At 36.0% G+C, this 57,914-nt stretch overlaps 5 protein-coding genes, 1 long non-coding RNA gene and 1 pseudogene across 8 annotated transcripts in view; 4 read left to right on the top strand and 3 right to left on the bottom strand.

The window, feature by feature from the left end:
• The first annotated feature begins 1,747 nt into the window (after positions 1-1,747).
• Positions 1,748-4,003, top strand: LOC143463351 (general transcription factor II-I repeat domain-containing protein 2 pseudogene; annotated as a pseudogene).
• Positions 4,004-8,945: 4,942 nt separating this feature from the next.
• Positions 8,946-16,733, top strand: LOC143461754 (neurotrypsin-like). Of its 2 annotated transcripts, XM_076959612.1 has the most exons (11): positions 8,946-9,407; positions 10,016-10,236; positions 10,332-10,443; positions 11,391-11,570; positions 13,073-13,273; positions 13,368-13,486; positions 13,619-13,749; positions 14,085-14,162; positions 14,294-14,574; positions 14,888-15,054; positions 15,298-16,733. In XM_076959612.1, the coding sequence occupies exons 1-11, from the start codon at positions 9,026-9,028 to the stop codon at positions 15,460-15,462; spliced, it is 2,037 nt and encodes a 678-aa protein (XP_076815727.1). In that variant the 5' UTR covers positions 8,946-9,025; the 3' UTR covers positions 15,463-16,733. The 2 variants fall into 2 exon arrangements, with proteins under 2 accessions (XP_076815727.1, XP_076815728.1); XM_076959613.1 differs by lacking the exon at positions 13,073-13,273.
• A 4,601-nt stretch (positions 16,734-21,334) lies between these two features.
• Positions 21,335-34,105, top strand: LOC143461753 (neurotrypsin-like). Of its 2 annotated transcripts, XM_076959610.1 has the most exons (11): positions 21,335-24,060; positions 24,871-25,094; positions 26,182-26,293; positions 28,679-28,858; positions 30,468-30,668; positions 30,908-31,026; positions 31,242-31,372; positions 31,476-31,553; positions 31,650-31,930; positions 33,045-33,205; positions 33,305-34,105. In XM_076959610.1, the coding sequence occupies exons 1-11, from the start codon at positions 23,628-23,630 to the stop codon at positions 33,467-33,469; spliced, it is 2,085 nt and encodes a 694-aa protein (XP_076815725.1). In that variant the 5' UTR covers positions 21,335-23,627; the 3' UTR covers positions 33,470-34,105. The 2 variants fall into 2 exon arrangements, with proteins under 2 accessions (XP_076815725.1, XP_076815726.1); XM_076959611.1 differs by lacking the exon at positions 30,468-30,668 and having other exon boundaries at positions 21,356-24,060.
• LOC143461755 (uncharacterized) lies at positions 24,977-28,225 on the bottom strand. The gene is made up of 4 exons (XR_013118075.1): positions 27,764-28,225; positions 26,142-27,417; positions 25,237-25,385; positions 24,977-25,113 (listed from the first exon to the last, which is right to left on the bottom strand). It is a non-coding gene; the product is annotated as an uncharacterized LOC143461755 (long non-coding RNA).
• Positions 34,106-39,113: 5,008 nt separating the features above from the next.
• Positions 39,114-40,935, bottom strand: LOC143463180 (uncharacterized). The gene is made up of 2 exons (XM_076961584.1): positions 39,654-40,935; positions 39,114-39,164 (listed from the first exon to the last, which is right to left on the bottom strand). The coding sequence occupies exons 1-2, from the start codon at positions 40,686-40,688 to the stop codon at positions 39,129-39,131; spliced, it is 1,071 nt and encodes a 356-aa protein (XP_076817699.1). The 5' UTR covers positions 40,689-40,935; the 3' UTR covers positions 39,114-39,128.
• A 1,018-nt stretch (positions 40,936-41,953) lies between these two features.
• LOC143462468 (ATP synthase subunit beta, mitochondrial-like) lies at positions 41,954-45,977 on the top strand. The gene is made up of 11 exons (XM_076960653.1): positions 41,954-42,170; positions 43,419-43,601; positions 43,667-43,841; positions 43,909-44,030; positions 44,294-44,478; positions 44,634-44,770; positions 44,865-45,009; positions 45,110-45,322; positions 45,386-45,505; positions 45,592-45,673; positions 45,744-45,977. The coding sequence occupies exons 1-11, from the start codon at positions 42,077-42,079 to the stop codon at positions 45,842-45,844; spliced, it is 1,557 nt and encodes a 518-aa protein (XP_076816768.1). The 5' UTR covers positions 41,954-42,076; the 3' UTR covers positions 45,845-45,977.
• A 3,123-nt stretch (positions 45,978-49,100) lies between these two features.
• The window catches only part of LOC143462115 (uncharacterized), an 8,873-nt gene continuing 59 nt past the window's right edge, over positions 49,101-57,914 (bottom strand). The window contains exons 1-4 of the mRNA XM_076960158.1: positions 55,843-57,914; positions 51,967-52,142; positions 51,645-51,775; positions 49,101-49,730 (exon numbers count right to left, since the gene is read on the bottom strand). The exon at positions 55,843-57,914 is cut by the window's right edge and continues 59 nt beyond it. Coding sequence (XP_076816273.1) covers positions 49,584-49,730; positions 51,645-51,775; positions 51,967-52,142; positions 55,843-56,093 — 705 coding nt within the window. The 5' untranslated portion in view covers positions 56,094-57,914 and the 3' untranslated portion in view covers positions 49,101-49,583. The remainder of the gene's footprint in view (positions 49,731-51,644; positions 51,776-51,966; positions 52,143-55,842) is intronic.

The raw sequence follows: 57,914 nt of genomic DNA, 5'->3' as shown, positions 1-57,914 counted from the left end.
TTGAACATCGTGGTGGTGGTTACGTAGTTATCGACAAAAGAAAATCGCTAAAAATCTCAGTTTGTGGCCCTGGTTGTGACTAGGGTTAGTTCGGATATCAATAATTTTTACTATCCGGATAACGGATATATCCGTATATTTGGAATTTATCTAACCGGTTAGATAACTGCTAAGTGAAACAATCGATTTCACGAGGTTTGCATGAAAAATGGATTGTAAAATCATTACACAGTTTTATTGCAGATCTACGCACACGCGCAGTACGAGCGAATACGAGAAAAATCACGCAAATTTAATGTTCACTGCTTCTGCAACGCCCTCCTTATAAAGCACAATGCATCATTCAATCATTCATTATGCTTTCTTTGTGACGTGATACTAAATTTCACTCGTGCATTTTACGAGTACCGTAGTTGAAAGTATAAGACAGGGGTGGACAAACTGCGGCTCTCCGGCATGTTTTTTGTGGCTCTTCTAGTCGAATCGTAAAATTTCAAAGAAATTGTATAGGCTACCAAGACTACCGTTTATGAACGTTTCTCTCTTTTTCTTTTCCTTATTTAGGCCAGCATTCATGACAAGTTGTTAATTATTCAAATTTAATGATATTTTTCGATTGAGGAATGCAGATATGGAAAAATTAAACGATATAACTATTTATGACGTCATAAGTTCTTATGACTTGGCTCGTCAGTAAAAATTTAACAACCAAAGCGGCTCTCGGGTTCAAAAAGGTTGCCCACCCCTGGTATAAGACAATAGAAGTGTGAAAAAAGGTTTAATTGCGCTCAGCGGGAGTCAGCCTCTACGTAACAAAGAATGTTCAAACTTATTAAAAAGTGTAAAACGCATTAGCAACGATACTCTTTTAACCGGTTAACCGGCAGATTTATATCCGGATATCAGATAGAAAAAAACCCTGCGGTTAACCGCTATCCGGATAATCCAACCCTAGTTGTGACATTGTCATGGATAGGTCAAGTTGCTTCCCTTGCAGGGTAGTCAACTGAAGCCAGAAGTGTAGGTCATAGGAGTTTAGCCTATGTTCAATTGGCGTTATGTGAATAAATTAGCAACGTAAAGCATTGTAACTAAATGAATTACGATTGTTTTAAGCAAAAAAAACGGTAGCCCAATCATTTGCTTCCGTGAAGTTACGGTATCTTTTGGATTGCTTAGTCTTCCCGTCAAATCGGTACCGTACTGGTTGCCGTGGTTGAGTTATATAGGTTATCAGTAGGGCAAGTTTTTGTTGCACTAAAAACGTAAAAAAGTTGCACTTAATTTTAACAAAAGTTGCATTTATGCACAAGTTTTTAAAAGTATATGGGTATGAGATACTCGAAAGGTTCCATTGTATAACCCATATGTGTCAAACTCCCGGCCCGCTTTACAATAAAATTTGGCCCGCAAAGTTTTTTATACATTGAACTATTTCCGGCCCGCGAGATCATTGTACAGTATAACTTACTTTTTTCAAGTAAGAAACAAGATTATAACAAATCGCACAAAAGAGTAGCACAACAGTTCTTCCACCATACGATACAATAAGTAGATTTAATCTAAGGCTTGTAATCTGGGTTGCCTTTTTCTTTATTCATTGTTTATTCTTTATTGCTTTTGGAAGGAGATGAATGCAACATAATGACGTAACAGAAGAATAATCAAAAATAGCCCAGTGAAAACTGCTCTTATTCAGCAGCCTCAGTTTAATTTTGGCAAGTCTAATAGTACGGCAGCTTTCAATATGGCCAAAAGAAAAGCAGATATAGAGAACAGGTATTTTCAGGACCGCTGGGAAGCGGAGTATATTTGCAATAGCATCTCAGGAAAACCGGTTTGCCTCATTTGTGGCGATAGTGTCGCAGTAATTAAGGAATATAACCTAAGACGACACTATGAAACCAAACATCAAGATAGCTTCAAAAACTTAAATGCAGAGCAGAAACTGCGGAAGGTAGAAGAGTTAAAACGGAATCTGACAACGCAGCAGACATTTTTCACCAAAGCGAAATCCCAAAGTGAAGCTGCTGTGAAAACAAGTTTTGTACTGGCAGAGGATATAGCCAAAGCAGCCAAACCTTTTACAAAAGGAAAATTTTTGAAAGACTCTATGATGAAAGCGTGCGACCTTTTGTGTCCAGAGAAAAAGAAGTTGTTTGCAAATGTAAGCCTTAGCAGAAATACAATTGTTGATAGAGTCTGCGAGATGGCAACTAATGTAAAAACGCAGTTGATTGAAAAGGGTAAAAGCTTTGTTGCTTATTCTCTCGCCGTTGATGAAAGTACGGACGTGACTGATACGGCACAGCTGGCTATTTTTCTCCGTGGAGTAGATTGCAAATTATGCGTTACAGAGGAAGTAATGGGCATTAAATCAATGCACGGGACCACGACAGGGAAAGACATATTTCAAAATGTATGTCAATGTCTAACCGACATGAACCTTCCATTGGACAAACTTGTTGGGCTTACAACAGATGGGGCACCGGCGATGTGTGGTGAGAAAAAAGGACTGGTGGGAAGAATACGGTTAAAGATGCAGCAAGAGAACTGTTCTGGTAAGTTAACAGCATATCACTGCATCATACATCAAGAAGCGTTGTGCGGAAAAATACTAAAAATGGAAAACGTAATGAACACGGTAATACAAACCGTAAACTTTATCAGAGCTAAAGGTTTGTACCACCGACAATTTACATCTTTACTGCTGGAGTTAGATTCAGAGTTTGGCGACTTGCCTTATCATACCGAGGTGAGATGGCTAAGCCGGCAAAAAGTTCTCAACAGAGTGTTTGAGCTGAGAGAGGAAATCTGTCAGTTTCTACAAAGCAAAGGAAAGACACTACTATACTCCGTAGTGAAATCTGGAGATGCAACTTGGCATTTCTGGCTGACATAAGTTCTCATCTCAGCGCGTTGAATGTTCAGCTTCAGGGACGGGGACTGTATGATTATTGATATGTATGACGCAGTAAAGGCGTTTCAGGTAAAGTTGCGCTTATGGGAGGCACAAATGCACCAATGCAACTTATCTCACTTTTCTTGTTGCCAGGTAATGTTCCCCCAACTCTGTGCCACGACATTCCCAAAAGCACACTTCGCTGAAAAATTGAGCGAACTTCGCTCCGAGTTTGCACGACGTTTTGGTGACTTTGAAGCACAGAAAAGTAATTTTGAGCTGCTGCGCAATCCATTTGCAGTTGACGTAGAAACTGCCCCTGCAAATATTCAGATGGAGCTTATAGAACTGCAGTGTAATGGGACACTAAAAGCAAAGTACGGCACTGTGGGGCCTACAAAATTTATTCGCTTTATTCCTGAAACAATGCCCCATCTCCGTCTACATGCCGCTCGAACCTTGTGTATGTTTGGTAGCACATATATATGTGAACAGTTGTTTTCTGTGATGAAGATTAACAAAACATCACACAGAAGTCGTCTTACTGATGAACACCTACAGTCCATTTTAAGAATTTCCGCAACACAAAGTCTTACCCCAAACATCAACAAACTTGTTTCCATGAAAAGATGTCAAACATCCAGCTCTGATAAAGTGGCACCACTGAAGTGAAGACAGTTGAATGCTTCAATTTGCTAACTTTTTAACTTTCAAATGCACGGTTTAATTTACATTTTTTTATACAGGCTACCTGTAGTATGGTCGTGTTTGACAGAATCTTATTACTGCATTTCTGTGTGCCTATGAGCTTATAGTTATAGCATACCGTATGCCGCGTACATTAATTTTTTACATATTCATTTTATTTTTATCGGTCTACTTTGTGCTCATATTTGAGAGCGGCTTCTTTAAACATCGTACAATGCAGCACAAACGTAACAAAAAAATTTTCAATTCACGTTGTTCCAACTGATTGCGCGGCGCAATTTTCGTGAAATACACTGGTTTTCCCCAAAGCCTTGTTTTCAATAATAAGCCTACTTCGTGGTAGGTGACCTTTCTTTCTACTTTTTGGTAGGGTATATTATCGAGTGCGACGTATTTTTCCTGTTTTTCGTCGGTATTTGTGCGACTCGTATTCGAAGAAGAATAATACACCGAGCTTTAAACATCAAAAACTTGGTGTTATTTCGATGCCTGTTCCAATTCATGTACTGGTGTCGCGAAACGTTCAATCAAATCACGTCAAGTTACGAAACGTTCAATCAAGTTTCATCCTTACGGCCCGCGGCGTTAAATAAGTTTTGAGATTTGGCCCCTGGTGCGATTGAGTTTGACACCCCTGGTATAACCCAACAGTTTAAGATTTGCAGCCTCATTCAATCAGTCTCGGAAGCATTATTGCGCAACAATCTCTCTTCACTCACGCACGAGAAATAAAAAGGCAAACGGAGAGAGTAACAGCTCCCATACTATACTATTACTGCACCGCTAAAAGCTGACTGGTACATTTTAATTAGGCTAAGATTCAAAGCTCAAAATACTACTTGGAGTTAAAATGACTAGCGGGCCGCACAAAAATCTCAAGCGGGCCGCAGGTTGGACATCCCTGCCTTAGACTGTCATCTTAACAGATATCAAGGTTATCGCTTCGTACTTGCAAAATAACGAATGCACTTTTATAAACACACAGTTTAACTAACTAAGCTATCTCAACAAAACTTGACCTCGAAAGGCTAGACACAACCTGTTTCCGTTTGTGCGGGCTTGGCCAAAAGCCAAGTCATACTTCCACTTCTAATTTAGTTCGGGCACTGTCGTGCTTGGCTGGGGTTGTTGAACTTCTAGCTTGCAAGCCAAGTGTTGCGTCATAGATAACATCGAGATGCAGCTAATCCATCACATAGCTCTTTGTTATGCAAATCAAAAAGAATAGAACCATACTAGAAATAGTTTTATAGCATGTTTTTTTAAATCACTCCTTTACATTTTGCGCAATACTTGATAAAAGTTGCAGTAAAAAGTTGCATGAAAAATAGAAAAAAGTTGCAAAAAGCTGCAATATAAAATTCCTACAAACAACGTAAAACATCATACTACATAAATTCTGAGTATTTAGGAAGCTGCCGGAAGCTGTAAAAAAAAGTTGCTAAAGTTGCAAAAACTTGCCCTAGTTATCAGTATCACCTATCAAACTATTGGCAGTTAGAGCAATCTCTACAGCTGTAAAAGATAGGCTACATACGTTATATGCAGTAGATGCTGCTAAATTGATGAATTTAAGAATGTTGTTTGTGATTACGTATTACATCACAAGAGCTCTAATCTACGACACATTTAATGCAAATTTTACGATATTTTTTGCTTAAAATTACCTAACCAAGAATTATTTTTCAAAACTATTTTACCAGAATATTCAGTGAGTAGTGTTCTTTCACATGTGATCAAGTTGTTTTTGGATTTTCCACTCACTTTAAAGGTTACATCAACGGAAAACAAGTTTTTGGTAATCTTTGCATACTGGTTGTAAGCGGTACGTTACCTACGGTGCAGCGGCAGCTTTCACGCGGAATACGACTAAATAAAGTATGAGTCATAGTTTTGGTATGCGTTGGTCAGGTTACTCCACCTTTGGCGTAAGCAGCCTACCAATAAGACACGATATTCATTGTTCCTCATAATGATAGCTGACACTCTAATCTTTGACTAAACCTGTGAAGTATCACAGACCACATTCTTGACAGTTTGATTATAACAAGATCGAGAGATAAAAGTGAACTTACCATCGTCACGTCACTTACACCGTAACTGCTTAATTGTTGAAACGTGTTGCAATGTGTGTAAATGTATTGTTTTTTCGTTGCTTAAACAGTATTTCTTTTTGACAGCAGAAAATCATTCGCTCTGCATAATTACAAAAACGTGAAACAATTTTACGTCGGCGGTAACCTTACAGTTTGACAATTTTACCGCAGGTTACTTTGGTGATTTTCGATAATATCATGAGCAATTTCTTTGCGGGGCGATCTTTTTGTTTCGAACGTGAGAACATAAAAAACGTCTAATTAAGACCTCATGATTACTACTGCAATGGATGTGACTAGATGTTAAAGCCGTCATTACATGCAAAACCGTTAAGTTGCGATTAATTGCCGTAAGTTTTGTCCTGTCGTCAGGGAAGGCAACATCTCTCACGAATGACATGATTCGGCTCAAACAGAGCCACGGGAATCAGAAGATACGGGAAAGCTGAAGGGTTCTTTAATAATTTTTAAGAGCCTGTCTCTCACGGCTTTCATTATTATCTTCCAAGACACAGCAAGAGTAAGTTACTGTGACACAGGTACAACCTACGTGGAAAATCAGCAATTTACATTGTAGCTGCAATAGTAAGTGTGTGCCGTTCTGACCATAATACGAACAACACGATTTAAAAATATGAAGAAAGCAAAATTTTTCCAGCCCAATTTGCACTACCGTTACATTTTCATGCTTAAGTTCGTTCTCGTATAGGTCTTTACGTGTGATGCTTGTGATTACATGAAAAAAACAACTATTTGGTTTGAGAAGTGATAAACTGATTACCGGTATACTACGTGATGAAAAAAGTTTATGTACTTTTTGACATTTACGTGAAATAATCTCTCTTTTCTGTTAATAAGAAACTTAAAAACCTGTTTTAACTTTGTATGCATAAAGTTTAATCTAACCACAGTATAACAAGTTCCAATTGCTTGTAGGCCTTTAAAGGTAATATTCCAATGTGGGTAACAATTCTTCATATAGACTTGGAATTTTTTGCATGTAACCGTGCACATTCTTCCTCACAACTTATATCACTAGAAAAAAGAAACGATAATGTATTAATGAAAATTATTATTTTAGTTTTACATTATTAATAAGTAATGAATACCATTCAAAGAGGTACTATTATTTGTAAGTGGATAATTTACGACCATTTTACAAAAGCGGACTTAACACGTTGTGGTTATCACGCTTTAAATACAAGTTAAAGTCAAAAGTCGCCATTAAACTTAAAATAATTTTCTCTAAAAATCTGCTTGCAATCTTGCAATCTTCCGTCTCAAAAGTATGGCACTAACCTCGTTGTAGAATAGTCAAACAAGAAATACGCTCACAAACAATCAACAAACGGGAAAATAGGCAATATAGGCAGTAATGTTTCCTTAATATTTTAAAGAAAAACAAACCTTGTCACAATCTTCTTAAATGTTGCCCATGCAGTTTGACAAAGCGTACTTGGTGACATTTTACACCAGATTAAATTGTTGGTTAGGTAAGTTTAGTGCGGAATAGAAAAACACAGCAAAGTTGCTTCTTATAATTTAGACAACTTTTCAAAGATTTATTTTTGGAAAAGGGAATTACACGCTTTGAGTTAGTTTGTTAAATATTTTAACAAACTTCATGTGTCATTCAAATCGGAAAGTTCCCAACGTAATTCTTTTAACATGATTAAATTAGCCTACGAAGTATTTTATTGCAAAAAATGAAATGACGTAAAGTGTTTTATTTGGATAAGACATTGAAGATGTCATGAAGGCGAAATATATATGTCTGAATTTTACAGTACATACTCCAGTTGGCAGATCTTTAAACTTTATTGCTGTTATGATATAACTTCATCAAGTTCAACTTTATCAAGTTCAAGTTTAACCTCATCATATTCAAGAGTAATTTCTTGAAGATATGCAGTAATCAAATTTGAGGAGTGGTCAGTTGTAAAGTGGAGTGGAAAAACTGCCGCGAAAAGTCACAAAATTGATACAGCTGTGACTAGAAGCAAATCTGAAGATGACTTGAAGGCTATGCTGAACGGACAGTGTTATGCTTTGAAATGTATAACTTTGTCTGAAGAGAACGTTTATGACCTCTTTGTAGCGAATATCGAAGAAGAAGTAGCCGAAATAAGAAAAAAAATATTTTCGAAAACATAGCTTTAAATTGACGAGAATGGTTACATGTGCTTTTTAAGAGTTAAGTCGATGGTAATCTCAGAATAATTCTAAATTAGGCCTATGAGTTATTGAAGTATATAAGAGTCAATCAAAATTTGGAGAAATTCCAGTGAAAATACTTTACTAACAGTAAAAGGCAGGCTCGAAAACATGTGTTACTTAAAATACAGGTAGCTCATCAAGTCAACCGTACAAAATGTTATTACTGCATTTGTAAAACTTTCTTTTCTTGTTTTTTTTAACATAAATGTAATCTGCTTTAACACATAAGCTTTTCAGCGGACTGTACTTTCCTATCTAAAATTAAAGTCTAGGGATATGCTGAACCTGAACCCGAACGTTCGGCAAGAGCGTCACAGTTTCTAAGTTTTCTTACGAACCTGAGTTTTAATCTTGGATTCACCCAAAAGTTTGCTTTGTTAATCAAAAAACAAAAAATAATAATTATTCCATTATTTGCTACCGGAATTAGTTTTTGGTCTTGCTGTTCTTGTTATTAAGTGCAACACATTAAATGCATTATACGTCACACATTTTGGCGGTGTCACTGCAATTATGTTTCTGTTATTTTTTATTAAAAACGTAAATAAGTTATTACATCAACTAAGTAATACGTGTACCGATGACGTATAAGCTTTGAATGTAGACAATAGTGTACATCGATTAAGACCTTTCTGCTTTATGAAATCAGTTTCTTTGTTTGTTTTTGTATGACGTCATATACTTGGACTTGCACTAGCTTTAAGTTTATAAGCTCGGTTTCTTACGAGTTTGAGCTTTTTTCATTTTTATTAACGTCCCATATCAACACAGCAGATTATATCCTACGTCAGACACTCGTTTTATGGGAGATTGCTCTATATGTTCCTCATTGAAATATATCTGTTAAAAATCAAAATGCAATAAAAGCCTACTTCGTTTTTTACAGATAGCCTATTCATGTTTTATTTATGAATCACAAACAGACTGTATTACTGCAAACTCCATAATTTCTTTAAATAATGTTGTTATAAATATAGCATTGTAATTCTCATATAGATTTAACGTGCAGTCTAATATTGGTTTATTTTTTCATTTCAGGAACACTTGTGTCAGACGTTAAGCTGCTGGTTTAACTGAACTGTTTGATAACTGTGTTAGAAACATGTTCTACAGAATTCCTACACTTTCCTGCATAATTGTTGTGCTTATTTCAGCTGAAAATTCAGGCGAAAGTCTAAACAATACTGATACTGCCAACAAAACTAGAATGAACAGCGGAAGATCTTCCGGTACTCTGCTCAATATTTTTGTAAACGGGAAACCTATTTTGCCCCAAAGACCTCTCCCAATAAAACTTAATCAAGTGAAGCCGAAACCAGTCAGTCCGTTGACCAGTTTACTTTCAACAGCTAAACCTTCGTGGCGTAATAACCCTTTTGCTGAGTTTGGAAGATTTGCGGCCTTTAATTTTTACACAAGCTCTCGTTCGGAAATGGATACAAGTAATGCTCTGCGAACGTACCTTTTTAATCCATTGTACGAAAGTAAGTTGAAGATCATCTGTAATGCAATTATAGGTATTAAGCGTATGCATACTATGAGAACGTGAAAATAGCATGTATATTTACTGTAATATGATTGCCTTTAGTGGCAAATAAAGTCGATTAGATTTTTTGTGTTCAACTGTTTGACTTCGCTTAGAGCGAGCTTCCTATAACTTAACTTGTACTTTTCCATTGTATTTGAATTTACTACCTGTTTGTCCAGTTTATTTGCTAAACAAAACTTGGCATTGCGTACACGTGGGGTGGCGAAGATAAGACCATATACACACGGTGCGCTCTGAACGAGAAGGCATTAATGCCATTTGTCAAATAGTCGGTCTATTAGAAGATTACTATTAATCTGTTTAGAAAACTAAAATAATAATATCACCTGGTTTGTTCGATATATCGAACCGTACTTGAAATCCGATCGTTTAATTTTGCTAACTCCTTCGATAAACTTCTTATCACTTTACGTAGTGGTAATGAAAATGTTACATTTGGTTAGTTACTTAGAAATGATTTGGGGTTTTATTTCCAGCAGAAAAGCTATGCATAAAATTATGTTTTAAATTATGTATAAAAATGTTCAATTTCGGAAACTTTAGGCAACAACAGTGGAGTAAAACTAGCCGGAAGTTATCTTCCTTACATGGGAAGAGTGCAAGTTTCGCTGCCCGGTAACCAATGGGGATCAATATGTGGAGTTGGCTGGGATGTGAAAGACGCGACAGTAGTTTGTCGTCAACTCGGATTCCAAATAGGCGGCGTGATTCCTCGTCCAAGAATGGAGTTCGGAAGACCGATCGGTCAAGTAGTTATGTCAAAGGTATCGATTGTTTAATTAATTTACAAAAACGTCTTTATGAAATGCAACCAAAACCTTTTATGTTGGCGAAGATCTTATCGTGCACTTTTATCCAGGTAAATTGTCGTGGCAATGAAGCATCACTTGATGAATGTGAAGCAGAGAGATGGGATGGTGAGAATTCTCTTCCTTGCCCCAAAGAACTTAGTGCTGCTGGATTAGTTTGTGGTGAGTATTGCATTGTTTATTTTTGTTTATTTTTGACTCTTCCTAAATGTATAATGTTTATAATTACGATTAAGTAGCGCAAGAGTTATTTGTTGTTCTTGACACAAAGTAGGCCTATATGTCGAATACGATGTTTAAAAGAAAGCAGATGGAAGACTTTACCAATCGATTCTATTGCTTAACATTTAAAATGCGAGTCCAGAAATCTATGCGGATGACTTTGGAAATTCATTTAATAGCGAGATAAATTTACATCAAACTCGTATAGGTTATATACTTCTCTGCTTCGTCTACACCTCTAGCTTGCTCATCATGATTCATTAGGTGCAATTTCTTTATGTCGACATGACTGCCAGCGTATCTTCGAGTGAATTCGGTGAACGTTTTTTTTCTTCCGCCTTCGCCTTGTTAAATGATATATAGATTACAAATTGACATGGGCCTAACCTTTTTAATTACACGAACGCCCCCGCACACAATTCTGACTGCTGTTATGTTAATCAGACTGTATACACCGCCTTTATAATCATCGATTGCGACAAAGCGCCAGACCATTATCGCCTCAATCAAGCCGTCTTTTAACGTAACACATGCTGTTTACAAATTTCGAATCCTTACAGGGTTTGGTTGGACTCAATTGCTCTGGATTCAATTAGAAAGCATAAACCATTACTTAATGGTGCAGATTGATATTATTCAATAATGATATACCGGCTGATATCCTTTGATTTGTCGATTAACTTTTGTCTTGAAATAAAAGTTGCTTGTCATTTTGTAGCAAATAGATACAGTGCAATTTTGAAATAACTGCATGCAATGTAAGTCCACAAAAAATTTAAAACCTAAAAACAGACAATCTGAAATTTCAAAACCTTTAATATGAGCATGGAGAAAATATTGAATTTTTCGAATCTTCATTTTCCAAAATTTGTCTATTTTGAACACAGGTTGTACACTTGATGTATCTCAAAATGTGCTTTCACGGTGCTCTCTTTACACAAGTTTTCCGTTTGATAGTCTTTCTTGCTTTCATTCCTGTTTACCAAATCAAGTGCTAGTTGGCGATAAACATCGTTACTGCAGTCGAATGCAAAAGTGGACCGGAAAAAAACCCCAATGCATTGAAAGTAATTAAACGCTTTTTTCTAACTTTGTTTATTTATTATTATTGTTTCAGCATGTGGGTTAGTGTATGACGTTTTGCGTTGGTCTGTGTAGTTTACAATAATGGGTGTAAAATTAGTGCAAAGGTGGCTACTAATGCTATAGTTTGCATTGGAAAAAAATCTTCTTTTTTCAATGCGCATATGTAGTTATATGTAAAAAATATTAGTAGGCCTACCATTTTTGTATTAACATATAAGGTTTCATTATGCGCTAACGTAAAGCAGCAAATGTAATCAGCAAATAGCTCACAATTTCTGTTAATGTAAGTATTTTTTTGTCATTTTCAAAGTGGGCACAAATGTAAACATTGCATATTTTAAAAAGCTAACTAATTTGAATTGAAATTATATTATACCACAGAATTATTGTGCTATTTCCGCTATAAAGTTATAAGTTTATGCGTAAGCTTTATTTTTTTTAATTACTTACAAATATAGATATACGTAAGATAGACGCTGTTTTAAAAACAAACAAAGCATAATACTGTGACTAATAAAAGTTTAACTTTGGCGCACTAAGTATTATCAATCGAAAAATGTATTAATTTTACACTTTGATTGAACAACTGAAATTATTTATCAAAATTTTACAAAATTATTATTTTTATGTCTTTTGAATTTTGAATTATTCTGTAATTCCTTTTATTTAAAGTTTTAATTTTTATTCAATTACATTTCTAAACTTAAGGATTAAAGAATTCATGTAATATATGTGTCATGTTTAGTTCATGCATTAATTTAGTTCCAAGAATAACTACAGCCAACGGAAATGTCAAAATTTTGCCCGCGACTTAATTCAACCACTTAAGCAAGCCTTGTATACGATGCACTTGACAAAAGCTGATCTCAATATAGCCTCACACTGATAATCGCTTGGGTAAATTCAGGCAATAACATTTAAACTGTAAAATTTTCTCCATTCTTTTGACAGCATCTTCCAAACAAACTGGAGTAAGCGAGTGCGTATCAATTGCCTCAAAGTAGTGATTAGATGGACTTACAACGAAAAATATTTCTTCTTAACCAGTTGTTATTGTCACATATAACACAGTTGGAATTTTAATGATAAAATAACTCAGAAACGTTAAATATATATCGTTATCAAAAATTTGTTTTCTCTTAAATATACCTTAAAATAATTTGAACGTAAGCAAATCCTTTCAACGTATTAATATGTGCTTTTTTCAAAATTAATACAGTATAGTAGTTTTAAAATTATTATAGAATATTTAAAAAATCAAACGTTTGAGCTATTGACTTATATAAGAAAAGGCATTTTTAGTTTTATTGGCAGCTGTTCTATATACCTATAGCAGTTACTGTACAACGCAAGGCCCACAGTCTTACTTTAAAGTTTAGCCGTCTAGCGCATATATGAAATCTAGCTTGTGTAGTTTCTTTGTTTTTCTCTTTCTAACATTAGACATTACTTTGCATGCATTGACGTCGTTTCTACCGAAAAGTTACCCCATCACGACCCCGACCAGTATGTAGAATACCGGCCGGAAAACGGATACCTTGTCTTCGGAAAAAAGTGGTTAACAAGCCATTGTCTCAGCGAGTACGAGAGCGTATTAACACTTCTTTGCCTGAAACCTGTATTTCACTTGGGTGTTGCTATGATTCCAGAATACGCACTCAGTCGAATCGCTGTTTTCTTCCAGGTATAACAATCTTTGTTGCCTTAACTTTACGTTAGTTAATTTCCAAAAATAGTAAGACACTATAATGATTTCAGTTAACGATTTTGATTTCCAGCGGATAGCCCCTGCACCAAGAATCCATGCAAGAGCAAAGGAATTTGTCAAGATTACTTTGGCGATACCAGTCTCTATGAATGTTCTTGCTTTGATCCTTACGGTGGAAAAAATTGTCAGGTATTTGAAGCCGTGTAAAAGTTTAAAGTTTGCTTTGAAATAATATTATCCATAAATTTTATTAAACGTTATACGTTTTGTGAAACTTTATTAAAGAATATACATCACCACGTCGGTGAATTAATTTTTCAGTTTCGAAGGGATTGGAGTTGTGGAAGGCAGAGAATTAAACCTGATTTGCGTCATGTCAAACCTGAGCTAAGAATTGCGGGTGGAAAATCAGCCATAAATGGAAGTTGGCCGTGGATAGTTCAACTGAGGGAGTGAGTGAGATGTTTCACCTGTAAAATGTCTATACGTTGTGGTTATAAAAACTACGCGGCACCCTGTTGCTACTTGCTTGTGACAATTGCACGCGTTGCCATCGGGTCACATACCATTTACAGTACCATGTAGGCCACATATCAAAAACGTAAATTTGGTTACCGTACGCGTCATGCGGTTTTTTTTGTTATTATACTTCACAGATGAATTTGATTATATGTTACGAATATAGTAACCTATTCATCTACTAATCTTGCTATTACTTTATCTTGATATGTTTTATACCTTTAAATTTATCTGACATGGCTATTAATTGAAATACTTTTATCCATAGTAATGACACGCAATTTTGCTCTGGTTCATTGATTTCCCCGCAGTGGGTATTGACAGCGGCCCATTGCCTGCATTTAAGGTAAAAGACAAAATTAAAAGTTACTGCAAAACGTAAAATTTAAGTTAACCGGATTTCAATCAAAATGTTTGTCCAATTTGTCCTCATCAGTTTGAAACATTTAGATTACGTAGTACTACACATCTTTTCAGGAGCATTGGAAACGGCCCCAATAACAACACCCGTTGGACAATTGTGTCAGGGCAGCACAGCAGGGATGGCCATGATTACACAAATCAAGTGACTCGTATTGACTATGTGCTTGCTAACAACTTTACCAACATAGACATCCCCCGTAAAGACATAGCTCTAATAAAATTAAAAAGTCCAATTAGAGTGGATAGTTACACTGAACTAATATGTTTGCCATCTGTAAAAAGTGAAAATCCAGAAGACGGGTCTAAATGTTGGATAGCTGGTTGGGGCGAGTCAAGTAAGATAATTGTTTGCAGAATGCATGGTGATATTTTAGTTACTTTTTAGTTTTCGATTGTTAACGTTATTCCTCATAAATCCTTATCAAATACTTTAACTCTATTTTTTCTTTAAAGTGTTGTCTTTAGTATATTATGCGGCCTAGACTTACAGCCTGTAGTATTAAAGTATGTATGATGCTTCCATCTCTACCTATACAAGCCTATTGCTGAATAATAACTTATCAAATCTTTTTTATGAATTTTGTCGACAAATTGAGCAAAAGCAGGAAAGCACGTTATATGTTAATTGAGAGTGTTCAATTTTTACAGTATTTCCGGAAGAAACATCGTCTTATTTGCAACAGGGAGATATTCCTGTTGTTTCAGCAGATCGTTGCCGACAAATCGGAGATCAGTTGGACATGACGAGAGACTACAGGCTCATAGAAGACATGATATGTGCTGGCTACAAGAATGGCGGCGTGGATGCATGTGACGTAAAACTCTTATTATAATGTATAATGTCTGCTCTCTGTACTACGAAAAGCCACATTCTTAGCGACATTCCTGGTCGTGATTTTTCATCGACAGGTAACAATTATCCAATTTTCTACAATTTCAACCGTCACACTGGAAGTACTTTTCTAAATTGAAGCAAAGTTGCAATGTTTCATGATACGTAAACTGTATAATAATGACTATTAATATTTCCTTGTAATTTTACATTCTCCTGTCAACAGGGCGACAGCGGTGGTCCACTAATGTGTCCGAGAAAGGATGGTTCCTGGTATTTGGCTGGAATAGTTTCGTGGGGCTATAGTTGTGCGGGTCCAAACATGCCAGGAGTATACACAAAAGTATCACATTACCTAGACTGGATATACGATGCTTTGCAAAATATCTAACTTTCCGTGGCTTCTTTACAAGAACGCTTGATTATGATCGAGTTCTCATTTGTATGAAAATCTTTTTCGAAAACAATGCATTAAGGGTGAACAAAAAAAGCTGTAAACTTTACTGAGATTCTTTTGTCAACTGCGGGTTGAATTTAGTTTTCCTATCCCTAGTTACTTAATTACTGTATAGAGTGTAGAGTAGACTACAATATAAATTGATCTAGGAATAGGTAGATGCATAAGTAGCGAAGCAGTACGTAATTAACTTCGCTCGCAGATAAGAAACAGAAAAACGAAAAAAACTCACGTTTTGAATGCATAATTGAATAAATAACCAATAATAATCAGTTACACACTGTTTTTGATCAGTATTCCGAGATCTACGGCGCTGCCAGTGATGTCCTGTTCGTTATATTTGACACGTCCAAAAAAACCACAAATGGCAGAAGCGTCAGTTTGTTAATTGTAATGCGCTGGATAAATTGTACAAAAATTTATGACCGCCTTAATAAATATCTATTTTGGTATACATGTAGCTAATTTATATCAAAAGAATTACCGCAAGAACGTTTCTAGTTTCTACAATGATACGCCCGGCTGCTGATTTAATCTTATGGTAACACGTATAAACTCAAAATTAAAATAGCGGTATAACTTACTTGACGTGATAAAATGACAGCACGAAAATGCTAATCCTAGCGTAGTAGCTTATAGTAACATCGTAAGATTATCTTAAATATCAACATTTTTTACGTGCTAGGTTTTCATGTTTTTGTTTTGTGTTTACCGAAAATGAAACAAAAAACAAAACTGATTTACGTTGAAAAGGAACAGTAATAGCTAATTTAAAGAAAAATATTTGTGCAAACTATATAGATAGTAATTTGGACTTTCTGAAATAGCCTATATGCTAAAACTTGTGTTTGCCTAAAAACTTATACTTATATTATTTTACAGTGTTGCTACTTCCAGAGCTAAAACAGTTATCACAGTTTTTTTGTTCAACCTTGAATTAAAAACATGCGCGTGGAACATCAAGGTTCGCTTGCATACGCTTACACTTATTGTGCTGTCTTTTGTTGCGCTGAACTTTATTAGCAATCATTTATTTATTCCCGTACACTATTTAATGCTTGTGTTTGCGACGTTATCATTACAACTGTGGTTTCGACTTTTAGCAATGCGTGCTCGTATAATGTACGCCAAATATCTGTCAACGTTTATTTGTGCTTATGAAAATATACACAACGCCAATATTGTCAGCTTATAATACGAAATAAGATTTGGATGGACTGGAACGAAATAGGCATCGACTGCTGACTAGAATAAATAGCATAAGAGCATAAAAGGGTAACAATTAACGAGTAGGAACCGATATAGACCTAGCCGTCTAAGTATTTGTTAGTCAAACAAGTTTTCAATCTCAGTATATGTGGTTTATGCCAAATGTTTATAGAAGAGGAAAAGTTGCTCGTTATTAATCAGATCAAAGGTCGATGCTCTTAGAGTCTTAGAGTTAAAGTAAGACAAACCAGGAATTTTAAGAAATTCATGGTGGCCACTGACTAGATATGACGTAAACAACGTTAGTTGCAACTTCCATTCTTTATCTGTTTGTCACCTGAAAATCCATTCAAAATGAGATTTCATTTAGGCGGAATTGCCATTACAGTATTCCCCAACCATCATACATACATAAATCGAAGCAATACGAGTTGTGCTGTTATAAGTTAAATTCTAAACGTTAAAATGCAAAGTTTCACAATCATTAGAAAAAACTGTATAATTTTTAAGAATATCTTTTTCATTTTAAGGAAACCAGAAATATATTTCAGTAATGAATTTTGACTGCTGTTACATATTTTGAATAAAGGGCAATTCAATAAACACGTATCCAAACTACAAGATATTTAGAAATTTTGATAACATTTTACAAGACATCCACCCCCAAAACAACATATTTATTTTTGATGGAAAGGATCAATTTTAATCGAAAGTGTCCAGTATCATTTGCTCATATCAAAAGTATTGAAAGCCAAAGAACGTCCAACATGCGCTTCATTGGTGCTGAACGTTGTGGATTTTCTTGACCCCTTTGAAGGATCGACAACCAGGATAATTTACTTGCGTTTCCAGTCCGGGAAAAACAGAGAAAGACAATGCGCTGAAGACTAATCTCTTTGATACATTCTTTCAATTAAGTCCTACTATACGTATGTGCATTTTGTTTTGTTGTGAATAACTCGATATAGTCTATAACGTATAGTGGTCGAGCTCGTCTATATTATCTGCTGTTTGACAACTAAATTTTATTTGCGATGCAGTTCATCAAGTCTTCAAAGTATTTTTAGTTGTAAGCATAAGGATCGCGGCCTGAAACGGCATCTCCTTCACTTCACTATCATCGATGCAGTCTGATAAACCCCTAGAACTTGATGACATGTGGTATGCAAACGTCTTCCTTGCAGTGGTGTAATCAAGTCATTTTTCTAAGACTCGAGTCAAGTCAAGTTATTTGGGAAGCTAACTTAAGTCAAGTCGAGTCAAATTACGAATTGGATCAAGTCAAGTCAAGTTAAAATATAATGCAAGTCAAATCAAGTGATGCCATTGGCTATACCTTTAACCGATCGTTCGCAAAGAAATGAAATGTCTGTTATTTAGTTGATCAATAAATTAACCACTAAGATTTAATGACTTACGTCAAGTTACTTTCCGAGACTCGAGTCAAGTCATTTCAAACATTGACTCGAATCAAGTCAAGTTATTTAAAAACGTGACTCGAGTCATTATACAGCACTGCTTCCTTGTAGTTTTCTCTACAAGCGCTTTTAACCAGATTCTAACTTTTAAGACCCAGTGGGGTAGTAAAAGTACCCGACGAAACATATCGGTTATACATAACCTGGTACGGTAATCAGTGGAAAGTCCCGCCTCCATTCACCTCGAGCATCCAACAATGAAGGAAAAAGATTGACTAAATGAGATAAAAATTGATCCTGGATCGCTGTTGTGCTCATTGTCCTGAGCAATGTATATTAGGTAAGCTGATAATGCACATTCATATGTGAAAAAGCTGTTAAAAATTGTGTGATCCTTATTCCAACATTGCTATAGGAGACACCGTTCATGCATGCGCAGTAAGGTTTTATCTCGATGTTTTGTTGAAATATTTTTGTGGAGATGTAGTTATGTAGGTCCAGACACGAAAGTGTAAATAAAACAATATCGTATTACCAAAAAATGAGTAAGGTAGATTTGATATAAACCATGTTTTACCGAAAACATTACTTTGCATTGCTTTTTCACAAGAACGCTTAGTTATAAACCAGTTCTAATTTAAGGGAAAATATTCTTCGAAAACAATTCCCATGCGTGAAAGTATAATTGTGAAGTTTTCGAAACTAGTTTTATTAGTATTCCGTAATTTATAGCGCTGTTGGTGACGCTGCACTCCCCAAGAAAGTTGGTTATTTGCCAAGATAAAAAGATTTTTTAATTGTAATAAGTAGGCTGACATGCATCATTTTTACCTTCCTAAGCAACTATTTGTTTTTGCAGTAAAGTTATGTAACAAAAATTACCGCATCAATGATTCTGTTTCCTGTAGTGATACATTCGGCCTTTTGGATTAATTTTATGGTAGCACATGTAATCAAAACCAAAATCACAGTAGTAATTATTGCAACATATCATAATTTCTTCAACCATCAACAATTTCTTTTTTCACAATTTGCTTTTTGTGCAGCAGATTTTCAAAGAGTTTTGTCTTGTCGGCGAAAATGAAACGAAAACAAATTGGAGCAATTATACCTCATTACATAATAATGTTTTGGAAAGCACCTACAATAGCTTAAAACGAGCATTTATATGAACTATTGTACATTTATAGATATAAATTTGAAATTGCTGAAATATAGTCAAAATAAACTTACACTTTCAATTTCATAGATAGAGGTTATTATAGAAAAACATTTTACATACATTCGTATACCTTGGTAATTAAACTGGAGCTGCTGAAACAAAAAAAAAACTATACTTACTTACGCTGGCAATTATTTTACCGCTTTTGGAAATTTATTTCTCCTTATCAGTGAGCACTTGACGTAAACCATAAGTAAGATTTAAGTTAATTAAAAAAGTTTTCCATCTGAGTATGTGGTTGACGTCAAGTAGGTCTATTCGTGCATGAAGGAACGTTGCTATAGTTATCAATCCGATCAAAGATCGACTCGTTTAGAGTTGACAAACAAGGAATTTAAGTAATTCATGGTGGCCACTGATTGGACAATTTTATGAAGTAAACAACGTTAATGCTGACAATTTGTAATCTTTATTAAAGAATAATTTGATACATATAACTAACCAAATAAATACCATGAAACATACTTCACCTGCAAACAAGTGTAACTGAATAATAGAAACCACATGACAGGGGGTTTCTATTATTGTTTCTATTATCTATATTCTATTATTTCTATTATTAAACCAACTTCTTGTTTTGAATAAATAACTAAATTATGAACCATGGAACCGGTAACCAACTTCATGCAGGTTAATACGGTCTGGTCGGCACTTACTCAATGAGTCTGGAATCCGGACATCGTGTTTTGATGAGGTAAAAAACTTTGCTCGGAACTTGTACGATAATAATTTTGTTAAAACTTGAAACAAAATTTGAATTACCAGAAGCTCCAACCCGACGCTTTTTATAAAAAATGATTGTTATGAAAGTCTACATATTTACTGACCATTTGTATTATGCATACATAAATCAAATCAAAACGTGTTGTGCCGATGTAAAATCACTAATCGCGAAGTTTTATGGTCATCGAAAATAATGATATAATTTTTCAAAACATATTTCTGCGTTACGTTTTAAGCATATACCTGTAAAGGCAATATAGTTAAGTGAGTCACATGTTTTTTTATATGAAACATTCAGCAAACACGTACAGTACAAATAGGCAAACAACAGAAATTTTTTCTTTTTTTTATAAAAGCATGAGCTTGACAGATTTCTTAAAAAATGCTGATGACATGTTTAACAATTAACGATGACTAAAATAACGAAAACGTTATGCTATCATTGTTCGATTTTGTCAAGTCAAGTTAGTCTGCTTGTTATAGGTCTACAGCCTAATAATTCAATTACTTTTTATTATTCTTGTTATCATTCTATTAAGAAAGTGATTTTAACTGATAACCATTTTTACAGATTATACCATATGGTCATACAGTATACTTGACCATAAGCGACGCATAGGATATTTTTGGAAGTTTTCCAGTTACGAAACAGTCCTTTTTACCTATTTGCAACAATAAAAGTTCCTATATTTTACATTGTTGCAACTCTTGCTTGCATTTATATTTCATTTCCAACGTAAAGTGAAATAGCTACAAAACCTGAAAGGTTGATAAAACTCCCTGTAGCTCCTTCAAACGAGAGTTATGATTCACAGTGCTATTTTTGCACATGATGATACATGTGGTGCTGACCTACGTAGCTTATTTCATTACTACTTGAAACCAAGGTTTTTTTTAGAAGGTATGAGAGTAAAATTTAAACTATTAAGCTATATGCGTTTAGCTCCATATCATTTCCGACAACTTGAGGTGCGTTGTTTCTTAATTGTTGTCAAAAACAGACGTGTCAAGTTTTGATGGAGTCGGTTGCACATTTTAAACCGACGTTTTCATATCCTGCGGCGCCAATTGCTATCGTACAACGCCATAATCAACTTATTTTTCAGTCTTCAGGGTTTCTGTTGGTAAACTTTTGACGTTGATCGTCTTATCGCTTAGAGCCAAGCACTGAATTTTGGTTAATAACATGATTTAATTATATTTTTGCAACTCAATCATTCTTTAAATGTTGCTTATTGCCATGCGTGTTCTTGTGTAGGTGTGTTAAAGATTACTGCTTGTAATGGCCGGATTACAATTTTCCACCAAGGAAATCTGTACAAACGTGTTTGTCTTTGGCAAACAGCAGAGACTGCCAGGAACAAGCATCAGGCAAACTTTGGTATGTTCCATTGCTTGGCAGGAATAAATGCGACACATCTCAGTACTATATAAGCAAGAAATGTAAGCATATATGTTGGAAGGAACAAAAATTAAGGCTTTAATAAAATCTTACCGGCAAAAGGCGACACTCTTATTTTAAGTACAGTGAAGTTATGTATGTTTGCCAACTCGTAATAAGATCAGCCACGGCTTTACGTAAGGCTCGAAGAAGTTCAATGATCTTTCAATTAACTTTTTCGGGCCTTTTTCAAAAGCAGTTTTATAAACATCAACCGGCCGTGTATATAAAGGTGCAAGAGCTGAGCAAATTTAACAAATGCAGGGCAAGCAGTGTGTGAATTTCGGACATAGTTGACACCTGTTTCTGTTTTGAAGTTTGCTAGCTGCTTTTCGGAACTATACTGTTAAATCGCGTCATTTCACTTGCGCACTAAGTGTTAGATTTACACAAGCTTTGGGTTAGCTAAGCGCAGATAATGACGTTTATAGCAAAACTAAAAGTACAAAAGCGTCACACATTGGTGACAATTGTTTTGTATTAATGTGTATACAACAAAATATAAGTTGTGAGCGTGTATCGTAATTTTATTCCGCAAACGTACGCCTGGAGGCTGATCAAAAATTAACACTCCGTTCTCTACGCATTAAAACACGTTTTCAGTTCATTTTGTTGGTATAAGTTTCAGGTTATGAAGATTTAACTTTAAGGTTTAAAAAGCAAACCATCGTTAGGTCTGTTGGTGAAAATTTCTAGCTATCCTCTGCATAGAGAAAGGAAAGATTTTAGAAATCTCCACGGAGTCAAGTATAGGTAGCCGCAAACCGAAATTTTATACATTTGAGTAATATAACGTAGTAGGCATTTTGCTTATGAAGAGTAATTTTGTTTTAATGTATGTACACTATAGTTTCACTAAATATCGATGGTCAACTTAGAGTTATTCAAACTACATCAATATTGCCGTTGCTGTTGCAGCCAACGTGGTATCGAAATTTCTGCGATGTTTTTTATTCATCTTAGTGCATATTAACGTTATTGTGCCTTGCACAGAACTTTATTTGATTTGCTTGTTACGGCTGGTGTTGAATTGAGTATCGTAAACATCGCTAGGCCGAAGTTCAATGAAACCACTATCATCTGCGCTAAAATAGACGAAACTATAATTACAGCTTTGGCCTATAACCGATAAGCCACTGTCACGTTAACCGCAGGATTCTGATGATATGTTGCAAAAGTTTTGGTGATAAGTGCGACTTTATTACGGTGTGTGTATATGTTAGAACACACGCACAATCTTTATCTATTACCGCGTAAAATACTGTTCTGTGATCAGCACATGATGGAGGAAAGTAACGCCGAAATTTGGGCAGTCTTGTCAAATCAATTTTTTTATGATATAGTAAACGAAGTGACTATTTCACCGTATGTAGGTCACGCAGCCTGTTATTAAAGACCGGCGGTTAGGTTAGCAGAAAGGGTACGCAAAAAGTTGATTTTAGCCATTTAAGGTTTTATTGGAGTTAGATCTACATTAAAAGGTAGATTTAGGTTATGTTTAGGTTACTGTGTTATAACATTTAAGTTAGGTTTACAACAAACTGTAAAAAATAGCTTCGAACGCACGATTTTTTTCCGGTGAAATAGTTCCAACCTATACAGTAAAACCTTCTGTCAAATTGTTTGTCTTAAATTTAGATGTTTTATCTTTTATGGACTTATATCATTATGATTGCCGCATACTATTAACATCTTGGATGACTTTGAAAACTTTTAAAAATGTAAAAATATTGAATAGAAGAACTCGATATTATGTTTCAATGATTAATCACTAAAAAGAAACCTTTGTGTTGTTTACATACAAATTCAAACATTACGATTGCATACATACAAATATTTACCATGTTAGATATGTTAAAGTTTAAAAACATTGACCAATCTTATGTTTGGTATCTCGATGTTTGTGTACATTACAAGCTTTTCTGTCTGCATTATATTTTATGTAATCTGGACATTCAATTAAATCTAAGTGATAGGTTTGTGATATGTCATTTGTTTTATCGCAGAGTGAATTTTTAGGGAAATTCCCCCTTGGTAAGAAGTCAACTATTTTCTGTGACGAGCGCATCGCTTATATTTTGGAACCATGATAACCTTCCTGTCGCCAAAACCACTTTCATTTCGTTTGGTCATTTTCCGTACAGTGGCACCAATAGTTCTGGTGCTTTGTTTCTCAACAACTTTTATTAAATGTGATAGTATTAGAAAACAAGAAAGCAATGACAATGTTTACAAAAATAACACACATACAAATAAAGGCCGATCATCTGGCAAGCTAATAAATATCTTTGTAAACGGGAAACCAATTTTACCCAAAAAGTCTACTCCAATACGAGTCAAGGCACCGAAAGTGACAAAGGCTAAAACGAAACCCACAAGACAATCTTCTGTTTCAAACGTTATAGATTTTTTCGACCCGTTAGAAGGATTGACATCCTGGAACATTTACTCGCGTTCTCATTCCGAATCGGACACCAGCAATGCACTGAGAACATTTCTCTTTGATCCCTTTCCGTCAGGTAAGTGGTTTTACTCAATTACATAGAAATCAATATTTTTTTCAAATTACTGGTATTGTTCCACGTCGCGTTTAACTTTTGCGGTTGCTTGAACACATCTCGCTTGAATAATAAAACGTTTAAAAAATGTTGGTAAAAGTATTGTCAAAGGTAAACTTGCTTAGTTTACCTTTAATCTTTTTATAAAGTGCTGCTTCGACAAGCTTTCCTAAGACATACGATTTACATAAGCTGCTGCGCTGAGCTCAGTTAACTGTGTTTTGAATTAACTGCAATAAGACCACATAACTGACATGTATAAAGGTAGTGTCGGATAAGAACCATAGCTTTTACTTTTCGCCGGACGCACCTTTTGTTTAAAAACGTAATAAAGCTTTGATCGCTACTTTGACCTTACTAAGCCTTCTGATCTAAACATTGTACGTTATAAAGTCAATTTATCACAATCGTAGCAAGTTTTTGCTGTTTTTTCAACTTTTTGTTGACGTCATGTCGCAAACGTACTTTTAATCCAGATCAGCTCTCATCAAGTACGCGCGCCTTCTTTTAAAATTGCGCGATTTCGAAGAATTATTACAAGTTTGCAGCTGTCCAGTGTTTATTTCCGTCTGTCAAATGATCACTGGTTACATAAGATTAACGGAAAAAGCATAGAAGGTCATGAGTTGACAACACTCCTCACTTTTCTATACAAATATGGTCAACGTGCCAAAGCGCTAAAGCAGCTTGTCAATAAAAAATTCCGCCAAAAGGTTTATGAAAATATGAACCTTTTCTTTTGTTTGCACTCGCTTTCCATTTTCATTCCAGGTAACAGCGGTAATGGAATTAGGTTGGCGGGGAGTTATCTTCCTTACATGGGAAGAGTGCAAGTCTCGCTTCCAGAAGGAAGGTGGGGATCAATATGCGGAGTTGGCTGGGATGTGAAAGACGCGACAGTAGTTTGTCGTCAACTCGGATTCCAAATAGGCGGCGTGATTCCTCGTCCAAGAATGGAGTTCGGAAGACCGATCGATCAAGTTGCTATGTCAAAGGTATCGATTCATTTTATGTCTAAGTATATAAGTTTTCTTTGAAAAATTGTCAAAAAGATATAAACTGGCCGTTTTGTACACAATTCCAAAATGTTTTCCAAAACAGATTTTACTTTCCACAAGTAGTTTAATGAGATTATACCTGGTCAACTTAAAACAGATCTTGTCATTGTACACTTCAACAACTCGTTCTTTCGATTGTTGTACATCATATCATGCTTCTGTAACTTCCAGCCACCGTATATAGATGATAGTTTAGGGCTCGTCGACCACTGTTGCCAATATGGATTACTACAGAGTTTGATTATTATACTTATATTATAGATTTATAGAACAACACACAAATCTTCCATTTACAGTATTGTTTTTGCCAGTTGCTCAAAACAGAAAATTATCTAACGATCTATTGATCTAAAACTAAAACTGTTCCATAAAATACAATATAACGAAAGAAATGAATTTGGTAAATAACTTGGATCAAAGATATATAGAATGTGAAATACTTGAATTAGCTCAACATCAGACACTTATTCTCCCTATAAAAGATAGAATTTTGCAAAGATAGATTTTCGTTGATTGTTTATTATCGCATCAACATCCGTTATCTTATGGTGTTCTTAATGAACGCTTTCCCCGTAAAGTTTTGATACCATCAATGGAGCCCGCTGTATATGTCAGAACTTGTTTACATATTTGTTTGCTTTGAGGCGAAGCGCATTTGATACACTGTCGGATTTGATCCTAGATAGTTTAATTTGGGACAATGTGCTGAAGGTTTTACGTAATTCCATATTCGCTATATAACGTTTTGGTTTTCGTACATAAATACATTAAATATCTTATGCATCCGCCATTCAGCAGTTTTTTGGTGACTAATCCTTCCTGTGGCAAATATTTCTCAGGATTCTGCAAGAGAACCGTAATTATATTAACGCCTAATAACAGCCCATAATTACGACTGCTAATTCTCTACAAGGAGGTTAATAACTTCAGGAAAAGCACAACATATCTAAAATAATGATTAAGCGCTATGTATCTAATGCTTACCGTTGTCAAACGTTTATTGGTATGACTCTGATGCATCCAGGTAAATTGTCGTGGCAATGAAGCATCACTTGATGAATGTGAAGCAGAGAGATGGGATGGTGAGAATTCTCTTCCTTGCCCCAAAGAACTTAGTGCTGCTGGATTAGTTTGTGGTGAGTATTGCATTGTTTATTTTTCGCCATTTACTATGCAGAGCGAAAGTTAGGGTGCTAACCGTGGTAGTTATAGCACAATAAAACACATGCTCACGAACAATTAACGAGCAGGAAAAAGTGGCAAAGCCCAAGGGCTTAAAACATGCAAGATAACGATAACAGAATTGTGCTATAGGATAGTAGATAACCATGGCTACCAAATCCATAAAATATTTCCTAAGTTTAACAACCTTAAGGCCAAAATAACACAAACAACGAAACAACTACACTGTTGGAAGATGTAGAGGACATGTTTTCTAACACTAAAAACAAGGATATTAACAACCAAAATAAATATACAAAGTGACATGGTTTGGTTAAAATGACAATGAATATCTTAAGTGCACCTATACTTTCGCATGTAGATTTGCGTATACTTTCCATAAACCGAGTATTGTGTTTTCTTAAATGTTTGCAATGCTAACAATAAAGCATTCTTTTATGAAATGGTAACATTGGGAGATCAGTTGACATGTTAAACCGTTGGCTTTATAATCTTGTTTCCAAATACAATACCTTCACGGCAACCGTAAACCAACAAATCAACTTGTGCGACCAGTCTTGAAACAAACGTCCTTTGTCATGAAGGATTAAGGTTGTGGTAAGGTCGTCGTTTAAAAGTGCATTGTGCATCATCCTACGTCGTAGATTTGAGATAACGAGGACGATAAATATAGGCAGACAAAAGGTCTCTTACAAGCGGGTATTTACGATCTGCATTAGGTCAGGTAGCCACAGCAACATGTCAACATGTAGCAGATTATCATTAACTTACATGTTTTTCGTTTGTATTCCAAATAAAGCTATTATCACATTGGATAACCAATCAGAAGGAACAATTCAAGCAAGAAAACAGCGGCACACTTTTTATAGTTTGTTTATAGAGAAAAGCAAAATAAATTTATGAATGGATTCATTCTTGCTCTCAAGCCTCCGATAAAAGTTTGCTTTATCCAGATATTATTCAAAGCATTCTCAAAATGTTGTTTTCATCAACAACAAAAATTCCCGACAGAGATCGAAGTTAAAATGCTTCTTGATTTTCACAAAACACGCTCTTGTACATACGGTCCTTCACTAACCTTGAAAAACAAAACCTTACCGGGTTTATTTCCTAAAATCAATTTGTTTTTCCACTAAACTACCTATATGCTGATCTGATCATTTGAGCCATGTAGGCTGTTACAAAGTATACATGCCTTATAGCATTAGTTCTCGTAATTTTTTTAGCCTATACAACTAACTTTTACAAAACAATGTTTTATAAGCTACACTGCGTAGAACAGGGAAGTGCACTAAATGCTGTTGGGTACTTTGTTATCGTGAGCTATTTTAAGCAAATAAGTTACACGAGGACAGCTTAAATAACAAACAACGTTTGCTTGACATAAAGAATTATTCAAAATTGAAACTTGAAATGGTACTTACCGTAAAATACTGTACTGTAAAATGTAAGATCATAAAAAATGTAGAAAAAAGTTCAAACAAAGTGCACATCACGTGAATGGTCTTTCTCAGCATGACATGAAACTCAGACACTACGTCTCATAGCCAGTGGAAGCTTTCACAGATATACACGCTTTTGTAGCACTTCAGTGCGTTGCAATATTAAATTGCTTTTATTTTTATGTACCGTGTAAAGCTGCAGGTACGATTTCATATACCCACTGTCGTTTTATCGGCAGCTTATACCTTTGTCACTTGGGGTTCCGGGTTGATTTAACCCACAGACAATCTAATCCATCACAATTAAAACAAAACGACTAAAAACATGATGGCCCAACCAAAATCTATGGGTTGAATTGACCGACCACCACCAGTAGACAGCATGTTTAAAATTAGTGAAATCATACAATGAAACAAACAAGTATTTTCGTTTTCCCCACACCTGTGATAGTCTATAAAACATGAAAATGTGATTAGTTTATTTTTAGCGTTGTAAGTCAAGCAAGCCATATTACAAGAACGCTTTTGTTAGCGTGCTTGAGGTTACAGTAGTGTTTTGTGGTCAAATACAAAATAGCAGCTATCCTATAATCAACTCTAAACATCCACATACAGATTTTGTTATGTAATGCGAAATTGGAGAAATGAACAGATTTAACCACCATGAAGTAGGCCTATTTAAGTTTTAGAATACTTAAAACGAACTAAAAATAATAAAAGCCGAATGCCAGAAAAGTGTTTATGATATTACCTTCAGTTTGATATTTTTTTCCATTTTTATACCGTTTTTACTTCATCTATATATATATATATATATACATATTAGCCTACATTAGAAACAATCTTAACCTAAGGCATAAAAATAGTGTATCACTTCAACAAATTTATTCGTGATAGGTTGCCCAATTGACGTCCCAGCACAGGTTCGATCTCGTTGCCAGCTTTACACAAACTTTCCTTTTGACAGCCTTTCATGCATGTATTTTTGTCCGCCAAATCATGTCCTAATCGGTGATCGAAAACGATTCTGCGGACGAAAGCAGCAGTGGACCGGAAATAGTCCTCAATGTGTAGAAAGTGAGTTGCTTAACACATAAGCCTGTGTGGTATAGTTTACTATACGCCATTATTCGGTGTCAAATTAATAAGGTGGCAAGTAGAAGTAGACTGCCTTAACTCCTTGCTACCTTTTTCTTTTCCTATCAATATTTTTCTTGCTCCATTCTCTTTGCATGCTTACCACTGCATAGTGCTAAGCATTATGTAAGCTTATAAGTGTAGGCATCACATTCCTTTTTCCATAGCATGTCCACGCATTAGTAATAAGCGGATTACAGAGAGCTATTATTTCCAAAAATAACTAACCAAATAATAATGAGCGGCATTAAGGTAATTGTACAAAGACATTTATGCAATACTGATTCATTTTAGACGAAAGGTGCCGCTGCTTTCTCCTACTGAATGAACGATTAAATTATTATTAACAGAAAACAACATTACATATAGTATTCGGATAATAAATTGTTTAAAAATTTAAACACATTTCACAAAGCAAAATTTAACAATTAATATAACATAATAGACTGAATAGAGCATAGAGCCGTAGACCAACAATATTTAACGTAAGTAATTGTACATTTGAAGTAAGTTAAGCTTTTTTGACGCTTGGACGTAATAAGCACCTTCAACAAAAGTTTTGTTGCTGTCTACCCAATAAATATTTCACAAAACATGATAAACCGCCGAGATAACATGGTATCATTAAAAAAGCTTTCCGTTGCAAACTTGTTTAGCAATGGAATTCCTAAAAACAATATTGCCTGTCAGGAAGAACTACAATGAAAATATAGAATAGTAATTATTTTTCACGTAATTTTGACCGTGTCAAGTGTAGGCTATCATACGTATTGTTTCATTAATGCGAACAAATATGTGTTCCAATTGTTTTAAAGGCCTCAAGGAATGATTAACAGTATGCTGAAAATGCTCGTCAAAGTATTAGTTAGGTAATTTAACGCTTAGCAGGAAATAGTACCGTAAGTAAAATTGCACGTTGCCTGGATTGACCATGGGACACTTTTTCTGTTGTATTTTCATCCCATGCCACCATGGCAACATGTAATTTTCCCATCTAATTTCATTCTTTGGGGTTGCACCCATGCGCAATTGCACCCATGTAAAAACTTACCTTTATACCTACTCAGTTTAAAAATAAAAACAAACAAAACTCTAGTCTAAGTTTTCTTGTTATATTTCCATATATTAAAAACACTATCCATGGGAAATGGAACAAATTTTATGCCCAGCACTGCGTTTTGTATCCCATCTCAAGGGATAAATCCTATGGACACCCTGCGGCCTGCACAGTGTGTATACATTATGGAGTCAAGGAAAAGTTATCGCCTCACCTCGCAATGATTCCATGTATAGGGTTGCTTAGTTTTAAGAGTGATGTTTTCCTGTTTCGATTTAATTAATAGTCGCATCTAGTCCGACTGATTATACTCAGTGGTTGCGTGATCACCTATTTTAAATATCAAACCAAATCCTTGGTTTCAAAACCTGGAGAGTTTTAATTCGCTCTTGTGTGGGCAACATTATGTTTCATGGACACATGGATATTCATTCTTTCGCTCTCTAATTGTAACTTTCTTTGCATGCTTCATTGCCTGTTTCTATGGAAAAGTAACGCCGAGAAAACCTCGACCACAATGTCGAATTTCGGCGGGAAAGCGGATGCCCTGTCTTCGGCAAAACAATGTTGGTGATGTTTTGTCTCAGCAAAACTCTGGGCGTCATAGACCTTCTTTAGCAGAAACTTGTATTTCTTATGGGTGTTGTTATGATCACACAATACACACTGAGTCGTCTCGCTGTTTTCTTCCAGGTATACACATTTCTGGTGAATTGCTTCATTTTTCAATTATTATACATCAATACATCTTATTATTATGTACTAATATTCTTGGATTAGTATATCATTTAACATCATCAAAACTTCTTCTGTTTTAAAGCTTGTTTTATTTTGCCATTTATTATTTAATTGTTCGCTGCAATTCTACAAGCAAAGTGGTTTTCGTCGTAACTAGCCGTTAACTAATAAGTAATAACGTTGTAATAATATAGCCGACAGCCCTTGTACCGATAACCCTTGCCAAAATGGTGGTGTATGTCAGGATTACTTTGGTGATATCAGCCTGTACGAGTGTACCTGTCCAACACCGTATGGAGGGAAGAACTGCCAAGTGAGTCAAATAAACCCATATAATCAACCTTTCCTGTTGTCAGTATGTTGCTTGCGTGGTGAAGGCGTCTTTGTAACATGTTTGCAGAAGAATAACTTCTAACTACTGTATATAATCACAAAATTCACCAAATTATAACTTCACACAAAAACCATAAAAGAGTATATTATTTTATACATAAAAGTATATAACATAGTATATTTTTATCGTTTCAGTTTAAAAGAAATTGGAATTGTGGGAGTCCTACTGTTCTACCAGATCTTCGTCCCGTGACACCACTGCTTAGAATAGTTGGTGGCAATACCGTGAGAAAAGGAAGTTGGCCTTGGATTGTTCAACTGAGAGAGTAAGCTATTTTCGCACAAAACTTGATGTAAAACAAATGTTAACCAGTAATCGGTTTAACTACTATACACAAGGCTGAAACGTAATTAGTGGATTTTTTATAGTGATGACGTGCAATTTTGTTCCGGTGCTTTGATTGCACCTCAGTGGGTTCTAACGGCGGCTCATTGCTTGCATTTAAGGTATAGCTTTTGAAAACTTTTTTCTATGCATTTCTCGTTAAACGTTTTGAAACAATATAAGCCGCTGTGATCAATCCTTTCCACTTACACATTTAGGGATATCCAAAACGGTCACAACAACAACACCCGTTGGACCGTTGTGTCAGGACAGCACAGCAGAGAGGGACACGATGATACCAATCAAGTGACCCATATAGCATACGCACTTGCGAATAACTTCACCAACATAGACATTCCACGTAAAGATATAGCGCTGATAAAATTAAGCAGGCCGGTTACAGTGGACAACTACACCGGGGTAGTTTGTGTTCCATCTGGAAGAACAGAAAACCCGCCTCCTCGATCTAAATGTTGGATTGCCGGATGGGGTAGATCAAGTGAGTTTGCGCCTTGTACGCAATGCGACACGGCTTGTTTTACTGTGTATAATTAACGCCTTCAAAGGTAATGAGCGATACCCACTGCAGTTATGTAAGACCTAAATTCTTTCAACGCTATGTTACGCTAAACGTAATTGACCTATATTGCTCAACGACACTCAGCTGTACGGTACACTATACCAGGGCCTCTCAAACTATGGGCACAACCCCAATTTTGGGGTTGTAATACAAATTTAACTTTTACAAATTGATTTCTTTTTTCATTACTTTTTTATTCGCTTTACATTTGTATGATTTCGCCAATGACACAAATAACACTTGACATTTGTGATGGGGCGTTAATTGTTGTGATGTTCTTCACGTGTAGACTACCAATCAAGGGGTCGAGGACAAAAAAGTTTGAGAAGCCCTGTACTATACTATTGACAGGTGTTCGAAAATGTACAGCAAGAGATAACAGGTCTTTGGCGTTTTGTGCCACGTCGTTAGCACATTTGTTGAAGTTTTCGGCGACAGACTGCTCGCAAAGGCACTGGACATAGACCGCACAGCGTCATTCCGTTTGGATTTTACATTTTTGGATTTTAATCATGTTCGGGTTTCTCTTTACATTTTTTATTTAAAATCAGCGAATATTGTATATAAGCATGTTCAGTATACATGAGGCATATAAACTTATATTCATGTATGTTGAGCATTTTGTTTAAGAGCATTATTATATGATTTCTTTGACTAGGCTAGTTAAAGTGGCTCGCTAGCCAAAAAAATTGTGAGTGCAGCTTTCGACATTAATTTGGAACAGCTTATGAAAATATAAGCCAATTTACTAGTTCAACTTGAGGTCAGAGAAAATGTTACTCATCTTTCATTTTTGTAATGCTTTCCTCGCATTCAGCGCGACTACCAACAGGACAGAAATAAAGTTGTAACCCTATATTGAAACATATTACTTGTGCTATAATTACGATGTACTTTTCCATAAAATACGGTCTGAAGAACTCTGACTGCTTACGGGTATAATAATACCAAAATAATTTCCACGTGTTAGACAAAAATCCAATACCAATTTACAAACACCTTTTGTAATGTGGCTTTCTCGTTTGATCTGCAGCTTTGTCTGGCCTGGTTCCGCAATACTTGCAGCAAGGTGACATTCCTATACTTTCAAATGCTGCATGCAGACAAAATGATGACGTAGAACGAGACTACAGTGCAATCGGTAAGGACATGATATGTGCTGGTTACGATGATGGCGGTGTTGACGCTTGTAAGGTAAGTCTACTATAAGAAGTAATCCTATACAGTATAAAAAAATCTATATTTTTACTACTTTTTATTGAAAATGTTTGTACATTGATAACAATTAATCAGGGGGATAGCGGCGGTCCACTAATGTGTCCCAGAAAGGACGGATCCTGGTATTTGGCGGGGATAGTTTCTTGGGGGTACAGCTGCGCAGACCCTGATACACCAGGCGTGTACACAAGGGTGTCGCACTACCTAAACTGGATCTATGGTGTGATGGAGGATCATTAAATAATTTTCAAAGTTATTGCTACTATGTTTCTGGAATTACATTGACATAACAGTATATATAATAAAAACATCTTTTTCCATAAAATTTCGTTTTCATGTATTAGACCTTAACCATGAAACAACAAATTTTGCTTCAAGCGCACCTAATGTAGAGAAATGTAGTTAGCCTTATATGTAATCTACTTGCAGAAGGCTAATTATAATGTTTTTCTTATAAAACCTTGTTGATAGAGTGAATGCTTTCATATGTGCGCAGCTTATTGCAAGCATGCATTCTAGATAGTTTCACAGGCTTAGTCTGACATGTCTTCCTCCTTTTGTTTTTAAGACTGTGAAGCTTGTTTGTTGTAGGCTCTATACTGTAGTTGTAATCTGAATCATGCAACGACTGATACTTGCTGGACATTTGTGCATAGACAACTTCTAATAACGAAACAAAAACTTAAAACAAACCGATTTCTTTTTGAAAGCATTTTTTTATGAAGTAATTATCGTCCAATGTCAAACTAACCTCCTTGTTGCGATTTATCTTATTCGTTGTTTGCCACACGTGGTTTATGTTATATTTCTATCATCCTTGCTTTGTGCGCGATGTTCCTTCCTTCACATGTAAAGAATATTTGCAGTTTGCTTTAATCCGAAACCTGGCTTTCTTGTAAAACCATCGCAGTATATGTAAGTTAAATGCACTAAAAAAACTCAAGGTCAAGTTTTCAAACGAAACAGTCAAACAGTAAAAGTTGTTATATGCATTAGTTTTTTTTAAAAAAACTTTGGTTTGGAGGTTCTAGTAACTTGGCCTTGGTTGGTTAGCTGTACGCTTATTTAGAGGACACGTCTGTCTCTTTGCAAAGCACATGAGGATATGGCTGAAACGGAGCATAAAGCTTGGCTTCACTGGACTTCCCACCCATTTAATCTTCATCAGCATGCAATGTTCATACGATAAACCAATACCACAAACTTCTAAAATCTAAACCAACCTGCAATTTTGAGTACCTAATCCACCAAATTTCAGAAACCTACTAAAGTGTCGAACTCAACCCAAAAATTGAATTACAACCATTACATGCTTAAAAATTAATCTTCACACCGGTGTACATGAACATATAAAAGCTGTAACGAAATGTAGTCATATTAAAAGTGTTTTTTTGAAAACAAACATTTGCTTGGTTTTAAAATTTTTTAAGTTGGGTTCAAAAACTTTGTGGATTTGTATTCTGAAATTCGCTCATTTTGATTCTGAAAACAGGTGGGTTGGATTCTGAAGTTCACTGGTTTCAATTCTATAAGCAGTTAGGTTGAGTTCAATGCCAACGGAAGGTTATAACTGCTGGCTTCATTATCCCAATTAGCTCTATATAGGCTAATACAGAATAGTTAGTTAACTGAGTATACTCGGTAAGCCTATACTCCGTATACGGTTAACTATTGTGGCATCTACTGTACGTTGAGACTGCTGGGGAACTCCAGCAAACATAAGGTGTGCATAAACAGTTGGGGCTAAACGAAAATAAGAAGACCATTGACTACATTCTTAGTGAAAAAATGACGACAGCTGATTGACGCGACGACTAAACGATGGTTCGGGCAGACGCGAGTCGCAGCAAGAAAAACGACCAAGCCTCACGCACTCTTACAAAGGGTCCTAAGTTTCTAGTTTAGCTGATTTGAAGGACATTTTGGATAACTACCTGCCAAGGCTCGAAAGGTACGCCATTGTGATACTGTGGCGGAGATAGAGGCGGGTGACCCTTTTGACCGCGTTGCTTTCCGGCAAAGCGATGGATGTCTACTCGAAAATCGAGACTTTGACAAGACGAGAGGCTCTGGACTACGATAATCTGATGGTGGCGCTGCAAAAAACGATACAACTTCACTAAGAAAAGTTACCAGCTGAGATTTCAGAACGCCAGGTCTGAAGGTGGCTGGAGCCCAAGTCAATTTATCGCACGGTACGCCTACAAAATTACTTCGGTAAATGTGTGAGTCTTTTGAACGTGCAACGCTTGCACGAAGGCCCGGCCGAGCTTTCGGTAAAGAAGCAGTTTACTAATTCACAAGGAGGAATTCGTGCTCCCGGAATGTATTTGTCTACTTCGAGAGAGAAGCTTTCGATCTCGAATGTGTTAGAAGGCGTAACGGAGCAGTAGTTGTAACTCACAGCCAGACCAACGACAAAGAAGGATGATCTGACCGTTCAGAGACCAATACACAAGATACTGCGGACCAAAAAATTGCCACCACTAGGCTAACGGCTGCAAGGCGCCTACCAATGTTAAGATGACTCACGTTCAATCCCATCCCACAGCATGAGCATGGCAGAGCCAAAATGCGATTCGACGAGGAGTTGATAAAAATTTAATCAGTTGACCAAATAAAGGCAGTTAATATTTATTAATGCACAAGCAACCGAATGGTATATGCCAGACGTGGGCAAACTGCGGCTCGCGAGCCGCATGCGGCTCTCCGGCATGTTTTTTGTGGCTCTTCTAGTCGAATCGTAAAATTCCAAAAAATGTAAAGGCTACCAAGAGTGCCGTTTATGAAAGTTTCTGTGTAGTTTTTCTTTATTTAGGCCAGGATTTCGTTTATGACGTAACACTAGACATCGATTCCGACATTGTTTTCAGGTATAGATTTGTAATGAAAAGTGGTATATGGTACCTTAACCTGTAAGGCAGTGGTTCTCAACCGGTGGTCCGCGAAACGTTTTCAGTTGGTCCGTGAGAACTTCGAAATTTGCAACATATAGTACGAGTTTTTAAAATTTTTTTGCTGTTTATCATTGCTTTTTGAAATAGGCTTGAACATTTGCTTAATTGCCTATTGTGATGGGACAATACAAAAGCTTATTGAGATTTATCACCCCCAGGGAAGGCCTATTGTGATGCACTAGATTGCGGATTATACGAGAAGACAGCTGGATACAGTGATTTTAAGTAAAAATATCCGCATAGTTTGATGTTATTTTGAATGAATAGCGCAGTTGTGCACCAACTTGGTGCCACCAAGACTATTAAGTAAAACTAAGCAAAGAAACATTTAAGTGCAGTCTCAGAACCCTTAGTTTGCTTAAACTTCAGGGGTCCGCCACTGCTTTGACCGCAGCAAAAGGGGTCCGCCAAGATCAGAAGGTTGAGAACCACTGCTGTAAGGTTTACCCACTTCACTACAAAGTCTGTTTACTTGTGTATATCTTTACAGTGAACTTTGATAGACTTCAGCAATAATAACACGCGAATGACAACTGTATAATCTGATTATATTGAAGCTTCATTGAACGAATAAATCAAGATAGAACATTGTGACAGCAACAGCATACAGACATGTTGCGGCGTTGAACATACGACTGATAAGTGATGAGTGATGACTCGTAATGCACGCACAGTAACAGGGAAGCAATGAATTACGTCACAAAGTGTTATGCTTCGCTGATTCGATAGACGAGAATTCTATGTCGTACACAATCTTATATTACATTAATTCATATAATTATCACAGATTCTACAGTATACTCTATGGCAAAGGTTGTCAAAATGCACCTCACCAACATGTTTTTATGGGTCTTTTAGTTAAAAAGTAATATCCCAAAATGACTACTAATAGTATAATAACCAAATTGACAATCATTACTGATTTTGCGGCTCGCTGGTGTTTATATTTTTCCGCAAGTGACTCTTCCATTGAACAAATTTGCCCACCCCTGGTATATGCTATGGTATCATGATGTTTATCATCGGCCAGAGGAAAGTCTTTGCACGAGTTATATGAACTCGGCGATGATTCCATAAAAAACAAAGACCCATAAGCCTTCTCTGGTTATTAATGTTGTATGGTATGAAGACGTTTGTGTTACCAGCGAAGCGCATGGTTGTTAATTGAAGTAAAATGAATGTTGGTTAATTTCTAAATCTTTTTAATAGGACGCGGCCTTTCCAAACAGCACAGTCTTGCCTTAAGGTATAGCCTAAATTCCATAAAACATTTAAAAAACTCAGAGTTTGTATTCAAACCTAAAGGTTAATGGCCTTGATCAAGTGTAGACCTTGTATAACGGCGGTCAGTCAAACTACGCGATGCAAATGACATCATACTCATACTCAGTATGGGTTGCCATACCGTCCGGAAAATTCCGGACATGTCCGGAATGTAGGGTTAAATTTTGCGTCCGGGAGGAATTTAAAAAAATGCTCAAATGTCCGGAATTTTATGATGGGCGTTTTAGCCTAGGGTTGCCATACGTCCGGATTTCCCCGAACATGTCCGGAATTTTAGTGTTCAAACTGCGTCCGGGAGGAAATGCTAAAATATGCTTAAATGTCCGGAAATTTTAAAATTGTTTGTTGCGTTACGGGTAATAATTTCATTGTTATAAACGACAATAAAGCGCTCTATTTGGGTTACAATGATACATATGGATGAGTGGAGCTGGACTAGTAGCTGAAGGCCTTATATCTTGGTCGATATTGCAAAATTTAGAACACGTCTGAAACGATAAGAGCGTATATTCGCTGAAGAAAATTATAAAGCAGTGAAAGCAGTAGAAAAATAGCGCAACAAGAAGTCTGTTGCAGACCAAATTAGAATACCAAGGAAATTGTCGTTTGTTTAATGCTTAATGATTTCGAAGTGGGCCGCGGGTTTTGTTCGCACTGTCAAGGTGGGGCATTGCTAGTCATAGACATAACTCTTTAACATTTCTATGTTGCCCTCACTGACGCTACAATAAATACCGTAGATCCAAGAACAATAGAAAGATGGAAACCTTTTGGGACAACTGTGAATGGACACAATTAAATAAGTTACCGTATTGCCATTGCTGCTAACTAACTTCTCAACCAGTGGTCCATAGGAATATTTTGACATGGACCACAGAGTTATTTGAAAAATTGCTAGGTTTGTTGAAAAATTTAATTTTATTTGTGCCACAATAGTTCATTTTACGGAAAAATAGGGAGAGGGCCGGAAATTCGATTCGAATTAGAATGAAATTCTTTGATTTTGCGGAAAGAGCATTCTTGTACAGTTAACGCTCTATTTAACAGATCTCGATTTAGCGGATCTCGGTTTAACGGACTTCGGATTTAACGGGGTCATGATTTGAAAAAGTTTTTTTTTTAATTTGAAAAAAGCTTTTGAAAACAAAGCATGATCGATGGAATGTGTGCCGTGCACGCTGCTCCACTATTTAATTTTTAACCATGCCCAGTATTTTGATCACCTACATTGCATCATTTATTCTCTAACAATGGACATTTCACAGTCAGTGGCTATAGTCAGTCATTTATATATAGTCATTTCATCATTCAGTTGAATCAATTTTATTTTGTCATACAGTAGGCCGCAGTTTTTTGTACAGTAGACCTCGCATATAACGAATAACCGTATATATCTGATGAAAATTCTATTCCGGAAGGTTTCCTATTCTTTTTAGTGTGTGACGATTACGTCACGAATCACGAGTTGTTTTCCAAGATGTTTGGAATTTAATTTAGAATCCCGTAATTCAGTTGTTGACCAAATTTGCGTTTTCCTTAATGACGTCAGATAATTTCCTCGCTTGAACTAGCTTGCCACATATTTATACTGTTGCAATGTTTTCAATCTCCTCTTTTCCCTTTTACCGTCTCACGTGTTACTGAGCGCGATGTAACATTCAGCAAGCTTTGCCCGAAGGTGAAAGCCTTCGTGTCTGATAATAAATAAAAATGGGAACTGTTAATATCGCTACTCTCGTGATATTATGTGTTGAACTAAGTCGATAAGACGTTCGGCAGAATCTCTTGTATTTAGACAGTCTTGAACATGAACGTTATTACTCCACATACGAATCACAATGCACAACCAAGAAAGCACATGGCTGTAGCATGGCCAACATAGAAATCTTATTACTTACTTCATACCTATCAACATCCTCCTTTCTTTAAGTAAAGACTAACAGTGAGAAGGCTTTATGAGCACACAGAAAATACTGAAATAACATTACACAGAAAATACTGAAATAACATACTACTCGCAATATATGTGAGGCACACTTGAAGTTGAAAGCTACATGCATAATGTGTGGCAAGAAATAAAGCCTTCTCACTGTTAGTCTTTACTTAAAGAAAGGAGGATGTTGATAGGTATGAAGTAAGTAATTCAAATTATTGTCAACAACATGAAATAATACAGGATATACCTCGTTTGTTTTTGTGTTGGTGACATTTAACGTTGCAAGACCAGCTATCTTAATTTTGGTTTTATTCCACATTGTCAGCTGTTTGGTGCAAGGTTGGAGTTGAGTATATCGCACATACTTCTTACATATGGTATTGACGTCAGCACCGGTATCCAATTGAAATCGTACCGTGCAACCATTTACTTGAAGTAAAGCAGTCAGTCTGTCTTTTCCATCGTGCACGGCATGCAAGAATTCTTGTTCGGGTTCATTTTCCACCTCTCGTAATGTAGCTTGCTTATCTTCAATGCAGTGAACTCGTGATCGACATTTTGATTTGAAATGATTCAAACCATGACATTTTGCGCATTTCTTCCCATACGCAGGACAAAATGATTTTCCACGTTTATGGCTTTTACCACAAAAGTTGCACTCTGACAGGAGTGATGTGTGACGACGGGTTCCTCTGTTGGCATATTCATGCTTGTTGCTACTGACATTTTGTACTGTACCATCTTCAACTTGCATTTGTTGCGATTGTGCACCGGACGAATCAAAAGAACGACAGATCTGAATGGCTCGGTTAAGAGTGAGGTCATTTTCTCTTAGTAGCACTTGGCGCACCTTATCAGGTACAGTATAGATTATCTTGTCACGCAGCATGCGACTTTTCATGTCTCCAAAATTGCAGGTTTCTGCACGACTTCGAAGCTCTATTAAAAAGTGATCAAAGTTGCCTGTTGACCATGTGGCTCTCCAGAATTTGTATGCTTCAAGGGACTCATGCTGCCTTGGGTTGCAATATGCGGCCATTTTGTTGAACAGTTCTGCCGGGTCGTCCTTGTCTTGACCTGTTGTGTAAATGAAGTGTTTGGCTACACTTATCATACCAGATCCAGCACAATTAAGAATGGTTGATCGCTGAACTTTGTTAGGTTTCGCATCAGCTCCACTGGCTATAAGATAGACTTCTACCTGTTCTTTCCAACGTCGGTAGTCTTCCGCTAAAGACGCTGAATGTATGTCTAGAGGTTCTGGTAACCGTAATCCTTCCATTGCAGATGGATACTATCAGGAAATAGGCTAGTACGGTACAGTATTGTAGGTCTATGTTAGTATACTTCGTAGGATCAACTTGTTACAACACAGGATTCGCTGCCACCATGTTAATATCGCTACTCTCGTGATATTATGTGTTGAACTAAGTCGATAAGACGTTCGGCAGAATCTCTTGTATTTAGACAGTCTTGAACATGAACGTTATTACTCCACATACGAATCACAATGCACAACCAAGAAAGCACATGGCTGTAGCATGGCCAACATAGAAATCTTATTACTTACTTCATACCTATCAACAGGAACTTTATAAGTTAGTAATTTGTATAGACAGAATCAAGCAACTAACAGCATAGTCACGCAAATTTGAGAAATGAGAACTCATCAATCGAAGCAGAAGCAAAACAAGTCACCAACCATCAATCGTCCTCGCTCATATACAAACAATTACCGTCAGCATATGCGGACATTATGACAGATATGTTCATTGTGTAATACCTCACACGAGTAGTGCACAATCGAATTATTAAATGTCATAAGTGCATTTCAACTCGCTTATAACGGTTCCATTATCGTATATAACGGACACATTCTCCAGGAACATTCTACAATAGGGCGCATGTCTATTGCTACCAGACTACATTTCCATTTCTTGAAATCTTAGTCTTTCTGTTCCTTATGTCAGATGTCTTATTTTAGTTTTGTTTTAACATTTTAAACTGAAACAGACCTTAGGATGGAAAGTAATGGTTACTAAACTTATTAGTCAGCTATCCGAACATAGCCAATTTCAGTTGAACTTTGAGAAGTGAGCCACGGAATATTTTCAGAACAAAATTGGTTTACAATTATAAAAAGGTTGAGAACCCCTGCCATAGATAATACACAACCAACAAATGGAAAATGTATATGGAGATTATATGCTTAGCCAGTTTGTTTTACTAGCAAATTTACTCGCAGTGCAATTTTAAAATTTCGATCCATATTTATTGGTACATTGTATCAATATCTTATGTCATTTATTTATAATTTTTGTTCTAATAATGCCTCAGGATTTCAACCATTTTTTTCATACTAACAAACGTATTTCATGGTTGACCAACTTTGTTTGCAAAACGTCCACATGTAGGGATCGTCGAGGGTACTGACAGGGGCAAGGTCACCATAGCGTGACGAATGTTATGGAAGGATACCAGTCCGGTAAGCTATAAATGTGCGGTGTTTGAAGGTAGTTTCTTTAAAAGTGTAATAGTTTTTGTTTGTTGTTTAGCGCGTTCAAATAGCGGTTTAAAATTGTGTGGTATTACACAGGAATAAAGTTAGTAATACTTGAAGCAATCGTTGCTCTTAAGGCTTCGATTGAGTAAAGAATCATTTGATAAAGCATGATGTTGAACACGGCAAGAAATTGCTTGAGGGTTCTTCAGTCCAGCGGACTCACCGGTGCATCTGCTGCTTCATCAAGCGTAGTCAGCAATAGTAAGTGTTGATTTGTGTTTAAAGCTGGTTAAATTAAAATGCACATCAACTTAAAAACATGGGCACTTTTGCAGATTAGTGTTGACCTCAATTTACATCATATAAGTTAAGGACTATTTTATCGTACGTCGAGTACTAAATGGAATCGAATCGATAACCGTTGACTTGTCATGCTTATCAATGCCACTGTTGACCCTGAGATAAAACTACAGGAATATTGGGTCTAGTTTACAAATGCATAACCACAGGATACATTTGTGTACTAGCCTAGACCCTAGCTACTCACATTGGGACGTCATTTATAGTTGGGCACTAGACGCGAAATATTCACTGCACATGCCGTCTCTGTATGTGTGTTGTGCATTTTTTAAACACATTTAATCTAATTGAAATGAAATGTTATATAAATCGTACTGTTAATAATACATCAATAATCATTACTGTTGCCCAGATCAAAAAGCTTATTAACTGCTCAGGGGATTAAAAATGAAGTTGTCACTATTTCACTGAAAAAATTGTGTGTTCGAGCTATTTTATAGTTAATAAATAATAGTTTCCAACTCCAATAAAACTGTATATATATAACTACAATAACTTTTTGCATACTTATTTTAACCTTACCGCCTATCTTCAACAATAGGCGGTATAACACGGTGAAATATTTATTTTGTAAGATCAATTGTATGTAAAATGGCTATTCCTCTTGGTGTGCGAGGAATTACTCGCCTATAAACAACAGAATTTCCGATCTGGACTGTTTCATAGGAATCGAACAAGTAAGCCTAATGGTACCTTGCAAAGAAAAACTATTTTCCTGTTAACTGAAGGGTTGATTAATTACATGCCCTAACATGATTTCAGATCTTTGTACCTGGGTTAAGGATACTTTTAGTAGCGCTTTTAAGCCATGCCGCAAAGTGTGGTACACACTCGCACAAGGCTCATCAATGTGCGCATTGAATGTTCAAGTCCATGTCGTTTTCAATTAGACAATTCAGTTGTGTAAATTTATAATAGATGAAAACATCAATACATGTCATCACACTGAAATTTTTCTCGTTTGCACAATTTCATAGTCAAGCAAGCAAAATATTTTTACGACTGGCATAAGCCCAGAATTTATTAGTCATGTTACTTTGCACAATATTAAAACAATACGACAGAATAGCGTTCGTTCCGAATTCTTCTATTTACAAGAAGACTGTATAAAAAAACGTATTGCAATACATTTCCTGCATTTTTTGCTAGGAAATTATGCTGCCAAAGCTGCTGCTAAACCAACCGAAGTTGGGGCATTGAAGGGTGAGGTAGTTGCTGTGATTGGGCCAGTTGTCGATGTTCACTTTGAGGAGGGAAGGCCACCGATTCTCAATGCATTGGAAGTCGAGGGTCGTGATAACAGACTGGTATTAGAAGTAGCTCAGCATCTTGGTGAGTAATTTTATGGCATTGGCTTTAACTTCAAATTGCATTCCATATAACCAATTCTCTCTTAGGCCAAAACACCGTTCGAACGATTGCTATGGACTCAACAGAACGCTTAGTTCGTGGTCAAAAGGTAGTTGATGTTGGCTCTCCTATTAGAGTGCCTGTTGGACCTGGAACATTGGGTAGAATCATTAATGTCATTGGAGAGCCCATTGATGAGAGGGGTCCAGTTGAAACTGAACAGTAAGTTGGGTTGTTTGACGTTTTCTGGTTAAGACATGTTGCAGTAAACCATATTATTGTTTTCAAGTTTTGCTGGCATTCATGCTCCGCCTCCAGACCTTATTGACACAGGTGGTGCACAAGAAATCTTGGAAACAGGAATTAAAGTGGTAGATTTGCTTGCGCCATATGCAAAAGGAGGAAAGATTGGTATGTTCATGTTTCTGATTAGTGTTGGTTTTACAGTTAACTGAAAACACTTGCACAACGGAACATTTTTTAGGCTATAAAAATGTTATGTTAACTTACTTTTTAGAACGCAAAACATCACTAATTTTTTATGATTATTGTTGGAATAGACAGAAGTTACAACTTAGCTACGACATTAACAAACATTAGGCTAGACTGGGCACTAATGCTCTAAGTTTAGTACTGCGCCTATATCAGCACTTCCACAATACTTTTTTTTTTAGGATTATTTGGTGGTGCTGGTGTAGGTAAAACTGTCTTCATTATGGAGCTCATCAACAATGTAGCTAAGGCTCATGGTGGTTACTCTGTATTTGCTGGAGTTGGTGAGCGTACAAGAGAAGGCAATGATTTGTACCACGAGATGATAGACTCAGGGGTTATTTCATTAAAGGATAAATCATCCAAGGTTAATCCCTTTCATATTTTGTGTAAACCTGCAGCTCTTATCTTAAGCTTTAATCTGAAAGTATTATGACTTGTTTTTTGTTTACATAGTGGTAATTAAATTTAAATTCTAACTAGTTTTCAACGGCATGAGTTCAATAATGGTTTTCTGTTAAGGTGGCACTTGTTTATGGTCAAATGAACGAACCTCCGGGTGCTAGGGCTCGCGTTGCCTTGACAGGTTTGACCGTGGCTGAATACTTCCGTGATGAGGAAGGACAAGACGTGCTGCTTTTCATTGATAATATTTTTAGGTGAGTTGGTGAAAATAATGAAATTAATAAAAAAGTTTTTTACAAATGTAGTCGGTAAATCGAATGAAAACTTAAACTTAAGAATTTATTTCAGGTTTACTCAAGCTGGTTCGGAAGTATCTGCTTTGCTTGGTCGAATTCCATCAGCTGTAGGTTACCAGCCTACGTTGGCAACTGACATGGGTACTATGCAGGAACGTATTACAACTACCAAAAAGGGCTCAATTACGTCTGTTCAGGTTTGTGATCGCTAACAAGCATAAACAACCATGGCACTCACATCCGCTGTTTTTGTAGAATAGGCGCTTGTTTCAAACTCTGATGACTCTTTACATTTAGGCTATCTACGTACCTGCTGATGATTTAACCGATCCTAGCCCTGCTACAACCTTCTCTCACTTGGATGCAACAACTGTACTCTCTCGTCAAGTTGCTGAGCTTGGTTTCTACCCTGCTGTCGACCCATTGGAGTCCTCTTCACGAATTATGGATCCTAACATTGTTGGGTTGGAACATTATGATTGCGCTCGCAGGGTGAAGAAAATTTTGCAGGTAGAGTTCCTCACATTCATCATAGACTGTGAAAGCATGGCAATAAAACTTGTGTGTACATAGGATCATAAATCTCTTCAAGATATTATTGCTATATTGGGAATGGGTGAACTTTCTCAAGAGGAAAAATTAACTGTAACAAGAGCTCGCAAAATTCAGCGTTTTCTTTCTCAACCATTCCAAGTAAGCCTTATGTCACAATTTCTTTTTTAATTTTATTGTTTTAAATTGCTATTGCTCTTTAGTGTTAAAAATATTAATGTTTGTAGGTTGCAGAAACTTTTACTGGAACTCCCGGAAAACTTGTCACACTTAAAGATACCATAAAGGGCTTTAACCTTATTTTGGATGGTAATTACGGCGCTTACAGTTTACAGCTTTTCCCATGACTTTTCTCTGTATTAATCGAATTTTTCATTAGGTGAATTGGATCATTTACCAGAGGGTGCTTTCTACATGGTTGGAAATATTGACGAAGTTATGGCTAAAGCTGATCAACTTGCTAGTGAAATGGAAGTCTGATCATTTTAGTTGTTGCTAGTAAAACCTACAGTCAAATCGATCCAGAGCTAATATAGTGCACCGCTCACGAACGTTTGCCATTGATTTGTGTTTTTTACATTATCGAATTAAAGAAATGTTCCTACTTACAGTACAGTCGTTTCCAACGTCATTTCGAAAACGTAATGCTGTAGAGAAACGTTTCGGTAATAAGTTTGCATCCTTATTCAAGGTACATAAACTAATCATTAATAATATACTCCACGGAGTGGCTGTGATCAATTCTAGGAAATCTTCGCCTTACGTAACACACCTTCCGTATCTTGGCTGAGAGCATCAACCAGTAAGCAAGGACGCTCGTAAAAGGGCTAGAAACGTGCAATGTTTGAATTACAGAGGTCAAACGGCATCAAAATCGTTCTCGGCCTACATGGTACACTATATTGTCGGCCATTACTGAACGAATAAATGTTAGATTTCCTACCACAACACGTTCTGTTTCTTGTCCATTTACTGTTAAAGGCATTAGATTGGATCTTTTGCGTAATGGCAAACTTTATTTTGAATTGACTGATGAATTTGGTAGCTTAAGCAAAGCCTTTAGAAAGAAGTTTAAAATTGACATCTACTACCGGTATTATTTGACGTCAGTGATGATATAAAAAACCTGGCAAACCATTTTACAGTATCAATATTGAGTTTAACCACCAATTTCCTTTCAAATTAAAATAGTATGTCCGAGTAATAATTTTATCATTGCGTTGCAGAATTAAAGTACGAATACCAATTAATATTGGGCAAGTAAAAGTTTTCGCATTCAATTAAAGTTCAAGACCTCACCCAAATCAAGTTTTGTATATATTACTGTAGTTCACCAGATTCTATCAAAATAATTACTTCTTGGTTTAAACATGATCCAACACGTAGACGTGGGCACATTTGATGCCAACTGCGCATGCGATGCTAAATCAAGTTAAATCGCGTGTAGTGAAAATTTATTTACGTAGTGAAATGTTTCTTTGAACAATGTATGACTAAAAATCCAGAAGTGAATCCTATTTCTGAAAACGCCATAAACATTATTGTTGGTGTAAACTGTAAATGAATGCAGACTTCGTCAGGTGCCATGCCGTTAAATAGATTGTAAGATAGCGGACATAGATAAAGCAACAATTGTTAAATAAAATTAACATGTTTAATTGATTGCGATTTAACTGCGCCCGCGCCCAACCCGGTGCAACAATTATTTCAGTACTCGCCAGTCTCCTCACAAACCAAGTAGGCCTACCTTCAGTCCGAAAAGGGCTCTTCCAAGCGGTGTAAAATCGAGGTTGCAAAAAGTGTCAACTGTGGTCAGGCACTCAGTTCTTAGTTGTTATCAACATTTGTTACACTTATGATTTCACTAAAGTAGTCTTCTCGGAATTTTTTATTGTGTGTAAACTCTATTTCTTATGCGGGCAAATCTGCCCTTGGGCAAACTAATAAACATTATATTTCTGGAAGATGTACAGTGAAACCTTTGGTAGCAAACTTCCAAGAAAAATGTCGCTGAGGGGCCGAAGCATGGTGAGATTGGTGCGAAATGCGATTGGTGTTCGAAAATCTCCTGGAGTGAACATATTTTTAATTGTTAAAAAGAAAGTGAGCGACAGATCAAACACACTCTCATTATCATATGGGAGATCAATATCACGATGGCCGCTTTTTTTCATTGACGAGCGGAAGCGCGAGAGAAGTTATTTTGAAAAGAGCGATTGCCCAGCACTGAGTTTTGACGCGGTTGTAAAATTTTCTGAGAGTGCTTTTTCTTTTCATGTTCTAATTTTTCTTTGTTCTTTTCTTGCGCCGTACGCAAATGTTTGGATATATAGTTAATCGAAATCTGATAGTGATGATGCTGTACTGAACATATGGTATAAATTGGTTTTATCACGATAGTCGATTGACGTAAATCAGCGCTTCTCAACCGGCGGGTCACGAAGCCTGCTGAAATGTTTCAAAGCCAAAACGAATTCCGTGTAGTGAGCCATTGTGATTACCTGGAGGTTATTGTAAACGCAATTTAGAAATAGGTTGTTTCTAATTCAACTGTATTCTGTGACCGACATAAATTGTCAGTTCAGAAGAATTTATTCTGATAAACCAGTGTAATTAAAAAAGATGTCAGTAGACATGACTGCTAGTTAAAAGAGTTGGGTAGCATTGATTTAGGTTCACGAAAGAAGTCATATTTCTGCTTCAATTATTACAACGTTCAAGTGAAATGACGTTTCCTGATTACATCTACTGGGAGAGTTTGGCGTGTTTATTTAATTAAGAGAACTTATCTTATTTAATGTGTTGTTATTGAATGTGGGTAGACCGTAGGTGAGATCACTTGACACCAGATGCTCTGGTAATTTGGCCCGGTTTGAATGCAAACTCGACATACATCTTACAGAAAAACTCGCACATCCTTTGTGCTTAGCCAACTATGTGTAAAATTCGGACCATTCAAGTTTTGTCAGGCTTTTGGAAGCGCTAGTAGTTTTGGAGACATAATATCGTGAAAATTAGTCTTAAGTACTGCTAATAAGTTAAAAATCGAGTTGTCGAAAAACCTCTGATTGATCGAAATTGACCAAAAACAGACCGACTTTTGAGTTGACCCAGTGGAGTTGACACGTTCTTTGAATTTTATATCTTGCGAGTAATGCAAACATTGTTCCTAAGGTCACATAATTTTACTGACGATATGCAGTTTATCATACTTCCATGCGTCATACTAGAAACTCCAGTCATGCCACACTTTCAATGGGACGAAAAGTGTTATTTGTAAAAAGGAAATTTATTTTGCGTAGACAGTAATTACACAATCATTGTCCTTCTACTCCTGAAGGTCTCTAGATATTGAAGTCAAGGAAGCGAAAAAACGGTTTCAATTGTTTATCCACAAATAAGTAGCCTTTTGCAGCTTCTTTTTACAATAGCTTTTTCTGTCCATATTTGAAACTCCCCATTAAAAGTTCGAACAATCTTATTCAAAAAGTGGCTAAAGTATTTCAATGTAAGCAGGCGTACGTCGCGCAGAATGTTTTCAAAAATAAGCAGTTAGGTTAGAGAAATATGTGTCATTGAGTATGCTAAAAAGTACTAAGCTATAACCTGTTACCAAGTTAAATTAACAAACAACTGTGAAAAAGACCTTCGAACGTAAATTTTTATCCAGTGAAATAGTGACAGCCTCTTATTTAATGCATCAATATTGGTAGGTCTGCACCGAAAACCACCAGCATTGTATTGCATTGTTTATTTTTCGCTATAACTGTGGGGAGCGAAAGTTAGGGTGCTAACCGTTGTAGTTATAGCACAATAAAACACGTGCTCACGAACAATTAACGAGCAGGAAATAGTGGCTAAGACAAAGGGCTTAAAACATGCAAGATAGCAATAATAGAATTGTGCTATAAGATGGTCGGTTAGCATGGCCACCAAACCCACATCTTTCGGGATGATCTTCAAATGACAAAAATTTTGAATTGCTGAATGTTTTACAAAATATTGATATATGTAAACAGAAAGCTTTGAATGCACACGCCGCTGAAATCAAACTAAAACATGCAACCAGCAGACTCCCTCGAAACTGCACCGTCCACTTTCAAAAATGGTGAGATTAAATGTTTAATAGCTCTTTTCCGAGTTTCCTATCCAGTGGTCGTGATCTATCTTGCTGAAAAGCTGTGCGGTAGATACTCAGACAGTGGTGACAAAGCAAACTTTAACAGCTCTTCGCAGAAGACCCAGGTGTTGATTCCAACATCATCAGTTCACACGCAACAATCTCTGCACCAAGTGTTGGAAGAAATCCTCCAAACTGTGGAACGTCAGAATGAAATTTATTCATGTGCCGTTGCTGAGAACTTACCTGAAATATATATCGTGCATTTTAGGAAGTAAAATCTCACAAACCAACACTTTTAAAAAGCTAGATATTGGGGCTTATCTTGACAGGCAGTTTAAATATCATTCAATGGAAACTCTGAGTATTATAACTATGCGTCTTAAATCAAGGGGTATGATGCCCCCTTACTTTTCATTCAAGTGTATAGATATTACTGTGTCAAATTATCCACCGATGGACTTTTTAATATTGCAAAACTAATAAAAGCATGTGATGCAAACAGGGAGCAGATATATTTTATTAGACTATGGGAAAGATTTGTCTGTTTCACACCGAAGCACAGACCAGTTACTGTAAAGGCACTGCAAGTCCAGAAATTTTGATGCAAACTAACATATTCACACATATTGCAACAATTTTCACCAACTCTATAAGCTTTGCTTCACCGAAAACAGGATTTGACATGTTTTTTTTCCATCTTAATTTTTTCCTTCTTAGCAAACTTTCCCTTCGAACCATTGTAATGCAGGAATACAAAGTTATGGCTACAGTTTTCTTAATGCTAACATGTATCGCTTCATTTTTGTTTAAAAATTTCGCTTATTGCTGGTACACAAAACAATCGTGCTCAGATTTGGAATCTGCGCAGTAAAGCAAAAATTTTTTTATTTGTTTGTTTTACCTGACAAGGGTAAGTCTCATGAAAAATACTGCACAGTGATAACGATTTAACAAATATTTAGTTCTACTTCACTTACGCATCGGAATGTAAGTAGTTCGATGTTTGAGAACAGCTAATTCGAAGTGAATATCAAACATCACCATAAAGCACTAAAACAACATCAAAGCTCATCTACTGTTCTTTTGTTTAATTCTAATTCCATCAAGCTGTCCTGTGACAGTTACATTTATGGATGATATTAACTCGAGGTGCGTTTTCTACAAAGATTGTTGTGAAAAAGTGGTCACTTGATCCGCTGGTCTATTTCAGGACGTTTTTTATCAGTTGTTGCAAGAACGAACAAATCTTCCAACACTTTCGACACTAGTATAACAATGACGGGTTGTAGACTAATAATAAGTTTAATAACCATAATGGATTTAGTTGTATATATTATCTTATGAAGCGGATCATGATTTAGTATAACAATTAAAAGTTTATCAATTGAGCAAGTATGTAGATTTCACAAGGGTGTAAATCGTACAATGACAATGGAACTGAAAGGCATTGAATGTAGCAAACTTATTCTTGACACAGTGACAGCAAATACAAAGTCGATTATTACCAACACAGCCCATGTAGTCAAAGATTAAGGCAAAACTAAATGTTACTTAACGCAGTTTCCAATGTTTCAGTTACTGCAAAATGTTTGAAACAGATTTGAACCACCCCGTTAATTTATTATTTAATTTAGATCGTAAGGAAGGGAGACAAGTAACAAGTTAACAACGCTGATCTAGTTCATGTTTCAAAAACGCAAAGCATTTAATTGCATCAATGTTTTAATGTGCTTGCTCACAGACATGGTTGAAACACGACAATAAATTTAGCATAGTGTCTTGCTCTTATTACCTAAGAAACAAGTATATAACACTACAATTAAAAAAATATAACAAGACATAAACAACGCAGGTGTCAATTAGAATATGTTTAAAGAATTTCAACAACGCTTCAATTTCCTAAAACGTCAATAGCTTTCCAGACAAACAAACAAACAACCTAACTTTGTGGAAATGATATCTGTACCAATGCATATTTAGCAATATAAATCCAATGTTAGCAATGCAAGATGGGAGGTCATTATGGCTTCACGGTGACACTACTTTGTTTTTCATTACTGTCTCTGGCTGTTAGCATTAGGATACTGGTATTTAAAAAAATATATTTTCAAAAACCTGACACCAATGTTTATAACCAATACTTTCTTATACTTTTACCTGAGAAAACTTTTGATCGCAGAAATTACATGAATACGATTTTTCTTTTGAATGAGTGAACAAATGTTTTGTTAACGATGACTTTTCGCAAAAGGATTTCTCACACTTGGAACATGCAAATGGCTTGATGTCTAAAAGCAATTTAAAAATTATGTTTTCATTATGGCAGAAGCACCTTGATACATTTCATCAAACGATAATAACGTTCATCAGTAACTTTGCAGTAAATTTTGCACTCGTGATGAGTTTCAAGTATGAGATGAACTTATCATAGTTTCTACTTACATGTATATGCATGTGAAATGGCAACGAAATAAAATACCTAAATGAATGTTTGTATGATTTTTCAAATTTTGTTTTGTCTGAAAATTCTTTCCACAGTGCTGGCATGTGAATGGTCTATTATAAACATCTCCATGAGTAATCATATGCACTTTAAGCGCCTGCTTTGAAAATAGGAATCTTCCACATATATCACAACGATAAGGCTTGATTTTCCTATGATAGCAAACACATAAATGTCAGGTTAAAATTGTTATTCTAAATCCTTCGTTTCATATATTTTGGTACTGACTATCATGCTTTAACACTAGAACGGCCGGAAAACAAGTTTACCTCTAACGGCCGGTGGTGTCGAAAACGACACCATGCTTAAAAATGTACTTTTTGATTTAATTTAGCGAAAAACTCAAAACTAAATACTTCCGTAATGAATTTAGGATGTATTTTGCTTGTTCAGTAGAAACAAAAACTAACATATCTACCGCAATTCGACCTTTGATGACGTTGCACACATTTGTAAGAAACGAAAAAAAAACAATATTTATCAGTTGAAACATAAACAATCATTATTCTGATGGTAGGTATCTTAACAAAACGCTAACTATTGCAGAAAAAGCTCATATGTTTCCCACACACAATGTGATAAGTCTTTTGAGTTTACAGCAGGACCCATGTTGATCTATTTACGTCGTGCAGTTTTTGCATTGTGTAAGTTTCCAGTCGCCGTTACCACACAATCCGCAAGTTGGCCTGTTGCAGTGACTTCAAACTGTAACTATATAATTTTACGACTTTCTTCCACACATTTCCTTCGCTTTCCAGATGGTCTTCTCTGCGCTGGGTTCACTTCTCTTTGGACCACCTGCTTCCGCTTCACCGCGTAAGCATCCGTCAACCCCTCCGTAAGCTGGAGTATGAAACTTCGTCGGCCGATTTTGCTACCGAAACATTTTCTGTGCAGAATCCAGGAATTTAGTTCTACTATGTCCAGTAGTTTTGTCCAAACAGCCAAAGGTCATCGTCTACTTGATGCATGAGTTGTGTATTTTCTCGCCGTTTGGTCGAAAACGTCTACGCCTACCTTGTTTTGTTTTGGCCTACTCTACAGTTTATAGCCTAGCTCTGCTAATAGCGTATGGCATACAATCCATACGTTGCACAAAAACTGTCGTGTGAATTTTACAGTTCGCCTTCGCTGCAAAGCAAAGCGAGTTTGTATTGTGCAAATGTACATGGACAAAGTACGTTTAGGATATCATAAACTCTCCGTAAAAGCTGTATCTAAATTAGATAAACAATCACTTGAAAAGATAAAACTGGGCTAATCTCAAGTATATGTTAGTTGCAAGTGCAATCGTGTGAAGTAAAAAAATGTTGTAGTGTACTGGACCTCTAAAACCATTTTGGTGTCGATTTCGACACCTCGGCCGTTGAAGGTATAACAGGTTGTAAAAAATAAATCGAAAATCAAATTTCGGTAAATGTTACACATCCGTACTCCTTTAAGAAAGTTAGGAAGCTACTGAAAATTTTATACCGTTGCAACTGCTTTTACTAAAAAAAAATATACATCAAAATTCAAAAAGTGTCAATTTCGACACCTCGGCCGTTCTAGTGTTAATTAGCCTTTCAGTTTTTAATTGTATGATAATGTGCATGATACACTTAACACATATAAATATTTATATATGTATACAGATTTTTCAATACATCAACTTTTAAAAATATAAATACAGTCAGACCTCACTAATTCAAACCCCGAAAAACCAAAATCTCTGCTATTCAATATTGCTGCTAAGAACAGATTCCTTACCATTCATTGTACTGCTTTTATCCAGAAACCTCACTGTCTGACTCTGATGCCGCAATTCACGAACAAATATTATACATCAGTAGAAAAACACCCGCTAATCCGGATCACGATAAATGCAACATATCTGTATGCTAAATTTTCATGCTTAAATTTACATTTTAGTTTTGTTTTAGGTGTAGTCATTATGTGCTCTTACATGGTCGCTCGATACACATTCAAATTCACTTAAAGCACCCAGTTCTCTTTAGTTTTGCAAAAATAAAAAGGCTATGAAAATTTAATTTATTGATTTTTCGATTTGCTTGAAGATTGTGGAGTAAAGGCATGTTTAGCATCTTGCGACCAGTAAACATAAAAGCTAAAACAAGTTTCATGAAAGACAGACTTTATCGAGAACCTGTGTGTACATATTGGCGAGCGAAGTTAGGTGTACATATAGTTTCCTGTTTGAATAAAATATTATGGAAGCTTGTATGTTTTACCATATGTATTGCAATGTATTAGTACTTTAGATTTATGAGAATTCATGACCAAAACTAAGCCACACTTAACACTTCCAAACTTGGAATCTCATAATTAGACAGACGGTTGATCTGTAAAAATTACCGTCGAACAGCTTATTGGTTAACCAAACAATACTGTCTTCTCAGATCTTGGAATGCTTTGTCTAACTAATTGACTAGCCAAACAGACTAAACAAAAAAACAAAAATTTCAAACAAATTTAACTTTTCTGGGTGTTTAATCCTTTATGCAGTTTAAATGTGCTAAACAAGATATGTTGATTCAAAAAGCAAAAACCGACCATCTCATATCCGACAAGCAGGTAAAGTTCGACAAAACTTTCTTGAAATATAACACACTACCGAAATGACATGAAAAAGGTAAAGCTAACCTTAACCAACTAAAAAACAAGATTCTTCTGTTTTGCGTGGATAATTTGTTAAAATCTTGCGAACTTAATTGTTGAAAATTCATTTTTCACTTGCAACTGAAGAGACACAGTAAGTGGAGCTCTTGCAGCAATCTGAGACATTTCAGAAAAACCAAAACCAGTCTCCACTACCACTTGCCACTACAGTTGAATCCGGTCAATTGCATTCTGGATAATTGCATAATCCATTTTATTGCATAAAGAGTGCAAATCCCAAACCACAGTCAATCATTTGTGAAGATAATACTTCAGTTAATTGCATAGCAGTTTATTGTATAATCCGCTTAATTGAATAAAAATGAAGATGATTTATTCGATTATTCAAAAGTTTTTAAAAGGTAAAATTGAAAACAACACGCACTAGGAGCACACAAGCAATGGGAAAGCCTTGTGCTTTGTACTGCGTTTTGTTACGGAACAATCAAACGAACAATTTGCTGATTAAAAACATTAACACGTGGTTGTCATTAATTATGCAGACACTAACATTTGTTCCGTTTTAGTTACATTTTAACGTTGCAGTACAGTACACAATTTGCAAGACACTGTGATTTCAAAATGACTTAAGCAGGAATAAGCGAAAAGATTTATCGTTATCTGACAAAACTCTTATCATTGGCGAACTTGACAAAAAAACATCTCAAAATGCAGTCGCCAATAAGTTTGGGTTTGTCGCAATCACAAGAGTCACCAATTTTAAAATCATAAGAAAAACTTGCGTCTGCACATTGTAGCAACGTAAACCTATCATGTAAAAGAGCAAGAAAGAATATTTCTGCACAATATTTTTCTTGATTAAATAATAAATTTTAAAGTTTTTTGTGTGTTCGAATGAGTGGACGATCGCATTACACAATAAATGTTAAAGTTTTTTGCATATTGACGTTTATACATGTGACCAGCTTTGCAATTCAAGTAAGACAATAGGTGGACTTTGCACTTTCACATAAACGCATAATTCGTTTAATCGCAGAAAAAGGCTTGGCAAATTGACTACGCAATTAACCGGATTCGACTGTACCGCTACTTTTACCGAATCTGAAATGTTCTTCTAATTCCGATTATTCCAAATACTTTGCTAAACCAACATTTTTTGGTGAAAAGAGGTCTGAAAGTGGTCTAGATTAACGAGGTCTGACTGAACCACGTTTTTTTTTCATAAAATACCACCTGTGAGATTTAGAATGAGATTTCAAACTTGATTTGGTAAAGAATATTTGCTTGCAACTAGAACAGGTAAGTTTTTCTTTGGGTTTTGCTTGGTTGTCATCTTTTACTATCAGTGATGAACTTGTAATTTTCGGTGTCCCAAAAGAAACATCACCAGCAGATGTTTCTATGTCTACTAATCTTGGTACTTTTTCATGTAATCCAGTGACAAACTTCACTAGATTTGAAGGGTTTTGCAAATTGAGAGTCATATATATATTAAATGCAGAAAAATCTATGATAAGTAAATAAAATACTTCAGCCTAACAAAACAAGAGTAAAAATTTAGTGTGTCATGTGACAGTAGGCCCATAATCTGCATCCACAATTATGTGGAAAGTTGTCTTTTTTATTCTCATTTACTGACTGACTGGCAAAATCTCAAACACTTGTCTCTTTGAAAAAAATTGCGTACTGCAAAAAAATTATGAACTTGATTGTAAAATTAATGCCTAAACGAAACAGTTTAGAAGTATACTGAATGGAATTACGCATAATTATTGGATGATATAAAATTTGTTGCTGCATGAATTGTAAAATTGTAGCATTAAAAAGAATGTGACAGAATGTTGAAGTGGCAAAGAGAAAACAACAGCAAAGTAATGGAGCATGTTGATATAACATCATAAGAAGGCAATGGCTTATCTCGTTGCTTCATATTTAGGTAAAAAGTAGTCAGGTGCTGTTATGGACAGAAGACTGTGCACTTTTCTATTGTCGACATACAGTAAAAGTTGTGAATGAGTGAAATAAAATTTGTTGAAATATTTGTATCATCTTGAAAACAATTTGCGTTAAGATGATTCTTGCATATTTTTAAATGTATATATTTAATTTAACTTTACTGCCAACTTTCTGTTCTCGATATTTTTTTCACGCACACATCAATAATGAAATCTTAGGGATCAATGTTAATGGTGCATGAGATCAATTGACCTGGAGTAACCCGTAGGCTCGCATACTCGCACTATTAGGAGGAGGATAGATTAAAAAAAATATTTTAAATTTTTTTTGTTAATATTTTAAACCATATTGGCGATGTAACACTCCGTTCGCTTGTATATGGATCATTGCACAAACCCATAAAATCGGCAAGGAAGCCTTTAACAGACTGAGGAAAGTCTTTCCATAACTTAAACTTGGCAATAATTCCTCATCGCTCGAGCCTCAGCTACCGATCTTGCCTTCCTGCAAGTTCCGATAGATACACACATTTTTTATTATTTTTTGTATTACCCGAGTGTGGAACGGTTCATCAAGACCACAGAACAAAAGTTAGTGTCGTTCAAAGAAAATACAATAGTAGCACAGCTCGAAATCTAGTTCGCATTTGGCCTTTGCTGGTTTCACCAAAGAGTATATATATATCCGAAAGTGCACAACCATAGAATGCATTTTGGTACTAGACTCCAGCTACTCAAATTGTGACGTCATCTGGTTGTGCACTTCTGCACTAGACCCATATAGGCTATCCTATTTAGTCTTTGGTTTAACCCTTATATAACGTATGCTTAAAGCAAAGTAAAACTCTCATGTAACGTTTCAAAACTATGTTAAGTGTGTTGTAATTTGAGTATAGTATACAAGTGCACAACCCCAGGATGACTTTGTATACCAGAACCCAGCTACTCCAACTGTGACGTCATCTAGTTGTGCACTTGTATACTAGACCCGTAAGTTGTTTCCGTACGGCGGTACGGGTCAAATTGGGGTGACAAATGCTGACACATATACGTATACGGATTGTTATATGAATTGTTTAGTTTCAATAAGTCGTAACAAGAAAAAGTAAACGAATAACGAAATCGCCAGCGTACCAAACGTTTAACAACCTGGACTGTTACTGTTATACCGTATCACGTGTAGTCGGTACTCAGTGGCTAGGTACGGATGACATTTTCATGAACCTATAGGCCTAAAAATGCTAATCGTTGCCAAAAAGGTTGAAAAGCACTGCTCTAGGCCTTACAGCCTGGGTCTTACCAGTAGAAGATTAAAAAGTGCGGGGAGAATAAAAATTGATTCCGCGTATA

The sequence above is a fragment of the Clavelina lepadiformis genome, chromosome 6 (assembly GCF_947623445.1).
Source record: "Clavelina lepadiformis chromosome 6, kaClaLepa1.1, whole genome shotgun sequence".
NCBI classification, from domain to species: Eukaryota; Metazoa; Chordata; class Ascidiacea; order Aplousobranchia; family Clavelinidae; genus Clavelina; species Clavelina lepadiformis.
The sequence above is the reverse complement of the archived record's forward strand: the minus strand, read 5'-3'. Positions and strand labels throughout refer to the sequence as shown.

What these genes read in the sequence shown, in the direction of transcription:
- LOC143461753 (XM_076959610.1), top strand. Translation starts at nt 23,628, where the DNA reads ATGATAACCTTCCTGTCGCCAAAACCACTTTCATTTCGTTTGGTCATT. An exon ending in TAGTCCTCAATGTGTAGAAA is followed by an intron (nt 28,859 to 30,467) that starts GTGAGTTGCTTA and finishes TCTATGGAAAAG; the next exon opens with TAACGCCGAGAAAACCTCGA. An exon ending in TGGATTGTTCAACTGAGAGA is followed by an intron (nt 31,373 to 31,475) that starts GTAAGCTATTTT and finishes GATTTTTTATAG; the next exon opens with TGATGACGTGCAATTTTGTT.
- LOC143462468 (XM_076960653.1), top strand. Translation starts at nt 42,077, where the DNA reads ATGATGTTGAACACGGCAAGAAATTGCTTGAGGGTTCTTCAGTCCAGC. An exon ending in GCTCAATTACGTCTGTTCAG is followed by an intron (nt 45,010 to 45,109) that starts GTTTGTGATCGC and finishes CTTTACATTTAG; the next exon opens with GCTATCTACGTACCTGCTGA. An exon ending in CTTTAACCTTATTTTGGATG is followed by an intron (nt 45,674 to 45,743) that starts GTAATTACGGCG and finishes ATTTTTCATTAG; the next exon opens with GTGAATTGGATCATTTACCA.
- LOC143461754 (XM_076959612.1), top strand. Translation starts at nt 9,026, where the DNA reads ATGTTCTACAGAATTCCTACACTTTCCTGCATAATTGTTGTGCTTATT. An exon ending in TGCTGCTGGATTAGTTTGTG is followed by an intron (nt 10,444 to 11,390) that starts GTGAGTATTGCA and finishes TTTTGAACACAG; the next exon opens with GTTGTACACTTGATGTATCT. An exon ending in GCGGCGTGGATGCATGTGAC is followed by an intron (nt 15,055 to 15,297) that starts GTAAAACTCTTA and finishes TCCTGTCAACAG; the next exon opens with GGCGACAGCGGTGGTCCACT.
- LOC143463180 (XM_076961584.1), bottom strand. Translation starts at nt 40,688, where the DNA reads ATGGAAGGATTACGGTTACCAGAACCTCTAGACATACATTCAGCGTCT. An exon ending in CCAACACAAAAACAAACGAG is followed by an intron (nt 39,165 to 39,653) that starts GTATATCCTGTA and finishes ATTTATTATCAG; the next exon opens with ACACGAAGGCTTTCACCTTC.